We start from the raw sequence: 67,672 nt of genomic DNA, 5'->3' as shown, positions 1-67,672 counted from the left end.
AGAAAACGCAGCAAAGATTCTGGAAAGAAAGAAGAGAGAAGACAGGAGAAATGCAATGGCAGCAACAATGAAACTGAAAGGAAACTGGAAAGGAGAGTGGAGAAAATCAGCCAGGGGAAGCGCAAAAGCCAGGGACAAAATGGTCATTTCAGCTAGAATTTCAAAATAATCATTAAGGGTAATTAATGTCAGGCGCGAGGAACGAGGTGACGAAAGACACCCGAGGCAGAGGAGAAACCTGCACGCGCGAAGAAGGCACGTTCCGGTCATGAGCGACCGATTAAGCGACCACCAACGGGCGAGAAAGCGAAACGTGCCATCAACGGCGCTCACGGCCATAGTTGGCACGTTGGAGGCACTGTTGTGGCCCAGCCCAGCTAGCCCCGCCACCGACCCGAACACCTGCCCCCCCTCACAGCTCATCAGTTTACAGCTGTGCTAGGAAGCTTCGAGGAAGATAGATCCGTCCTTAGGGGGCCCACCTCTGACAAGGTATATAAGGGGAGGGGACCTACCCTTCCCCCAAGGTACGTCACCCATTATTCCACCACTTTTTCACCTGCACACCCCACTGATTTGAGCGTCAGAGTGTCTTTGCAGGTGACACCCCCCACTTTGCGAGGAGCTCGGGAAGTTGGATACAACCAACTATTCAACCGGTCCTCAGAGATTAGAGAGACATTCCCGATCCGTCCAGTATCCGACCTACCGAACAAGTTATATTATTCTTGGTCTATTAAAGAATCCTATAGAACAGGCTTAACATGCTTTATTTCTCTTTTTGAGTTAGCTAAGTATGCTGAGTAATAATTAATCTGATTTTGATATTGGTAGGATGAATTTAAAAATGTTATAAAATAGGTTATGTAAAAAATATCTGAAAAAAGAAGTAATCTACTAAATAAAATGGATGTGTGGTGTGAAATAGTCAGAATTAAAAAAGAAAGTTGGAATAGAATCCATTCCAATTGAAAAAAGGCCTAATTACCGTGGCTCAAGTTTTCAGTCATTTAATTGGTTGCGAAGTCAGAATAAGAAAAAATAATGACGATGACTTGAAAACTTGGTTGGAAAAGACAAAAAAAAAAAATTTAAAAAATCAAATATTTTTTATATAATCAATATTTTAAAATTTTTAAAAATATATATAAATTCCGATTCCTCAACTAGAAGGTGGAGAAACAAAATATAGGAGAGAATGAAGATGGTGAGTTAGTGACCGTACATCTAAAGAATAATTATTTCATTGTTGTTGACTAGTTGTGATATTAGTTAGTTAATAGACCTTAAATAATGTAATTAGTAATTTGAGAGTGTTGTTTACTTATTATTATTGTTGTCTATGATATTGAATTGATGAGTTATTTGGTTATTGGTTAAGTGTGTTATATTATTTGAGATATATTTGTTATGGGTTGGCTTTTATGTGTTAAAGTTTAGGTTTTGTATTGATGGTTTTCAACATTTTATGGTTTAGATGTAAAAATTTAGTAAAAAATTGATAATTAAAAAATTAGGATTAGACATGAAAATTTGATCACTAAAATGTTTGGTTGCTGATTAACGATCGATTTAGCGACTGAAATGTTGGTTGCTAAAATACAAATCCCCACTTAGCGACCAAATTAAAGACTGAAACGTTGATCGCGACTTAGAGACCGAAATACTAGTCGTAAATTAGCGACTAAAAAGGTGGTCGCTATTTAGCGACCGATTTACTCAGTAACCAAAAAGTTAGTCATTATTTAGCGATCAATTATGTTAACAACCGATTTAGCAACCGATACTCTTTAGTGAGGGCTTAGTGGTCTTGTTCAAAAATCATTTGCTAACTTAGCGACCGAAGTTGGTCGCTATTTTCTAATTAGCAACCGATTTTTCTTCTTCTCCTTATTATTATTATATAAAATAGATTTAATTATTCTGTTTGTCTTTATAAACTATAGTTTTATCAAATTTTTAATTAAGTCCATATTTTTTTTCTTTTCAATTAAGTCTCTATACTACTTTTAATTTTGTAATTAGGTTATTTTTATGTAAAAAATGTTAAAATCAACAGAATATTTCTCTTAAAAAATATGTGGTCAAATATCTAATTAAATTTTTAATTATTGATACTTTTAATTTATAGAGAAATATTTAGTAACTAATTTTTTACACTAGAAATAATCTAATTACAAAATTAAAAATAGCGTAAGAACTTAATTGATAGAAAAAAATTATGTAAATTTAATTTACAAATTTGGTGAAACTATAAGAATCAATAGAGTATATATTATTTAAAAGGATGAAATTATCTAAATTCTAAAATGAATTTAAAAGAAAGAAAATTGTATATATTATTTAATATTAAATACTAAGATAAGAGTAGATAAGAAATAACAATCCTAAAGAGAAACACATATTCAAGTGTTGTATTGAATCCTAGGAAGCACCGATACGACACGCGATACGGACACGACACGACACGAATACGCCGACACGTTCTTTTTATAAAAAATTGGATACGACATGTTTAGGATACGTTGTGAATTAAAATTTAAATAATATATTAAATTAATAAAATATCATATTATAAATATAAGAGTAAATATAATTGCATAAAAAAGTCTTAAAATTATGCAATTATTAAAAAAAATGAAAAATTTTAATCTACTCTTGCCATCTTTCTAACAGAAAATGTATCAATTTTTTTTCCTCCAAGTCCATCATGAATCAATTATAAAAAAAAAATTGGTTAATCGGGCTATAAAATCACAAAATCAATTGAAGATTTGCAGTCCAGTAGAAAGATCTGTCTCATGAACATCTGAATCGGGTCGGATTCGTTCGGATTCGTGAACTCTCCACCAAGATTCGGGTCGGACTCGTTCAGATTCGTGACCGCTCCACCAAAATTTTGCATCGCAAGAAGACACGCCGCCGATACGCTCGTTTGAAGTATCCACCGAGTGTCGGTGTCGGATTCGTGTCCGACACGGATACGCCAGCACCATGAGAGAATCCGTGCTTCATAGATTGAATCTAAAATGCTGTAAGAATTTTGAGAGCCGCACGCATGACTTATTTATCAATGAAAAATTGTTGCTTGCTAACTCAAGGAAATTTTATGTCAATATAATTCAATTCACCACCTTTAGATTTTCGTCTCTTTCAATTTTACCACACATATTATTGTCGAGTTTAAGAATAATGTTTAAGTATGCTGTATGCAACTCTTCAATTTTGTAGATTGACAATTTGACTTTTGACATCTCAACTATATTATTGTACAACTCTAGCCCTTTTTTTTTCCTGCAAATTTATATAAGATCGAATTTATATGTTATGTTAGTGTGAAAGAACATCATTAGAAGCATTAAATTAAATTTCTAAGCTAACAAAAATCTATTTTACTTTTATATTTATCATTAGTTTTCCTAATATTAGAAACTGTAGGCACAATTTCAATTACTATTGGTATGTGACTGGATGTTATAAATTGGTTATCACTCTATGTTGTATTCAAATTTTGGATTTATTGAATAATACTCATTCTTCATTTTGTTTTCTTCACGTCTATACATTCAAGTTTTTTTTAACCAAATTAAACAATAATATCTGGGTGAGTGTCTTAGTTAATTATATTAAAAATTACAAATTTAAAATTTTAAAATAACTAAAATATCTTTATAATTAATTTTTTAAAACAACAAAATAATATTTTAAGTTTAATTTAAAAAAAAAAACTAAAATACTATTATAGAATTATTCATTTGATTTACTCATATTAAAAATGAGAAATTCAAATTTGATTTTAATAAGACTAAAATATTTTTTTAGTTTGTTTTAAATGACTAAGATTCTCTTTAAAACTCAAATAAAAACAAATTTTTAGTATTAATTTTTTAAAAAGACTTAAATATCCTTCATATTTAAGTATGTTTAATTATATTAGAAATTAATATTTGAATTTCATTATAACCAGTCTGAAGTTTTCTTGGAATTCATTTGAAAAGACTACAAAATTTTTAACATTGATTTTAAAAAGGCAAAAATACCCTTATATGATTAATTAAGATTGTATGTGTATTAAAAATTTAAAATTTTGCATATAAAAATGACTAAAATATCTTTATACTTAACTTTTAAAAAACTAAAATAAATTTTTACGATTAATCTCAATTTTTGAAAGACTAAAATACCCTTATAATTGATGTTCAAAAAAAACAAAACAACCTTTGAGGGTCAATTTAAAAAAAATAAAAATAAAATACCATCATACTATCATAGAACTAATTCATATTATTTGATTGTGTTAAAAATTAAAAATTTGAGTATAATTAAAAAAAAAAAACTCTTGTAGTTCATCATGTTACAGTACTAAAACACCCTTTTAATCATTAGCATGAAAAAGACTAAATTTTTCGTATAAGATTAATTAAAATTGTTTGATTATATTAAAATAAAAAAAATAATATAATATTAAAAAGATAAAAATACTCTTATACTTAACCTTTAAAATACTAAAATATCTTTTTATAATAATTGATATTTAGTTAGGTTAGAAATTATAATTTTTAAGTTTTAAAATGAGTAAAATACCTATGTAATTACTTTCACTCATATTTTTTTATTGAATTATTGAAAGAACATTAGACCATAATAAAAAATTTTTTAAGAAAGATAAAGATTGTTGAGACTCAATAATTCATACAAGTAAAAGTTATTTGATGATTTTAAACTTTTCCTACATAAAAGTTTGCATGTAAAGTTATAGGTTTGATTTAGTAAATTTTTTTAGGAAGGTGTTTGTATTTTTTAAAAATATAAATATTTTATTTTATGTTTGATAAATATAAAAGATTATATACTTATATTTATAATTTTTACAAGATAAAATATTTAAATAGAAATTATATTTCACTACATAAAAAAAGTGTTATTTAAATTATAAAGTTGTGCATTATTAATAAATACATAAAAATAACTATTTTAATTATAATTTATTTATACAATGTAATTTTAATTTGCAATTGAATATACTAAAAAAGTGGAAAAATGAAAAAATGAAAAAATAAATTAGATATAATAAAAATTTATTATTTGTGCAAAGGATGAAATGATCAATTTGACCGTAAAAAAAAAATCAAATAATGTAATTTGGTAACATGGGCAAATGAACAAAAGAGCTTTTCCTCTGATGCAAAAAATAGTTAACCGAGTATAACAGGGTGGCGCATAGAAACCTTCAATCTGAGTGGTCTTACTGTGGCAATAAGTTTGAGGTGTTTTTCTAAAATAAAAAAAAAATATTATTTCTAAAAATACGTTATTTTTAACTCTTCACACACAGTACAGCTAAGTATGATTTTTTTTAATATTATCGGCATCAATGATAATTATTATTATCATCTTTAGAAATAATAAATTATATTTAATCAGAATTTTTTATTATAAATTAAAAAAAAATTACTATTTTTTAAAAAAATATAATTTATTTTGATAAATTTTGATGTACTCTAAAGATAATGATAATAATTATTATTGTTAATTTTTTTATTTTTATTTTTATTTTTTTCACCCAATCTAATACAATCTAATTTTTATAGATAAAACAAATTCTATACAAATACAGAAGTTCAACGGTCAAGTAAACTCTATTAAAATAATTAAAATTTAAATAACGTGTTTTTAAACATATATTTTTTATTTATTCAAAAAAATTCCATAAATTAAAAAATGTAGTTTCTTTGACTGAACATAAGGAAAGATCAATTAATATCTCTCCTTCGTCATTTCTTTGGTTTTTCGCGCGACTATAACTAATCTTTTTGTATTGTGTTCGGGAAAGCCACCTTCCCAACGTCAACCAAAAACCAAAAAAATAATATCATGCGCAGTTCGGACCTTCATGAGGCGCGAAGACAGCACCGCAGCGGCCAATGACTGGCGGTTAAAAGGGCCTGTAGAAATTTGTATGTTTTTTTTATATAACTACTTATTGATTATGTTCTTTTGGATCTTTAGGAAAGGTTATGCTACCGTTCTATATTTTTAAAAGAGAAGCTAATACAATAAGTGAAGCGTAGAGAACAACACCATAAAAATATAATTAACTAAAAAAAGCAAAACAAAAAAAAGTAATTATAGATTTTTTTTTTGTTATTTCTAATATTATTATCAACAAAAAAAATCTACATTTAATTACAGCTCTATCTTCTTTTTTATTATGGAAACGATACATTCTATCATTCTATGTTTGTTTTTTAGAGGAGTAAAGGAGTCAGTTTCGGTTATATTCTGTACTCTATCAATTAGTTGGACCCTTAAAACGTTAATGTTCACATATCTTGACTTCCAGGCATGTGAATTATACATAGATGGGTATATTATACATACATACGCACCTTCAATTATTTATCCTCCTAATTAGGGCTTCAATAATATTATATATTGACTATGAAAAAATAATAAAATTAGAAAAAATTAAATTATATAAATATATGTGATCATCATTTTAAATTGGATCAATTTGATATTTCTGTTCATCGCTTATTATTATTATTATTATTATTATTATTATTATTATTATTATTATTATTATTATTAGATACACTATCAGTGGTAATTTTTTTATTTTTTAATATTTATATTTTTTAATGTAACGATAATTTAACTTTTTCTGATAAAATTTTAATTGACATTAAAAAATAAAAAATTTAAAATTTAAAATTAAATACCAAAAAAGAATATAAAATAAAAAATAAGAGAGTAATGCTATATGAGAAAAACAATAATAGTATCTGTTAAAGAAAAATCTTACGGGGTGAATTGTGTAAAACATCCACACACACATAGATGTTAGGTGGTGTATCCTATTTTAAAATGTGTAGTGAGCAGCAAATTATGGCGGCCTTTGTTCATAGACTCAAGAGGCTGAAACCATTAATCATCTTGAAAAACTTAATTATACGTGACTAATGAAATGTTCTTTTTAATTTTTTTTTGCTGTTGAGCCTTTACCAAAAATCCTCTCCAAGCATTTTATATTGGGCCATGATGATTTGTAAACCAGTCTTCTATTTAGACATTTTGTCACTATTAACAAAATTTTTTACAAAAAAAAAATTAAAATTTATTTATAAAAGCTATATTTTTTAAAGAAGAGTGTTAGAGACCAACAACTTTTGGTATTTGTAGCCATTAAATAGTCATCAATGATGATTTTAATGGTGTGATATTAGTGTGAGATTTCATCCAATGACTCACTTTTCCTTACTGGTTACATGCTGATCAGAATTTAGAAAAGTTGCTGGCGTCCTAGACTTTTCTTTTTTTAAATTCTCCGTAGGAAAAATTCCTCAGATATCTTAAAAAATTCACTTTTTTACATATGTAATTTTTTATTTTAAATATTTTTATTTTTATTTTTATTTATTATCTTTTTATTTTTGTAACAACAAAAAAAAAACTAAGGAAATTTTACATTGGGCCGGTCCATTAAGTCAAGCCCACTGTGAAGCAACTCTACCTTGTGGAGTTCATCTTCTTCTTCTTCTTCATCATCTTTCAGTAACAGAATCCCTAACTAGTTGAAGTCGAAGGCATCGTTTTTCTTCACGGTAACCGTCTATTCATCTAATTTTCCAAGTTTTTACTCTAATTTTCGTTTCTGAACCATCTGAAAATCAATCAATTCATTGATTAGGTAGGTACTTCCGCAATATTTTCTGTTGTTCTGTTAATTGTGGGCAGCAATAAAAAAGCTCTCGAATTTAATTTGTATAACCATTTGGAAGCTCTGGTTAACTCTAATTTATATTCTAAGTTCGAGTGCTTTTCAGCGTTTTTAATTGACTAATTTTTTTTCTCAAAATTGTTTTGTTCTTTGATTTTTTTTCCTCGAGAGAAGGAACCCATTTTGCAAAATTGAAAATTTGACTATATAAAATTTTTTCATTTAATTATATTTGGATTTCTCTTTGTAGCATGGATCATTGAGCTTATTATTATTATTGTTATTCTTTTCTGTTAAAATGAGTGTTCCATTCAAAAGGGTAAGAAATAAATTCTTATCTGAAACAGAACAAGAAGAGTTTGTTGATCTTTGGCTTCTTAATTACAGTAAAATCAATCATACATAGGATTCTGTTCTCTAAGAATTGCTATTGCAAATTTGCACTTGCACTGTAGAACGATGACTCTTTTGCAGGCAATAGACTAACTTTGAATGAACCGTATTCAAGTTGATTCTATCAAAGAATTTGTTAATATGTCAACCTTCAAGTTTTTGCTAAGACCTGTAGAATGAAGAGTTACATTTATATTGTATTGTTTATTTGCAGAGTCAAGGAGATTTGATGCTTTGGAGTTTTAGTTGATTAGAAGAAGTTTCACTTGCACACTTTTGCAATCATGGTATGGTTTTAGCCTGAAATCTTAACTATCTCATGTTTCCTTGTTATTGAAATTAATTTTGTTTACCTAAAGAGTTTTGTAATGCTGCTCTACATGTTCCATATTGTTCTTTGCTTTTTGATAGGATTATCCTTATCTAAGAAGCATTATGTTCACATGATTTGTATGTCAAAATGGAACTTCTATCAGATGTATATATGTAGATACTAAGAAGAAATTCTTTTAGAATGAAAATTGTATTACAAAGAGGAACAACAGTACCTCCGATTTTAAATGCCATAGGAAAAGAGCACATCATCTCATAAATACACTTTTGGACTAAATTCCTGTTTTGGAGTTCTTAGAGTTTACTTAACTAATACGATAGAAACTAAAATTTTTCAGATAATTTTCTGATTTTTGGTTTTTTAAATGATTGTGTTCTGCACTTATTTTATGTATTGCTGATTGCAGGATCCAAATGGTTGCATTGATGATAAGTGTGAAAGTAGACTCTATATTGGTAACCTTGATCTTAGAATTACAGAGTAAGACTTATAATAACTCCTAGAAAGGCTTAATTGTGTTGTGCTACATTGAATCATGCGTATTCTAATACCATCTTTTTCTCTTTGATATTTACCAGAGCTGCTCTGCTCAGAATGTTTTCTCCCTTTGGAAAGATTGTTTCTGAGGACTTCTTGTGGCACACTCGTGGCCCGAAACGTGGGGAGCCACGGGGTTTTGCCTTTATCCAGTATAGCACAAATGAGGTACGTTGATTGCATACATTAGTTACTTGGCTCTCAAGCAAGTCCCTGATTTCCATTGTTAAAGTGAGTATGCAGGAAGCGAAATTGGCCAAGGAGAAAATGCATGGGAGGTTAGCTTGTGGCCGGCCGTTGGTTGTTCGCCTTGCAGGTGAGAAGTACATGTTGGAAACAGCCGATAACCCTACGAAAGCAACTGGTGAAGGACACAAGTTGCATCTTACCAGAAGCGGCATGGGACAGACAAGTCGTAGTGCAAAAATAGCCGCAATAAAGAACAAATTGAAATCCTTAGAGGAGGGTTCTAGGACCAAGAAGCAAAAGCAAAATGATGATATCTCTTGAACCAACCAAGTATGGACTGTAGAATTTGATGGCATAAAATTGAAGGAGGCGCACGTATTTGTGGCACCCATAAATTAGAATGTCATATATTTGACTTAGCTTTTTTTATTTATTTTTTTAATTTTAAAGACTGAGGTCTGAGGCAATTTGCTTTATCATATGACATTATATTAAGGAGGAACCTTCAAATTTAAAAGATGTACAAATATTAGTTTTACACTGCAATCATTGATTTTTTTTGTATCCACCTATTTGCGTTACAATATAAAAAAATTACATGAAAATGAGTTATAAAGTTGATAGAGTCTTCATAATTTACATGAAAATTAAACCCTACGTGACCTCACCAGGAATGGGAATATAATCTTGTTAATTCTTTTGGTTTCTTTTGAACAAAGTGCAGCAGGGTTTGGGGAAACCTTGAATCTCTGATGTTTATTTGAGTTAGGTTAGTGTGTGTGAGTGAAGGCATAGAAGCTTTGGACATTTTTACAAAGGCATCTGGGTTTAAGGTGAATTTGTCTAAGTTGAAAGCTAAATGTTCTAAAAATATTTCTCACAAAAAGAATGATATTTTATCTAGTGTTTCTAGCATTCATTTCACTCAACATTTCGTAAGATATTTAGGGGTGAATATTGATCATGATAGAGCTGCGCGAAAGATGTTTTAAGAAAATTCGTGCTAAATTGGCTAGTTGGAAAGGACGCATGCTAAACAAGGCTGGGAGATTGTGTTTGGTAAAATAAATTCTATCTTTAATTCCGGTCTATCAAATGAAAACTTCCCTTTCTATGCTCATGACAAGATTGACTCCATGATGCGTCAATTCTTGTGGAAAGGTAATGTGGATGGCAGAGGTCTTCCTTTAGTTAAGTGGAAGAAAGTTGTGGCTCCCAAAAATCTAGGAGGGCTTGCAGTTAGAGACTTGTAGTGTGTTAATGTGGCGCTTATTGGCAAATGTTGAAGGATAACGAGCAGTTGTGATGAAACTTCTTTCTTATAAATATTTGAAGCAAAATAGGGATTGAGAATTGGCTAAACATGGTTCTTTTGTGTCAAAAAGCATCTCTAAACTCTATATGTCCATAAAGAGGGTCTTGGGTGGCATACAGGGAGTTTGCTTCAGTCCTTGTGGTATGATCCTTGGAGTCCTTTAGGTATTCTTGCATATTTTCTTCCGTTTATTCATGTCTCTAATTTATTGCTCAAGTTGGATAATGTTTACTATAATGGGACTTAAAATTTTAAAAACTTGTCCATCCAAATTTTCGAGGATATTAAATCCTTTTTGGGGGGTTATTCCTCTTCTTGGAAGGAATGTGAATAAATCGGGTTGGATTTGGAAGCCAACTGCTTCGAAGGATTATACTACCAAAAACGGGTACAATTGGCTTGCATATATGAAATTTCAATGGAGAGGTGACGGGAATTGGAAGTGGCTATGGGAGATTTTCATTCCGAAAAAGGTCATATTCTTCTTTTGGCTTGCGTTGCATGATGCCATTCCCACTAATGTCTTTTGTCATAAAAGGGACTTAGCAGTGAGTGACCTTTGTAACAAATGTGGTAATGAGCCTGAATCTGTGTTGCATTGCCTTCGGGATTGTTCCACTGTTCGTGATGTATGGAATTCTTTAGATCCTTCTATTGTTGAACATGCTAATATTTCTGACTTCCGATCCTGGATTACTAGTGTTATTAATGGTAAAGAAGAAGTAGTGGCTGCTGGGATTTGGTGGATTTGGCGGAATAGATGTAATGATTTTTTTTAACCCGAATGAACCTTGGCATAGGAAGAAAATCTCTTGCCTTGTGAGAGTCTTGGTGAATGAGTTGAAAAGGGTGAAGAAGGATAGAAACTTCTGGGATTACGTAGTCCAGAATTTTTTGTGGCAGTCATCTCCCAAAATATTCTTAAGGTCAACTATGATGCTGGTATTTTTTCGGACTCTCTTGTAGTGGGATTTGAGTGCGTTATCCGTGATCATTATGGCACCTGGGTGCTAGGTAGCTCGGGGCGTATGTCCTTTGATTTAGTTTTTAGGCAGTCTAAAATGGTCTTATGATTACGTGGGAAGTTGATTGTGACTTCGTGATTTGTGAAATTGATTTTATAGAGATGTATCTTTTGCTGAATAATATTATCAACTATATTGCAAGTGATAATATGGATATTATAGAAAAGATTATGGAGTTGTTAAGTAAAAATTGAAAGGTGTCATTCACTTAGGTTAGAAAAAAAGTTAATATTGCTATAGATTGTTTGGCAAAAGATAGAAGTTAAGAGTGTTTATTCTCAATTGGTATGGATTCAGTCAAATGATGACCTCAAGCAGATTTTGTGGAAAGATTCTGCCGTGTAGTTTTTCGGGATTGTATTCTGCTTGTTTTAGTTTTTGTTAGAGACACAACAAAAAAAATGCCCTTTTTTGTTTTCCCTTGTGAATACAAGAAGTTTTGAGTTATATTAACAAACTTTGATAGATCTTGTGTATTCATCTCGTCCTCTAGACACGGAAACATTATACACACTGTAATCATTTGATATGTATTTTATAAAGTATAAATAGCACATCTAGTTCTGTTAAGTGCTACTCTAAGGAAGAAAAAAGAAAGAAAGAGAGAAACAAGGAAAGGGAATAGTATCTTTGTTATTCTTGGTCGAGTCTCCAATGATATATTTCTTACAATTGGAATGGATGCACAACACATATAGGGAATTGAGTTTCTCAAAGACTCATTAAGAAGTGATCACAGATTCACAGTATTCATCATACATTTTCCTTTTTGGTATACGAAGGTGCTGCACGCATTACACATATGAGGCCAATGCTTCCATTCCATCCCAACTAGTTATGCATCCCCATGCTCCTTGCAAGGAACATTAGTCCCCGAACCTACAATACAGTATAGTTCATACCACTTTCTGGTATGGTATTATATAAAATGGGTATAGGAATCAGGAAAACAGAAATCTTATCCTCTGATATGGCAATTTAAGATATAACTAAGCATAGATAAAACTATGATCAATCTTTATAAAGCAAGCTATGCATATAAGAAAGCTGATCAATAAATCGGCATTTGAAATTCTACAACAAGAAGACTAGAAGATCATCCTAATAAAGGAGAATCATAAATTCAGATGTGCTTTAACATCAGTCTTCTCTATAGTCTAATCTATCATCTCAGAACGACTTTTCCAGCATAACAGGGTTCTACAAGTGTATTTGGCTTCTAAATGAATAGTTTGATGTCTGTACCGTGCAGTCTGGCACATAAGCGATTCTAAGTACTGTGTACGTATCCCTGAAACTGGAATTGAAGTTTAAAATGTGAAGTAGTTAGGCGTAGATGAGGGTTGAAGAGAAGAGAGAGGGTGTCTTTGCCGTTAACCTGGTGGAGAAGAGGAAGAGATGTGCCATCGCAGATCCTCTCCTCCCCCCTCACATCAAACTTCCCACTACTTAAAACATAACTCCAAATAGATTTAATTATTCTATTGTTCTTTATAATTTCACTAAATTTTTAATTAAGTTCTTATACTTTTTTTTTAATTAGATTCTTATACTATTTTTAATTTTATAATTAGATTCTTCTTAACATAACAAATATTAGAGTTACTGAATATTTCTTTGCAAATTAAAAGTATTCATAATTAAAAATCTAACTAGATCTTTGATTCCATATATTTTGAAAAAAAATATTTTATTAATTTTAATATTTTTAATAAAAAAATTTAATTATAAAATTAAAAATAAAATAGGATCTCAATTAAAAAAAATATATAAAAACTTAATTAAAAATTTAATAAAACTATAAAGACAGAATAATTAAATCTTATAAATATCATCGTGGCTCAAACTGAAATAAAATTTATAAGACCAATTCTATGATGTTTTTTATTTAGTGTTTAACTTTTGTCTAAATTATTTTTTATAATAAATTTAAAATATTTAAAATTTTTGAATTTTTGTACTTTTAAATTTAAAATTAATTATTTAATCTATTTTAACAATTCAGACAATATCTTTTTAAGTACCATAACAAACACTAACTTATAAACAGTGTCAAAATATGTCATACCGTACTAGGTTCATGGAAAACCTGATTTTGCCAGGCCCAGGCTAGAGTTCACCGCTTTTCTGGGTCTCTGAACCCCTTTATAACTAAAAAAGAATTATTTTTGTTCTAGAATATATTAATGAGGTTTGGAGTCATGCCCCCAAACTCTTGCCAGAGGATCCTTATGAGAGGGCCCGGGTTCGTTTATGGGCCAACTATAATGATCGAATTAGGGGTGACAACCAGACAGATAGAGACGAATTTTTACCCTATCTAATCTTGTCCCATTTTATAATAATTCACATAAAATCTGTTTTATTTTTATTTGTGGGCAGTAAATTGTTGAATTTTAATCCATTCTGTAAGTACTTATTCTGACTTTATAATTATTAAAATTTAATAAATAAAATTAAATTTTAAAATTTATATAACTATCATTACATATATAACATAAATTAAAATAAAATTTTAAATATGATATAATATTATTAATTATTTTATTAATTATTTTATATATATTACATATATTATAGGAAGATGTTCACATGTACGTTGTACTTGAGTGAAACATGCTATTCTATTATTTTTAGCTATAGAGATATATATTAAAATATGTAGATGGTGGAGATTTTGATAAATTTTATAGTAAACTCCATTTTTCTAAATGCATGGAGGAAAAGAGATGCGTTGATTCCGTATCCCATTTTATAAGAGTGAAAAAGACACTTTTGTGCTACTTACTTGGCTAATGAATAATGATTGATGAGCCATGCGTTACTTTATTAAATAGAAGTCACAACTTAGCTAAAATTTTAATGAGTCCTTGACCCAAAATAAAATAGTAGATAAAATAGATAAATTTATAAAGTGAGTTAGTAATAATAATCACAAAAAGATATAAGTTTTTTTTTTCTCTTTTTGATTGCAAAATAGAACTTGTTAATAACTTTATATGTGTCATGCATTTTTAAAGTATATTTTTTATCCTTAAAGTTTGATAAAAATTTTAAAAATATTCCTAAATTTTATTTTATTTTAATTTTGTCCCAAAAATTTTTTATTTGCATCAATATACTCTTAACGTCTAATTTTTCAAAAAATTTAAGACCAATTCAACAATAATTTTATAAGAATAACCCTCAACACAAGTAAATCAAGCATAATTTTCATGCATTATTGTTAGATTGGTCTTAATTTTTTTTTTAAAATTTAGCCGGTAGGGGTATATTTGATGCAAATCGAAAATTTTTGGGACAAAATTGAAACAAAATAAAACTTAGAGGTATTTTTAAAATTTTTGTCAAACTTCAGGGACAAAAAGTATATTTACCCAAAAAAAATCATTAGATTCTTTTAATTTATTAGGTTGCGGCGAAAAAATTTAACAAACTTAGTTTAGATGTTTTTAACATTTTATAAGAAGTAAAAAATATCTATAACAACTGAATTTATTAATATAGAATTTAGAGCATATGAAATTATATTTTAAAATAAATAATTGTTCATTAATTATATTATAAAATTGAATAAATATGCTATTTGTTTTCAATATTTATATTTATTTTCATATTATTTTAAGAATTTTGTTCAATTTTATTTTTGACTCTTTAAATATATTTTACTTATAATTTCAGAGATTGACAATACTAATGGAGAATTTAATAATGTATCAATACTAATATAATTTATTGTTTGGACAAGCCAAAACTAGAGTTTATATAAAGTTAGCATCTAAAAATATAATTAAAATAATTTTAAAATATTAGAGATAAAATTAACATTAGAGATACTTTTAAAGATAAAAAAAATATATTTATTATTAAGTTTATTTTCATTTTTTATATTATGATTGAATATTCTTAAAAAGCATACCATTTTTGTAAAGACTAATCATTTATTATAGTATGGTTTCCATTGAAAATAAATATGAGAATATGATAAATATGCCTATTTAGAGTTTAGACACCTACAAAATTAGATGGTTTGACAAACTTTGTATTAATACCTTTGCTAATAGGTTTAGCTTAAAATGTGATATAGAATTATAGATAATAAATTTTGGAAGTTCTATAATAAATTTTAAAGGATAAAGTATATTTTTTGTCTCTAAAATTTGATAAAAAATTTTAAAAATATTTTTAAGTTTTATTTTATTTTAATTTTGTCCCAAAAATTTTTGATTTGCATCAAATATACTTTTGACGGCTAAATTTTCAAAAAATTTAAGACCAATCTAACAATAATGTATGAAAATTATGCTTGATTTGCTTGTGTTGAGGGTTACTCTTATGAAATTGTTGTTGAATTGGCCTTAAATTTTTTAAAAAATTAGTCATCAAAGGTATATTTGATACAAATCGAAAACTTTTTGGACAAAATTGAAACAAATAAAACTTAGAAAATTTTTAAAACTTTTGTCAAACTTAAAGGACAAAAAATATACTTTACCCATTTTAAAATAATATTGATTTTATCATTTATTACAAAAATACAAATTTATTTTGCTTGTGGTATTTTCATAATTAAGTTCAATGCTTCATAATATAAAAAAAATTATAATATAATACAAATTTCAAATTTCAAATTTCAGTCGCTCATCATTTTCATATAATCATATTAATAAAAAAAATTATACTATACATAAGAAAACAAATTAAGTTGTGCAAGGTTCAAAATTCATTAATTATATATCAAATTATACCAACAAAAAAAATTAAAAAACAAAACCAATAAAACTGGTGCAATAATCAATTAAACAAAAGCTACAAAAAATTAATATTTAACTGTCGTTTTCTGTCTTTAGTTCTTTACAAAAGGTAGCTCAACATTTCACGGAAGTTTCAACGGAAATTTTACAAAAGTTTCAAAAGAAATTTTTGCATCTTCACTGAACCGTTCGAGCAGGCCCTCGATACTCATAGTGGTAAGGTCCGCCTTATCTCTTATCCGCACGCTCACCTGTCCAGTTTCTGCTTCCTGCTCTCCAACAACCAAGATGTAGTTGTACTGTGCTAGCTGAGCCTCTCGCACCTTCTTTCCAATCTTCCTATCTGTTAAATCAGCATCAACATGAAACCCTTTGCTGTAGATTTCATCTTTCACCTTCTCTGCATAAGCTTGTGATTTCTTCGACACAGGGCAAACAATTGCTTGACAAGGACTTAGCCAGAAGGGCCATTTACCCATGTAGTGCATTAAAAGTATGGCAAACATGCGCTCAACAGATCCTAGAATGGCCCTGTGTATCATGACAACAGGCCTCTCAATCTTGGCTTCATCCTCAGCCAAGTATTCCAACTTAAAAAAATTAGGTAGTTGGAAATCAAGCTGCAAAGTTGCACACTGAAATTTCCTACTCAATGAATCAGATACATTGATATCAATCTTTGGTCCATAGAATGCACCATCCCCTTCATTCAGCTGCCAAGGCTTCCCAAATTCATCCAGAGCTTCCTTAAGGGCACTTTCAGCTTTCTCCCATGTTGCTGTTTCTCCTAAGGAATTCTCTGGCCTCGTTGAAAGCTTGAGATCGTATGTGAAACCAAATATTTCATAGACATAATCGATGAACTTCAAGGCTTCTCTAACTTCATCCTTTATCTGAGACTCCCTGCAAAAAATATGTGCATCATCCTGCCGAAATCTCCTAACACGCGTCAATCCACTCAAAGCACCGCGAGCTCTATGCTTGAAGACCAAGCAGGGCCCTGGGCAATTCATTGGTTTCAGCCCAAATTCCTGCTTTTCAATCTCCAAGATAAACATGTTCTCTTTATAATTTGCAGCATGACCAGATTGCACCCAGAGATCCATGTTAAATACATTTGGAGATATGACCTCTTCATAGCCCCTGACTCTGTATTGACTCCGTATGAAATCCATCAATTTGTTGTATACCCGTGCAACATGTGGAAGGAAAAACCTACTTCCTGGGCTCGATTCATGACGAAAAAAACGCTCCTGTTTCACTCCCAAAATATACTTTGTAGCCTCCTCCAACTTAAGCAAATATTCCTTTAAAATCCTGTGATCATACTTTTTAGCCTCCTCCAACTTAAGCAAATATTCCTTTAAACTCTTCTGATCAGGATAAGATATGCCATAAACTCTTTGTAAAATAGCCCGAGCTTTGTTCCCCCTCCAATATGCTGAAGAAGCCTTCAAACAGGCAATTGCCTTAACAAAGGAAGTATTGGGTATATGTGGTCCACGACACAGATCTACTAGTGGACCACATCTGTATACTGTGATGGTTTTATCCGCAGGCAAATCATTGATAATTTCAACCTTGAACTCATTATCTGAAAACATCTCAAGTGCTTGATCACGTGTTACTTCAATGCGCTCAAAAGGTTGTTTCTCCCCAGCTGCCTTCAACGCCCCAGCCTCAATTTGCTTGCAATGATCATCATTCAATCCCAAGTCACCATAAAACCCATCATAATAAAAACCCTCTCCTCTTGTAGTACAAGGCCCAATGCAAAGCATGCATCCGTACCCCATCTCAAGCGACTGGCCAAGAATGTGAGCACTAGAGTGCCAGAAAGTGTCGCGGCCTTCGTCGTCTTCGAACTTGTAGATCCTGAGTTCGCAATCCTGCTCGAGAGGCCTGGCCATGTCCCATAGCACGCCATTGACCCTCGCGATGAGTGCGTTGTTGGCGAGGTTCTTCGAAATCTCTTTCGCCACATCGAAAGGCGTCGTTTGCCACTTGGCGGCGTCCTTGACCGTGCCGTCGGGAAGTGTGACCTTGATTGGATCCGGCGACAGTGAGAGGCGCTGGGTTTTCTGCTCGGCCTGGATGGACTCGAACATCTTGATACGCTTCGGAATGGCGGCGTTCAGATACTCATCGTCCTTGGGGTGGGGCACCATGGCGGTTACGGTGGAGTAAAAGAAACGGTTACGGCGGAGATTGTGGATAGCGTAGCGGCGGAGCATTTTCAATACCTGCAGTCAGAAACTCAGAACTCTTGTTAGTGAGGTTTAGGGTTTTTATTTTTATTTTTTTTTGGTTGACTAGTTTAGTATCTTGTTTTTAATAGGGCTGTACACGGATCGGATCGGATCGGATATAGCCTAAAATTCTATCCGATCTGTACTGTCCTCTTCGGATCGGATCGGATATGATATTCGCATTTTTTAGGTTGGATCCGATCCGATCTGATCCGTATACTTGCGGATCGGATCGGATATCGAGTATATCCGCATAATAAAAAAAAACAATTTTAAGATTTTGTTTGGCTGTTTTTACAAAAAAAATATCCAGAAAATTCATATTTCACCTGTTTAAACCTATTTACTTCTAAAATATTATCAATATCAAATCCACAATCCGATCCTATCATAGTGCGGATTAGATCTGATCCGATCCGATGACTCTGCGGATCGGATAATATCCGCAAAATTCGGATCGGATGCGGATTATTACCGCGAATATGCGGATATTATCCGATCCATGTGCAGCCCTAGTTTTTAACATGGTATCAGAGCCATGGTATCCTCCTTGAAGAGTATAGGTTGTTTTTCTTGCGGTGAAATCACCGTAGTTTTTGCACTTTTTTTTTAGGAATTTTTTCTTGACCTTTTTGTCACTCCTTTGATACTTTTTCACCTCACCGACTAGCCTATTCTCTCCGTCTTGTGTCTTTTTGAATCGAATGATCAAACACCAATGTCATCCGCTGTTTTCCTATTCTCATGAAGAAATCATATAGTTTTTGCTCTCTTTCGGCAGTTCCATCTGCGTTCTCTCGTGGCAGTTCCGTATGCGTTCTCTCGTGACAGTTCCGTCTGCGTTCTCTCGTGACAGTTCGGTCTGCGTTCTCTCGTGGCAGTTCCATCTGCGTTCTGTTTGTGTTCTCTCGTGGCAGTTTCGTCTGCGTTTTCTCGTGGCAGTGTCGTCTGCGTTTCGTATGTGTTTCCTTGTGGCAGTTCCATCTGCGTTTCTTTTCGGCAGTTCCGTCTGCACTTCCTTCAGACAAGCGGCAATTCCGTCTGCGCTTCCTTCAGACTAGCGGTAGTTCCATCTGCGCTTCCTTCCGGCAATTCCGTCTGCACCCGTTTTTATCAGTTTATGCAGTTTTTTTCTCTTTATTTTATTGTTTTAAATAAGTTTCAAACTCAAGTTTACTTGAGTTTGAGGGGGATGTTAGAATATAATTAAGATCAATTAGGATCAATTAGTATTATTTAGTATATCTGAATATTTATTATAAGATATTATGTCTTTATTATTATGATTCTCTTAGTACCTATAAATACCCTTTTATATTGTATCATTCTAGATAACTTGAATAAGACACATAAAGCCTTTCTCTAGTTTAGTCTCTTGTTTCTAACAATCTTAAACAATTTTTTTATTTTTATTTATTTTTTTTATTTTTAATCAAATTTCTAATAAAATTTAATAAATAATCAAATATTTAGTATTGTATTAATGTTTTTATGCTGTTAAGAGTTTTTGACTAAAAACAATCAAGAGTTAAAAAAGAAAAAAAAAACTCAAAATCAATAAAAGCGTAGCCTAAAAAAGACAAAAATGTGCCCTAAGAAACAGGAATTGAAAAAGTGGGCACCCACGCCCGACGAGAGGTACTCTAACACCCGACGACCTCGAATCACTCCCGGCAGACTCCCCAGCACACCCGTTGGCCTTCATTCCACGCCCGGTAGACCCCTCCAAGTCTTCATACATGCCTGGCGGCCTATATTCCACGCCTGGCGGGCTGCTTCTCTTGGAATATGTTTCGGGGCTTTTTCCGCAATTATTGAGTAAATCCCCATAATAGTCCCTAAGATTCGTTACCCAATATGATCCCTGAGATCCCAATTGCACCATTGTAATCCTTCAGATACGGCTCCGGGCACCATAATAGTTCCTGTACAATTTTTCGGTGATGAGTCATGATCGTCGATCTGATGTGTCACGAAGATGCCACGTTGGAGAGCCAAAACGTTGGCATTTTGGGTTGGCACCCCAATTTGGCAAAAACGTCGTCGTTTGGCCTAAAATAAAAATATGAAACGCTCTTCATCAAAAACACACCATGTCTTCGCTTGTCTTCTCCACTTCCATCCTCTGTCTTCTTCTTTTCTTCTTCTTCTTCATCCTCTCTTCATGAATGCCACTACCAGGGACGGATCCAGAAATAGTATCATGGGGGCCAATAACATATATAATATTAAAAAATTATGCAAAAAATTATATAATGTAAAATACATTACAAAAATATACTGATAGAGAATATATTTTAAAGTACAAAAAATATATATGTACTTTTTATTAACGAAGTGGTCGATTCCTCATTTCATAAAATTCATCGATAATAGAATTTGTATCAAATTTTTCTGCAATTTTCTTTTCAATATAATTAAAAGACAATTAGCAAGAAATTTATCTTTCATTTTGTTTTTGAATTATTCTTCACAATATTCATAGCTGAAAAAGAACTCTCAGTTGTAGTAGTTGAAACAGAGAAAATTAATATCAAATGAATCAAGAAGGACGCTCACAAGAAGAAAAAATATTTTTTTAATATTGTTACTTACTTTAATTAAAAAATATTAGTAATAATATTTTTCATATTTTTTTAATATTGTTACTTACTTTAAATATTAGAAATCATTAATATTTAAGTTAGATTGGATTTTTATTTATATTAGACTAAATACTAAATAAATTAAAAAAAAAATTAAATCGTACTTAATAACTTATTACTATTAATCTTTTTTTTTTTAAAAGTTGGGGGGCCGAGGCCTCCACTCGCCCCCCTCCCCCCGTAAGTCCGTCTCTGGCCACTACCTTATGGTTCCATTGGTGAGGTTGAAATTCTTACACTCAAAAGATATCAAAATCAAGTTTTACTTCATCGTTCGTTTCCTCATACGTCAGAAACAAGAGATTCTACCATTTGTAAAGGTAATTTTTTTTATTCTTTTTTTGCAATGCATGATGATTTTTGTATATGCTTGTGTTGTGAGTGTGGTTGGAATTATGTTTTTTTTTTTTCTGTTACTATGGTTCTAGGGTTTGATTAGGTTGGGGTTTCATGAGATACTCTGTTTGATTATGGTCATGCTCTGTTTGAAAATAATGCTCTGTTACTTCCTTAGGGTTCCATTGGTGAGGTTGAAATTCTTGCACTCAGGGCTTTCTATTTTGAATTTAATACTTTTTGCTAGACAAAGACTACACAAGGAAAAAATAATCCTTTATGTTTTGCTGTAAAGTCCTCCATTTTGAGGCAACTTTGTTTAACATGCTCATGTTAATTGGCTGCCCTTTGTGTTATGTGACTAACTGTGTTAAGTTGAACCATTATCTTAATACAATTATCTTTTAAGTTTGAACCATTATCTTAATTCAGTGCTGGCTGATTTTCAATCACTTATACTGCCTTCTTTAACATATTACTGTTTTAATTAATTGAGTTATCCAAGTTTATATTCCATCAACAAACACCATTTAACAGTTTCTAATACCATAATCATATTATTATTTTTTACATATTGTTCATTCAATGAATACAGGGTACATACCACCAACTCTTTTAACTCAGGCTTTACAATACAGGATAACAATTAACACAATCAATACAGACACAACTAATACCAATAATTGGTTAACCAATTTTTTATTCCGGACATCTTCTTCTAATCTCCCAAGCCTCCAATCAAAGTTCATCTTCACTTCATGATTATCTCCATAAGATTCTGGTTTCTCAACTGGTTCATCCTGCCCAGTATCTGCCCACACAAAAAGCACATGTCATCTCTTTCTACTTGTCTGTAATCAAGCAAACATATAACATGCTCAAACTTCAAGGAAGAAGAATAAGAGAAGAACAATCAGGTAGGTAGGAGCAATCATAATAACACAAGTAATACTGATAACTCACATTATAATTGGGACAACTAAAAAATAGTTTATTTGGGTTTGAATCTATCCCTGACCACCTGAGATCTGGCCGGCAGCCGCAACCGCACCATTCCGGCACCCCGGATCTTCTGCTCCTGTTTTGCGTTCTCGTCCGATGGCCACTGCACGGTGAACTAATAGAGCTTCCAGCTCTAGTGTTTCCACCACCCATCATGGATATTCACTTCCAGCTCCAAGAACAACAGCAACAACTAGAATGGAAAAACAACGATGAAGAAGAAGAAGAAATTAACTTACTGAACATTTGGGAATTTAGGGTTAAATATAGAGAGAGGGACCACATTGGGTATAAATTGAAACTTTGCCAGCTCAACTAGCCGTTGGCATCATCCAGCGTGGCAAAACGAGGCCACATCAGCGTCTTGCTGATGACTCATCACCGAAAAACTGTCCAGGGACTATTATGGTGCCCGGAGCCGTATCTGGAGGATTACAATGGTGCAATTGGGATCTCAGGGACCACATTGAATAACGACCCGAATCTCAAGAACCATTATGGGTATTTACTCCGCAATTATCTCTAATACAATCTTGGATTAAACACAATTACAACATTCAGATACAACAATTAAATCCCAAGCTTAATTATCCATATCATTAAAAGTCTTAATTATTAATTCTTTCTAAAAATATAAGGAATTTAATTCATTTAGAATTTAAATTGAATTGTTATTTTGAATTTCAATTTAAAGTCATCAAGTCCTCGGACTACTTTTTTTTTTTCTTTCACTTTTTTATGGGTGACTAATTCTTTGTTAAATGGTTAGGAGCTTTGTTTATGTTTTTTATGGGTTATTAATCTACGTTTATTTTATTTTAAAATTTTGCATTGATCTATTCATGATTGAGTTATTCATTTTTCATTCGGATTAGTAGTATCAAAATGTATGCTAATCTCTTTTGAATTCTTTTATTATAATTGAAAATTTTGATATTTGAATTAAAGTTTGAAAACTTTCACATTACTCTTTGAATTCGGCTAGAAATAGTGGTTGAATTAGTGTGCGACATATACATGATTTTCAATCACTCTAATTTTGAATAAGTGACATATAATTCGGATTAGAACAACTTCTGAAAATTGTATTTTTTTTTTTAAATTTAACTGGACATAACTAACTTGAATACGTGACATATAATTCGACCTAAAGTACTTTTAAATCTTATTTGAATCTAAAATCAATTTTTATACTTAATCTCTTGATTAATTAATTGACGAATAATTAATGCTTGAGAACTGAGGAGCTAAGGAATCAGTTACTAAAGGTTTTATCGTGAAAGATCTTTGCAAAGTTCAAGATAAGTAACCAAAGTTTGGTTTCTTTAAAAGTATAAACACCTCCGAAACCATTGACTCTCACTATCATTATTTTTTCTCAAATCATTATTCAAGCTCACTGCTCGTGGCGTTCAAGTATTCAAGATTCTCAAAACTCTCAACAAAATACACTCTTGCCTTCCTCATCAATCAAGTTTTGTTAATTTAACTAAACTTTTAATTTGATATTTACTTGTTTAATCCTTTAATTCTCGTGAAAACGATATCCGCTCATCATGGTATTACTTGAACGATTTGGTGCACTTGCTGGAATCTGTGAGCTTCAAATTTCGCTCATCAAAAAATTATGTGAGTTAATTTGAATTGTAAAAGATTTAACATTTTAGTTTAATCTACAGAACAATTTGACTCGCAGTTGTATTTTTCATACACCAAATTGAAGCGTTTAATATTTCATAAGCCAAAGTGATTCATCCGTATAATTGATATTATTTGTCACTTACGGCATAGCTTAAAAACATAAATATAAAAAGTATTGTAAAGAACAATGGTGAAAATTATATATAATCCATCACAAAATTCACCGAGAATCCAGACTCCTATTAACATCATTATTTTCCTGTACAAATTTGTGATATTGATATTACTAACTTTGATTTTACTAGCTTTGTTCAGATAATGCCAGCCAGCTATCGCATCCTCATATCGAAAGGAGAAGAGAAGCAAGCAAGATTTTCTTGACAAATCCAGCTTCTTCAACGGCTCCCACACCTGATTTCTGAGCTTTGGAACTTTAGTAGTTGACTAGTTGGATTGGAAGCACCAGACATGGAAATGAGTAGTCTTCATATGCTACTAAATTAAGTGCAGTTGTTTTAATGTGACATGTTGCCTTATGTAGGGTAAAGGAACAACCTCCTCATCCTGGTTTACAAATAAAAAGTTCTGTTTCTGTTTCAATTCCATATAAATAGTTAAATAGATAATTATAAATAAGGAAATAATATTGTCATTCTTATTTTAATGTCACTTTTTTTTGGTAAATTCTTACAAATATACAATGCAAAAATATTATGTAAGTTGAATTATAAAAAGGAAGAGTGACATTATTTTTTCCTATATACTTACTCGGCTAATTGCTATTCCCAACTCTATCTAATTATCTATCACTATCAAAATAAGACGCTCAACACGGTATCAAACCTTATTCTTAATTTATCTTCTTAAAATGAATTATGAAATAATATATCTTATTATTTATTAAAACAAAAATTCATCTTAAACATTTTATACAATTAATAAAACATTAAAACCACTTAAAAATATTGATTTGTACTTTATTATTAATAAAATATCAATATACTTTTAAAATTTATTTGAAAAAACACTTTATATTATATATATATATATATATATATATATATATATATATATATATATATATATATATATATATATATATATACCATGTTCTGATATTTCACAAAAAAAAAAATTAAAATAGTGTATGTACATGTCCAATATCCATGTCCTTTCTTCATAACTCAACACTATGTATGTTGCTTAGGAATTTATGTACATTCATAACTCAATACACGTATTGAATTACAAATTTATTGTTTTATGTTGATGGCCACATTTTTGAAGTGTAAGAGTAGAGTAATATTTAGAAATCAAGATGAAAATAACATAGAATCTTGAGATAAACAAAACTGTATAGAAATGAATTTGTTAACAACCGTATTGGAATGTGTTCAGCCAAGACAACAAGAACAATGAACACCACAATAACACTAATAAAATTTGTGATTTACTATAATCACTCAAACCTAAGAGTCTTCCAAAAAGATATGATTCCATTCTGTTTTCCAAATTTAACCCTTCAAGGATTGCTTTTCCTTAGCTTTTTGGATCTTCAAGACCTTCTTCACAATCTTTTGCTCTTCAACCAAAAAAGCGCGAATAATCCTACAGAATCATGGAGCACATAAGCAAGAAACACCAAAAAGTATATATTATAGAAGATATATCACTACGTTGAAAACAAACCTTTCCCTAACAGCGCTTCCAGACAAAACCCCTCCATATGCACGGTTCACAGTCCTGCGATTTCTAGGCAACCTTGATCTCTTGTATTCCGCCGGCCTCAAGTGTGGAATCTGCAATTATCAACCATAAATCACATTATAACAAAGTAACCTTAGTTGTAGACACCATTGTACAAACTTAAAAAAACAAAAGTTATATGCCTCAAATGTAAAAATACTCTTGTACAAACAAATCCCTTGCAGTAAAATACACTTGACAAAGCACGGTAAAAACATGTATGATGCATAAACATGTGCATATTCACTATGCTCTGGATAATTAAGCTGAGAGCCTTATCCCAATGATGGGCCAGTTGCATAGATCAAACAATGCCACTGCACCAATATCATGTTTGAACGAAACTCATCTTAAATATCAAGAATGTGAAATTCCACTCAGAGCTTGTTTGGAATGCTAGGAATTAGATTTCACTCAAGAGTTGAATTCTTTTTCTTGCTTTGGAACAACTAAAAATGAATGACTTGAATTCCTTTGAGAATTCCAATTCTCATTTATCCTTCATTTGTAAATCAGACCAAAAGGGGTCTGATTTCCAAATCAACTCTCACACTCTTCAAACTTGAATTCTATTCCATTAATATATTGTAGTCATTCCAAATCATGGAATTGAGTTTCAAATAGAAATGAATTCTTTTCTTAAAGGAAATAGAATTCTTTTCTCATGTTAAATGGTTTCCAAACAAGCTCTCAAGGAAAAGTATCAAAAAGCTAAAGTACTAAACAAGAATCAAACTTTCACAACAAGCTAAACTACTAAACAGGAATCTCATAAAATTAATTTGTACCCGCAACAGGCACAAATCGATTCAGTCTCATATCAGACAAGTACAGCAACACAACGTTAACCTAAAGCTGCAAATGCCGGTTACATTTGTCCATCGACACAATATGATGCAAACCCATGGAGAGTTGCAGACTACCAGTTTTATCCTAAATGCAAAATAGCTCCATTTTAATAACTCTTCTCAGTGATCGAACTACACAGCTACCCGAACCCTAATGTAAACTCCTACAGTTCCCAGATTCTTCTAAAATGCATCAGTGCTCTCCAACCATGCATCTCCCACTACACAAACACTAGCAATTGAAAAATACAATTGAAATGCAAGAAAAAAAAACAAACAATTTCTACAGGGAACAACAAAGCACATCAAATTTATACGAAAAGGAGAAAAAGAAATAAAAATGGAAACAGAAAGAAAGAAAGAGGGACATACACCCTGAATCCTCTTGCCAGTGACGGGGCACTTAGGACCGCTGGCTCTCTTCTTGGTTGTCTGGTAAACGAGCTTGCCACCAGGAGTCTTCACCACTCTGTGTTGATTCGATTTCGTAGCATAGCTGTGGCGCTTCCGATAGGTAAGACGCTGCACCATCTTCTTTGATGTGCTCCCTCTGCTGCGTTAGGGTTTTTAGAAGAGAGGAGAAAAGGCGCCGCAGAGACGGATTATATGGTAGGGTACTTGATGAATGGATGAATTGAAATTGGCAATGACCTAGATCGGACGGTCATCATCTCATTTTGGACATTATACTTGCCTTTTTTTTTTTGTTCATCACATGGGCCATAAACAAGACCCACACCCACAGAAAGAACCGGTTACCACCTAACTCACTACACCACTAATAATACAACCACCCCAGCAAATGTTAATATTAAGAAGAAATATAAGGAGCTAATACCTGTACTGGATAATGTATATAATGGGGTTAATTTAAATTAAAATTAAATTAATATCATATGTTTATTATTTTTGGTATTCAGATGATTATTTTAAATAATATAGATGTATTGTATTTAATAAATTAATAGTATTTTATTATGGATGTTCGAATCTGTATTATAGCGGATGGTTACTTCTTGTATTGGGTCAAAGATTTAGTTCATTGTACACATTGTATACTTACTCCATTAGCTCCCTGGTAGAATTCTAATATTAATAGAAATTCAAGTGCAGTCAACTTCACATTGATAGTTGAAAACCGTTAGATAATTTGACTAAATTTTCATTTAACAGCTTTGGAGCAAGTCTTTGATTTCCATTGTTGAAGTGAGTATGCAGGAAGCAAAATTGGCCAAGGAGAAAATGCATGGGAGGTTAGCTTGTGGCCGACCGTTGCATCTTATCAGAAGCGGCATGGGACAGACAAGTCGTAGCGCAAAAATAGCCGCAATAAAGAACAAATTGAAATCCTTAGAGGAGGGTTCTAGGACCAAGAAGCAGAAGCAAAATGATGATATTTCTTGAACCAACCAAGTATGGACTATAAAATTGAAGGAGGCGCACGTATTGGTGGCACCCATAAACTAGAATGTCATATATTTGACTTAGCTTTTTTTTTTTTTAAGCCCGAAGCAATTTGCTTTATCATGACATTATATTAAGGAGGAATCTTCAAATTTAAAAGATGTACAAATATTAGTTTTGCACTACAATCATTGATTATTATTGTATCCACTTATTTGTATTACAAAGTAAGTTATACCTTGAGATAGGCAACTTTGATGATAAATAAACCAAAAGATTTACACCCAATTGATCCCAAAAGAATTTGAGATCTTCATTACGCAATAACAGCACACTACGCAATAACCACAACAAGCCAAACAGTAACTACCCTGAAACTAATTCCTGAACCTGTGCTTCTGTTTCTTGCATTTCCTATGAGTTTTTTTTTTTTTTTTTTTTTTTTTTAACAAGGTTTGCATACAATGGGGAAATTCTGATGTTTAGTATCCGAATGGATTTTCATGGCCCCTTTGTTCGTAAAGACAGCATTGAGACACCTTAAACACTTGTGCTGATGCACTTATTTGACTTAGCTATTTTTTTCTATTATTTTATTTTATTTTATTTTAAAGCTTGAGGCAATTTACTTTATCACATGACATTATATCAAATTTAAGATAAGTACAAATATTAGTTTATATTTTAGAGATAAGCAACATTAATGATACATAAATCAAAAAATTAAAACAATTTACTTAAATAAAATATTTGAGATTCATATTTATGCAAATACAATAATTCTCGCGGTATATGAGGAGACCGAATTCTAAGTTTGTTTTTAAATTGTCAAAATAAATTTAAACCATATAAATGAGTCTAGATAATGAATAAATAATAAAAAAGTATTTATTGAGGTAAACTAATTTGTGTAGAGAATGTTTATTAAGATCAAGGAAGGGTGTGTAAAAAAATACAGATTTTGGATTTTAAACCAAATTCAAAACAAACTATTAAAACAACAAATTTTAAATAAAAAATTTAAATCAAATCAAATTTATTTTATAATTTAATTTTTAATCCAAATGATTTAATTAATTTTAAATGCGGATCCAAGATTCTGATTAAAATTTAGATCTAAATTTTAAAAAAAAAAACTTTAACTTTGATTCAAGAATCAGTTCATACTTAATCACGCACAAATCCAGTCTTTTTCTCTTTGTCCTCTTCTCCTTCAACCGTTGAACGCCTCATCTCTTCTCCTTTCTCTGCTGGTGCTTCTTTCGTATTTAAATTAATTAATTTAATTTTCAGCTTATTTTAATTTTAATTTTATTCATATTATACACTAAACTCATTATGAGATTTTTAGTGTGGAGAGAGGGTGTGCGGTATACGTAACTGTCATTGTTGCAAATCAAATTAGTTTAATTACAACAATGCTAAGGAACCAAAAGGATATTAGCCAAATATCTCTGGGTGAATCCAAAATCTCTACGACTTAATATATATGGATGTTTTTTCTACTAAGTATCAGAATGTTTCTTTTTCATACTAAATGGATGTTCTTTTATATATTTTTCGAATTTTTTTGTATTGCAAATGTGAATGTCTCTATTTCTTTAAGAATTTCATATTTTTTTTAATTTTATAGATATTTAATTATTTTTACTAAAATATAACTGGATATTTCTTTTGTTAAGTATTAGGATATTTTTTTCCATATTAAATGAATGTTTTTTTTATATTTCTGTAATTGTGTAGTTTACAGTCTCTTTAATCATCAAAATAGCACCTAATATCCCAAAATGCAGAGAGCAACATCGTGATGATTTCATATGAATTTGGAATGATTAGCTTAGCGTATCCAATTTTTAACCAAAAAAATTTAAAAATAAAAAAGATATAGGCATAGGGAGTATGGTGGAACATAGAGCAGCGTAAAGTACCCCCAACGCATCTGCATTCTGCTCCCACAGGCCACAGCCTGACCTCACCGACCTCGAACCCGAACCCTCTCTTCGTCTCACCGCCCCAAACAAGACCCAACCCATTCGATTCATTCTTGCCTATCGCACCCTTCTCTATTCTCTTCTTATTCTGTTATTCATCAAAGCAACACCAACACCACACAAATCTCTCATATTTCTTAGCTATTTTTCACTGCGCAATCATCACAACAACATCAATATGGCTCCGGTAACACATCTGGTTCACGAAAGGGAAGCGGTTCTTGTCGACGGTGGCGAATCCGACGAACCAGATGTCGGTGATAGAAGAGGAGTGGGTCGCGGTGGAGAGGCGGAGAGGGCCCGACGGTGAGAGAGAAAGGTTTGTGTGTGTGATTATTGGAGGTGGGTAGGTTAATGTGAGAGAGAAGAGAAAGGTTTTTATAGGTTTCAATTAGGTTTACTTAATCAATTTTAAATTTTTTAAATTTTGAATTTAAAAATTTAAAATTAATTATTAATATAAATTAATGTAGTTTTGTTTAGCTTTTGGCTGGTAACCTCTTGGTTCCATATACTTTTCCATTTAATTATCAGCTAATTTTAATTATTTTACTTCTATTGTATACATTATACACTAAACTTATTGTCTCCTTATACTTTTTCTTTAAGTTTTTTAATCAATTGATAATTGTTGTTGAAGGTTGTAGAAGGCTTAGAGAAGGGGGGTTAAATCTATGACATTCTTTTACTTTAATGAAATAACATTTTTAAAACAAACTTTCAATTTGAATCTGTTTGAACTCAGCAGCAAAAAATTTATGAGACAATGTCTCATGAATATCAGAAAACAGAAAAGAGAAGCTGACAACATCATGTATCCTAGTTCGGTTGCCTTGTATGTGCAATACAACCTACATCCAGTCGTTGTGGTGAAATTTTCACTATAGTTAAAGTATTACATACACCAATTCCACAGATTGACACAATCCTTTCACACTCAAGTTCTAACCTAACTTGACTTGGTTATGCTAAGACCTAACTCTTCACTCTTAGTGCTAACCCAACTAAAAAAAGGATACCTTATTGGTACAAGATACAAGATACAGAATCAACCTAAAGAAATCTGAAATAACTCTAGGCTTTTCTCTCAAGTGTTTCTCTCTACCTCTTTCCACTCTTAGGCTCTTTCAATGACTCTCTCATTCAGCCTTTTACCTCAAGAAATTACAGAAAGATAAACATTGAAAAGAAAATTAGAATCTATAAAACATGAAGGAGATTAATGTTTCAACAGCCTCTTTGCTGTGTGATAAACCAGATTTGCTTGCCTCTGATTTAGTTCCTCATTCTGGCGGAATGCTCCTTTGACTAGGAAGTACTGTCCAAGTTGATGAACTTTTTCAGAGAACTTTTCTCAGAACGTAAACCTCAAAACACTGGTTATCTCTCCTTAGCTTTAGAATGATGAAAACTCTTCTTTTGTATCTCCTTACATGTTGCTGTGTTGCTTTCTCTTAGGTCAACCCTCGAGCTATGTGCTTTACCAACTCACCATATCACTTTTCCAGTTAATCCTCAAAATAGGAACTTTGATTCTGACCCTTTTTGTTGACCAAAAGCCACAGAAAAGCAAAAACAACTATTTTCAATGGTAAAAACCAGATCTTAGCCATTGAAACACTACTTGGTCCCCAAGTCACAAATTTGACCATAGATTTGCAGCAATATTGATCAGAGGTCATCTTTTCCATCTATCCCAATTTGGAGCGGCAGAGAGTTGAAGATGAAGAGAAGAAAATGAGATGCATGTAGAAGGAAATAAATCACCTTTAGCTTCTAACTTCTCTTGATACAGTTTGATGTGGGTGATTAGACTTCAACCTTTTTTGCTAAACCTTCTCTTTCTTGCTTCTTTGGTGAACAGCTTAGGAGCTAAATTTTCTTTCTCTCTTTGAGTTCTAACCATAAGGAAAAAAGGTGAACGTTACTTTTGGTGAAAGCAAATTGGAGGGATTTGAATGAGAGATGCAATTGGACTTGGATCAGTTATCATTCATGCAACCCGTTTGATTTCTTTAGCCCATCTGATTTCATTTACTTTGATTTCTTTCGGCTTTCTTTGTTTGTACAACCCATCAGTTTTGATTTTCTTATCTATTTTACTGGGCTGCTGCACCAAGGAATTTTGGCCTACAATACTCAACCAAAATAATCAAAACTATTTGGGTGATTAGTCCAATAATCTTATGTTTGTCATTATCAATTATGTTAGTTAATTTTTTAACTCAACAGTTGTTCCTCCTGATTTGAGCGCTACTGAATTTCTTGATTCCGCTGTTCTTTTTCATTCTTCTAACCTGAGCTTTCGTTTTTTTTTTTTATTCTTCTCTTTTATTTTTTTTAATCTTTGTTTGACTGTGTTTTTTATGTTCTGAACTTTTTTAACAAAAGAAAGAGAGTAGAGAGAACTATAATTTTAAACTTTGAACTTGTTTAGGGTTTAGGGTTTTTCCATGAATTCCCTGCTATGTTTAGGACTTAGGAGGAAGGCTTTCTTGCACTAGTATATTTTCTTACTCTGGTCTTGGGATATAAAGGTTAAGTGGTAGTGAGAGCTTGGACACATGTTTTGTAGTAGTGATGCGGCATTTATCTGATTGTTTTATATTTGGAGTTTGTTTAAAATCTGGTTTTTGAGATTAAAAAATCTAATTTCAAAACTAGATTTTCGAAAAAAGAAAACTAAATTTTAAATTTAAATATAAAAATTGGTTTAAAATCGATTTTCATTTTTTAAAACCAATTTAAAACCAATTTATTTTTAATTCTATCCTAATTTAATTTCATGAACCATAAAATTAGTTTTAAAATAATACAATTTGGATGTTTGAAAGGGGTGTCCGCGGTGCAGTTTGGTTCGATTTTTGAGTGAAAAGTCATCCGATCCTATCGTCTAATTAAACTGCGGTTCAGTTTTTTATCGAAGCCATCCGAATCAAACCAAACCCATTAAAATCGGTTTGATTTAGTTCGTTTTGTTCAGTTTTTTTAGTCAATTCAAAAAAAATACTTCCATACTACTTCACAAAGTCATAACATGATATATTTATAATCATTTATTTCTTCGAAGGAAGAAATCACTTTTATACTACTTCACAAAGTCATAACATGATATATTTATAATCATTTATTTCTTCGAAGGAAGAAATCACTTTTAGACGAATTACCAAACATAATCAGTATACATCAAAATCAATTCTACAAAAGTTAAAATGCAAACAAAGCTTACCTCTACAATAGGGCCTATTCTAAAAGTTTCCATGACCTCTTCTTTAGACACGAATGTAAGAAGTGGAATGAGTGTAAAAGGAATTTGAATTGACTAAACCACATTGAGCCATTCATTCATAGTATCAAATGAACTCTCTGATGTATTAAAAACTATAGCAGTTATCATTGTTGGAACAATAGCACAACTTCTAATAATCAATCACCTTAACCATTTCTTTATATTTAGCTTCAAAAATCCTTCAATTATGAATTGTCCTGCATATGTTCCTGTAATTGTAATTGTGCTACTTTGTCCCGTTGCTAACAAAAGTAATAAATTATACTAAATCAGTTCAAAGTAATTTTTTATTTTTATTTTTAAACAAATTTATAGTTTGAAAATTAAATTCAACTGATTTTAAAATTAGATTTTTAGTTACAAAATTTGGTTTGAAAATTAAGTTTTTAAAAATTGGTTTTAAAATTAAATTTTTTGTTAAAAAAAATCTAGTTTGAGATTAAAAAATCTAGTTTCAAAATTAGATTTTCGAAAAAAGAAAACCACATTTTAAATTTAAATATTAAAATTGGTTTAAAATCGATTTTTTTTTAAACCGATTTAAAACTAATTTCTTTTTAATGCTATTCTAGTTTAATTTCATGAACCATAAAATTAGTTCTAAAATAATATAATTTGGATGTTTGAAAGTCCAAACTATACCCACTCCTAAAATCAACCAATAAAAAATATAAGTGAGAACCATTTTACTAAACTATAATTAGTTATTGTAAGGTAAAAATGAAATACTATGAACCATGTTAAAGTGATAGTTCTGGGATTTTTTGAATTTAGGTGAGTGATTATATACTAGTAAATCATGAATATTAGGTTGTATAGGTTCATTTGATTTTCATGATTTCAATTAGGAAATGATCTTCTTGTGAATAAAAAAAAAAAAATATATATATATATATATATATATATATATATATATATATATATATATATAATTGTTCTAGGCTTCTAGCTTCTAGCTGTATTTTATTCGTGGTATTCCATTGTTTCTCATTGTTTGGACGGTTGGACCTTGGATACTTAGGGTTATTTTAAGGAAATTTTTTGATAAAAAATAAAATTGAATGAAAAACAAAAAATTATACTTAATTTTTAAAAAATTTGTGTATTGTATATGATAATTTCTCTTTTTAGGTTTTTTTTTTTTCATTCTAAAAAAAATCATCTTTATCTTTTACCATTTTTTTTTACCGTAACATTATCTTTATATTAAGAAAAAAAATAATTTTCTTCATCAAAATAATTTTTTTCAATTAGTATACATAGGCTTAGGCTGTGTTTGTTTTTGAGAACAGGACAAGACAAAACATTGAGAAGAAGACATAAAGGACAGAGATACAAAATCTTTTGTTCTTGTATTCTGTTTGGTGATAAACTAAAATAAATTATGAAAATCTAATTTATTCTCATTTCCTTTTTATTCAAAAAGTTTGAGACGAAAAATTTAATTATGAAAAATTAATAAAAATAATGAAAGAAAAAATAAAAAATAAGCTGTGTTTTTTGTTAGTGTTTCCGTGTCCTTTCTGTCAGAATTGACGCAAAATACACTAATTCAGTGTCTCTGGACACATTGTCTCTATCCATGTCTCCTCTGTCAAATACGATTTTGTGTTTCAATATCCTTGTCTCAATATCCTGTCTCTGTAAACAAACACAGCCATAGAAATATAGCTTTTCATAAATCGTAGTAGAATTAGGGCCGTTTATGGTTAAATGTGTTTTTTTATAAACCGTAGTAAAAGTTTTACAGTTTATATGTAAATCCGCCTCTTAATAAATTGAACTTTATATTTGTGGGTTTTAGGAGTTTTTTTTTTTTGTTTTAACCCACTAAGAGGTTATAAATACCTCTTTAGTTATTGTAGTCGCAGATTGAGTGATTAGAAGTGCCAAAACACTTTTTTGGTTTCAAGATGAAATCATGGTGTAGACAAGTGAGGTTGAGTGAGTCCCTCTCTTGTTGTACGGTGAATTGGATATAAGATCTTTTCGATTCAATTCCCAAATTTTGACGTGAACGAATTAAGTTGAGGAGTTCTTTTGTTGTTGTATCAAGAAATTGGATAAAAATTAAGTGATTTTCTTTGTATTCAATTTTAATCTATCCCTTTTATTTTCTATTTTAATTTTAATGTATCTTTCTTATTTAATTTCAATTCATGTCATTTTGTTTTTATCCTTTTTTCATATTATTTAGTATCAGAACTCAAGTATTAGATTAATTCTTATTAATCTATGTCTGTTCTTCTTATATCCAAATAAAAAAGAGCCGAATATATTTCACGTCCTTCTTTATGTTCTTATCTTTCTTGTTTGCATTTCACTATTATCTAGTGGTTCTTGTTGATTTTATATTTAAAAAAATAAAAAGTATACAGTGCAAAAAAATAGAAAAAAAGAAAAATACGAAAAAAAAAGAAATTATCTTCTTTATATTTGTCCTTTTTCATATATTATTTTTTCTGCTACAAGATTTGATGATGAATCTTGTTTTGAAGAAGATGAGAAGAATGATACGTGCTTCAAATGCTCGTGACATGAAGAGATCAAATATTATTTAAAAGTTATTAGTTTATTTTGATGTATTTTGATTTTTGTTTATTTAGTTACTAAATTAGACTTTGTGTCTGTGAACTTTAGGATTTTCTTTATTTTAACTTATTAAGAGGTTATAAATTCCTTTATAGCTATTGTAATTGTAGATTGAGTGATTAGAAGTGCCAAAATATTTTTTTGGTTTCGAGATGATACCATTGTGTGAATAAGTGAAGTTGAGTGAGTTCATTTCTTGTTGCACGGGAAATTGGTGGAAGGTTGATGAATCCCTTCGATTCAATTCACAGACTATGGGGTGAACAAATTAAGTTGAGGAGTCACTTTTTTGTTGTATCAAGAAATTAAAAAAACATAAAATAATTCTCTTTGTATCTAATTTCAATCTATTCATTTTATTTTTTATTTCAATTTTAAATGTATGTTTTTTATTAATTTCAATTTATGTCATTTTATTGTATTTAAATAAATATAAGAGGAATGCTGAGAGACCAGCAGATTTTGTGATTTTTAGTCATTAATTAGCTATTAATAGTATTTTTAATAGTATGAAATTAAATTTAATAATATGAGATTACTTAATTTTTTACTGATTAAATACTGGCCAAATTTTAATAAAATTGTTGTGCTAAACTTCCTATAAATGTAAATTCCAAATTGTTTTATTTGAGTGAATTGTCCAAAAAATTTATACCCTCCTTATCCCAAAAGAATTTGAGATCACAATCTAGTCATTAACAATGTTACTATCAAGGTTTCTAAGAGTGAAACATTCACCAAGTCACTCTGCAACGCACGTGTTAAACCATGTCCTTTTGCCAGGTGAAATGCAACCGGATAGATAGATAGATAGATAAGCCATTCTCCAATCTCAGCTCAGCTCAGCCCTTGCCAACATGGCTTCCATCCCGATACGGTGGTCACCGCCGCTCACCGTCTTTTCTCCCCCGTGCCACGTGTCACTCCTTCCTTCTTTCAACCCGTTTGTAGTTCCACTGCGAAGAAGGACCACAACCTCGTTTTTGTCGAAGAAACCTCGTTCACGTCCAAGTGTTTCGGTAGTAGTGAAGTCACAGCTGAGTCAACCCATCATATCCCCTAATGACCACTGGGCAACTTGGTCAACTCTCTTCTCCATTGGTGCCTTTGGTCTCTGGTCAGTATTCATTCATCTCTCTCATCTATCTCACCACTTTATCATTTCCAACTTGGTAACTGTTTTGGATGCCCCTTTTGTTTGGTTCATCTGAAAACCACAGAAAGTTTATAAATTTCACCTTCTTTTTCTTCTTCTTCATGTTTCGGTTGTACTTGTAGTAAAAGCTTTACTTAGTTGTACATATGAACATGTTCCTCGTGAGAATCCTGAGTTCCAAATTTCTTGGAAGCTGGAAACTCAAGTAAGTAATGTAAGATTACATTCAGAATTTCAGATTTTGGGTTATAGGAGATTAGTACTTGAGTTAAGCAAAATGTGACTGTTAAGTATATGGAATTTCCTGTCATATATATTCTGAGTAACATAGACTATTCTATTAAGTATATATCAACATGTTTGTGTGGAATGCAAGGTCAGAGAAAACCAAGATTGGGAGCATGGTAAGTGCTGCTCTGGTGAGCACATTAGTTGGGCTTGCAGCAAGCAATTTAGGAATACTTCCATATGAAGCACCAGCATATTCTCTTGTCTTGGAGTTTCTCCTACCCTTAACCATTCCATTGCTATTGTTTAGAGCAAACTTGCATCAAGTGGTGCGTTCCACGGGGACGCTGCTCTTAGCTTTCTTACTTGGTTCAGGTGATACTGATACCAACTTTAATGCATTCCCTAAACATTTTTTCTTAGTTGATATTTGTAAAGTAATTTGATTTTTAATCATGTGGTGGATGGCAGTGGCTACAATTGTTGGTACTCTAGTGGCGTTTCTAATAGTGCCTATGCGATCCCTCGGCTCTGATAACTGGAAAATAGCTGCTGCTCTCATGGGTAGTTATATTGGTGGATGTAAGTGCTCAAACAATTTGCCTCTGAATTTAAATGCATGGATGTAGATTAAAATTTCAATATGTTGAAGTTTTTGTGATAGGATATCCTTTAAACATTAGCATTCTACTAACCAGCCTTAACTAGTGAACTTATTTTGAATGTGAACATTCATTTTAACAGTTATAAAAGCATGATAACTGAATGAATTTCCTTTGTCCTGTTTTCTTGTTGATTACTGTAGCTGTTAATTATGTTGCCATTTCAGAGGCGCTTGGCATGTCCGCGTCGGTTCTAGCTGCAGGAGTGGCCGCGGATAATGTTATATGCGCTTTATATTTCTTGGTATTGTTTGCATTGGCTTCTAAAATTCCTCCTGAGGCTGCAGCTCCAACAACCACAGGTACAAATCCTAAAACAGTATCCTAACATAAGAGCAAGAATTTGGATATCAAAGTCACATTCTCAAATGAGAACTGTTAGATTGATTTTGGTGAGTAATCTTGGCAGATAATGCAACTGATTTGGAATCGGATTATCAGGGCAACATCCCTGTGTTGCAGAGCTCTACAGCTCTTGCTACATCTTTTGTAATATGTAAAGTTGCTGCATACCTAACAAAATTATCTGGAATTCAAGGAGGAACGCTCCCGGCAGCCACGGCTATCATAGTCATTTTAGCCACTCTTCTCCCTAAGCAGATTGGTTCCCTTGGACCTGCCGGTCACACTCTTGCACTGGTCTTGATGCAGGTAACAAGAACAAAGTCTTAAATTTTGCCAATTTAAGTTAAGACACTAGTAGTTTGCATAAAGTAGGCCACATAATATCAGTTCATAAAAATTTAAGAGAATTGATGTGGAATGGAGATTGGGAAGGATAAGAAAAAAGGGTAAATTACTCTGACCTTCCTTGATGTTTCTGAAATTTGTCAAATTCACATTGATCTTCTCCTCTTTTACAAATTTCAGGAGAGTTAGGTGTAGTGCCACCTAAATTATAAGGGGAGGACAATGTCATATTTTACCAAAAAACCATGTTTTTTTTTTTGGTGACTACCAAAAAACCATGTTACATACATAAAAAAAACAGATACCAAATTAGTCACCTAAATAAAATACATATTAAAATACAACTTTTAGTGTCACAATAATATTCTTCCTTATATATATTGGAATCTACCTACCTCTTGGTATTTTTTCGTCACATCATATCACATATTTTTAACACTTTACAAGTAAAATAATCATATTAGGTATACATTAAAATTAACTACTAAAATTAATTATTAAGATAAAATACATATTAGAAAATAAAATACACATTAAAAATAAATTAATTATATACTAATAACTAATTTTGATGATTGATTTGTGTGTAAATAACATTTTTGCAAGTAAAAATATATAAACACAAAACTACTATTATAACCACTTATTAATCAATTAAAAAAACCTAAACAACATTGTTCCGAAAAACTGAATAACAAGAGTAACTACATCAGAGAAGAGTGGCAATGAAAAATCTAGAGATGTTGATTGGGATAACACCAAACAGGACGACAGAAAAACTTGACATCCCGTAATATTCTTCGGAAACTTCTATCCTTCAAGTCGAAGATGCCAGTGTCACATGTGGAAGCAAAGTCTTGTGATTTCAGATCTATTAAGTTATCCGTGTAGTAAATTTGATTTCCTTTGCCTAGAAAATTGGCAGGTAACATCTGAACACTGGAATTGAATCCGATCAAGACTACGTAATTCCCTAAACTATGTAATCTTGACCATGTTTTGGAACCTTTTCTGAGTTCATAGATGTCAAATTTCTTGGTCTCCAATTCCTTCTCTATGCCCCTCAACCGAGCAAAAAGTCTTACCAACATCAATATGTTTCCATTGGCACATCCAACCAGATACTTCAACACAGAAGTGGATGCGGTAAACCCAATTGGAGGTGGGGCATGGATTCCTCCCACAACAGTCCCAGATTCTGTGTTTGCATCAAATTCGTATATCTGGCCACCATAGTTTACAGCATATATCTTCTCCTTAAAAAATATGACATCTTCGAAATTTGTGTTTCTTGTGAAGCCAGACCATGACCATCTCTTATTGTTAGGTTTGTAAAAGGCTAATCTTCTGCAATGTCCATATATAGCCACCGCCATAAAATCTTTGTTATCATTGTTAGGAGGTGAATTTATGACAACCTTCCAAACTTGGATCTTGTGCATATAATCGCGCTCTAGGTTAGAGATTTTGTCAAAAAAATCCCAAAAAGTATATTCATCATCTCCAGGATTATACTCGATTATATTGGGAAAAGTTGACAGTGGAGGAAGATCGAAATGCATCTTTGTAAATGGATTTAACATTTGCATCATACCTTCGGATATTGTTAGGGTGATCAACCATCCATAACAGGAACCACGAATGAGGATGTCCAGCATCTGCATACCTGGCAGCATGGCATGGTAGACTCCCTTCTCTTCAAGAACCTTAGTCTCAAGTGTATCTTCATCGGCAACAGGTAAATGCATCAGACTGTAGATCTCCTCCTCCTCTTCATCAAAACTAGTCTTGAAAGTTTCTTCAGGTAACAGCAACCACGGAATTTCGTTGCTTCCGAGTTTGAGGTTCCATTCCTTGCAAACCAGTCGAAGTGGGATGTGGTCGTCGTAGGAATGGAGCCGCTTTGTAATTTCCTTCAACGTATCTGGATGGATGTCTAGCCATCGATCAGTCTCACGCATGTTTCAGATTTATGTCAAGGTACAGGTTCGCTATTTAATCTCAAATCTCAGAAGCGACGAACAAAAAGCCTGTGCAATGCGCGCATGCAGAATCCACAAATTCAGGGAACAACCAACAGTGTAGAAAACAATTTAAATCATCAACTTTTTGAATCGAAAAGAACAAAATTTTCTTCTTAAAAAAAGCTATACAATCTATAATAACAGTAACATCCAATCTATAATTGCATCCAATTCAGCATTATTAAACACAAATCAAATGAAAAAAAAAAAAAAAACCCAATTATTTCTTCCCTCCATTATAGGGTTTGAAAAAAAAGAAACAGATACATATTCAAACGCGCTAAAAACAGGGACAGGGGACTCACGGTGGGAGGGTGGCGCCGCAGCGGCGGGTAGCGCGGCAAGGAGGAAGGTCGGCGATGACGGTGGGCACGGACGTCGCTCAGAACGCGCGTGGAGGCCCCGGCAAAGACGACGCCTGGAATTGGGTGGAGGCGGCGGGTTGGTCAACTCGGCGGCAGCGACGTTGAACGGAGCTCGCGAATGGCAGCGGAAGACTCGGCACTGGTGGCCGTTCCACGTTGGCGGTGACTTCACCGGCGGATGACGGCGGCGCAGCAGGGATGGCGAGTGAGGGAAGAAGAGGAAGGATTGTGCAGTGAATTTTTGAATTTTTACCGAGTGTGAAAAGGTAACTAGTGGGTGAGTTTTTGGGGTGTTTTTTAAATTGTTTGGGCTTTTTGTTACGGAGCCCATCTGAATTTTTGAATGTTTGGGCTTTTTTGGGCTTTTACGTATTAGTACGATTTACCGAAAAAAAAAATATATTAGTACGAATATCTTGTAGATTCTAGATAGAACTGGATTATGGGCATCATTGGTGCACTTAAAAAAAAATCTTTTTAATTTTTTTAAAAAGTAAGAAAAATTTAATAATAGAAATTTCAACTGAAAATATTTTTAAATATCAATTAAATACAATAATATGTTATTTATTTATTATGTTAAAATATTTTTTTCAATGTCTATAAAAAAATGAGAATTATAATTTTTTTAAAAAAAAATTGCAAAAATACTAAAATTAGAAAACAAATATTTTTTACTGAAAAAAAGTTTGTAATATGTAAAGTTGCTGCATACGTAATAAAATTATCTGGTCTTGAAGCAGGTAACAAGAACAAAGTCTTAAATTTTGCCAATTTAAGTTAAGACACTAGTAGTTGCCTAAAGTAGGCCACATAATTATCAGTTCATAAAAATTTAAGAGAATTGATGTGGAATGGAGATTCAGAAAAAGGGTAAATTACTCTGATCTTTCTTGAGATTAAATGATATTACATAAGATGTTTCTGAATTTGTCATATTGACATTGATCTTCTCCTTTAGTCCTCTTTTACAAATTTTAAGGGAGTAAGCTGTAGTGTCACCAGAATTATAAGCGAGGACAATGTCATATTTTACAAAACAACTATATTACGTGCATTAAAAAAAAAACAGACACCAAATCAGCCATTTGTATAAAATACATGTTAAAATACAAATTTTAGTGTCACATTTTACAATTTGGAAAATGTGACATGAGGTGTGATTTGCCAGGTATTTTTCGCGGTGGTGGGAGCGAGTGGAAGTATATGGAATGTGATAAAGACTGCTCCAAGCATCTTCTTGTTTGCATTAGTTCAAGTTAGTATCCATCTTCTTGTGGTTCTAGGATTGGGGAAACTGTTTAAGTTGGATCTGAAACTGTTGTTGTTAGCATCAAATGCCAACATTGGAGGACCTACAACAGCCTGTGGCATGGCCAAGGCAAAACGCTGGGAATCTTTGGTGGTTCCTGGAATTCTTGCAGGCATTTTTGGAGTCGCAATCGCAACATTCCTTGGTATTGCTTTTGGTGTCATGGTTCTCAAACACTTGTAGAGATTACCAATTTCTAAGATTCAAATATCATCATCAAATTTCAAGTTAGGATGCTTAAACCAGTTTCAAAGTTCCACTTGACATAGTGTTATGCTTCATCTACTATTAGATTACACTTTTATAGTGTCATTGAAGTTTGCAAATTATAGCTTAAATTAAGCCAAGTGAGAAGAATAGTTAGTTAAATTTTATAAATATGAATTGGTCAAGGCTGAAACATAAAATTTTATGGCTATTTTAGGTTATCATGTGATTGTTAATTAATATACTTAATTTTGACTATTCATTTGTATCTAAGTTAATTACTAAGATTTGCTCCTCTCCCACATGCATGTTACATCAATTTTTTTTCTTTTTCCTTTTTTTTTTTACTTGACCTACCCAAAGGTTTAAGATACAAGATATGCTGAAACACAAACTTACTAAATATGTTTATGAATATATTTTAATATGAAACACCATAAATTAAACCAACGATCAAACTACAAAAGGTTAAAACATGCTATAAACTTTGATTCCATTTTTTTTTTGGGAAAAAAATGTATTTGCCCCATGATGTGAACGAAGACTTTGTTTTCCTAAGAGACAACTTTGTAAATGTTTGAAAATGCTTCCACTATAATAGATCATAATAAACAACATTCGGATTCAGACTTTGAAAGAAGAATATTAAAAATTCAAGTAAATATCTCTTAAGTATTTAATTATCATAAGTGATTCAATATACATATGTCTAGCTTCTAGAATGTAGGTGATGATATATTTTTTTATAAATAATAAATGTAATTAAACATAGTTTTTTTTTTTTTGGTTTCTTACGGTAACTTTAGGTTAAGAATTAATCTGTTACTAATCAGAGTTCCATTTAAAAATTTGTAACATGCACAAAATGGCAATCAAACACCTGACATTTGTTTAAAATTTGGTTATGTAACTAACCATAGTTTAATATCATAAAATCCTCTCAAATCCTATGTATTAGGTTATCATTTTCTTTTTTCAAAATAAAGTAAAGACATATGCGCGTCTGAATGAGTTCAAGTATTGGAAACTTTATGTTGATTAAAGAAGTTGAAAGGTGAATTGAATGAGATGAGAGTTTATGTTTCTCAAAAGGTTTGACTTTAGTTCATTACTAATTCAAGCACCCTTTCCCGTGACAAATGTAGAATTCTTATCCACCTTTTGGGTGACATGTTGGTGATTATCATTTCATTTCATTTCATCAAATCCAACATTCTCTATTCACCATTGGTGCTCCTCTTTTTCTTTTCTTTTCTTTTCTTTTCTTCTTAGCTTCTCCTATTATGTATCCCTACCTTTAGTAGTTAGGACTATATCCTCATTTCAATTAATTTGAGATTACCTTAATCAAATTACATCTTACTCAACAATCACCATCTTAATGATCCTTTTTTATGTACTAAAACATATAAATTTCCTTTTTTTTCCCTCCATATTATATTGTTATGAAATCATTTATTTTAAAAATTTAAACTAATGAAACTATATATATTTAAATTTTGTTAGTAATGTCATAATGTAACTCAGGGCTGTAGCCACTAGCCACTCCTTTGCCTTTCTTTCTTACATGATATTTGTTTACCTTTCTAATTATAGGTTATTCACCTTCAGTTGTTTTATTTATTTATTTATTTATTTATTTATTTATTTATTTATTTATTTATTTATTATTATTATTATTATTAATAATTTAATTTTGATACACTGTCAGTATAAAATAATTTTACACGTGCATCTAATTACATAACGCCACATTAGTAAAAATAATAACATTTCACATCGACCAAAATGTTAATCTAAAAGAACGGATGTGATTACACGAAGGTGTAACACTATGCATCAAAAGTAAATTCTATTATTATTGTTGTTATTTTATACATAATAATATTCTTCCTTATATATATTGGAATCTACCTCTTGGTATTTTTGCCTACATCTATTTTTAAGAAATTGTCTATATATAGTTTTTGCATTGTTGTAAAAACTGAGCTTTCAAACACTTTATTATTACAACTATGATAATCTCAATAATTGTCTAATTAAGATTTATTAATTATGTTAAGTTCTTAACATTATTGTACTAATTTGCTAGCTCCTGTTCCACTAACTTAACCATTATTAGCCTGTCTTCTTAGTTTCACAAATGACATATTTCCAATTTTTTGGATATTTTGGATGTTAGTATATTGCTATATTAATTATAATACCGTTCCACTGATTAGTATACTAATTAACTCAATAGCCCATGGAAGAAGAAAGATGATATTCCTGGGTTTTCTTTTTCTTTAATTTTTTTTCCTTTTTTAATGAATTGATGATATTCCTGTATCAAACAATGTATGATGGTTCTTTTAAATAAAAAGGTTGGGCCCATATGAAGTAGAAATATGTTTTAAAATTGTAATAAAGTTTATACTACAGAATTCAGACCCACATTAAATAATTTAATATTGAAAATGCTTTATAAAGATGCATCCAATCAGAAAAAATTGAGAACCCATGCGTTTTTTTTTTTTTTTAGTTTCAGTGAAAGGCTTTTAAATTTATTTTAAGATATAAGTTTTCCACTTGGGTGTGTCATCTTTATCTTTATACAGTAATCATTACATAATAGGTAGAATCTTTCACCAAAAAGGAAAAAAAAAATCTCTATATAAAATTTTACTTGTATCAAATAAATAATCTGTAGAAAAATTATAGATAAACAATAAATTGTAGCAAATGCAGTGCAAAGATAAAAACGTCAAATAATTGTTTCTCACTGCATGATGAGCTTTTATGATGCAAACTCATCTTAGCATAAGATAAATTAAAATGGACTCCAAATTTTATATAATAAAAAAATAAAACAACTAGTATTATTATTATATATAGTAACATGTTGTGATTAATTAAAAATGGTGTAGGTTGTTATTTTCTATGTGCCCATCGTTCATATTATTTTTTGGTACATCCATAATAAAAGGGGGGACCATCGTCCTTTTCAAGGATTAAAAAAATTAAAAAAAAAAAAAAAACGTTACATGATGTTGTGGTTTATTTCTCTTAGAAGGGTGCCAAAAAGTCATTTATTAGCAAATTTAAAAGAAATAAATCGGGCATTAATCATGCATTGAAAATTTGTAATAAGAAACCATAGCATTGGAAACTCTCTTATGATTGCTAATAATCCAAGTTTAAAGCAACAAATTTTAGCGTTGCAATAATAAATGGTATATCAAGTTATCAACTAACATAACATGTGCTCGTGGCACTCTCTATCTATTACAGCGTATTAAGTTCCTTTCTTATCTTTCTTTCTTTCTTGCGGTTCCTTTGTTCTTTGGCTTTCATTTTTTTTTATACACATTTCCCTATTCAATAACCAATTATATTTATACGATTCTCGCATTATTTAACATAATTGTCCATTATTCGTATAGTAATTTTGTGAATGTTAGGTGATGAGAGGAAAAAATTTAGCACAATCTAAATTCAGAGGCTAATTCTTTTTAATATGGGGTTGACATCTGAGTTATGCTGAGTTATGGAGTATTGGGGAGATATACACAGTTGTGGCAGCGTTCAATATTTTTGTTTTAGTGGGAAGAAATCGTACCGTACGATTTCATTGCAGAGAGAAAGGGGCACAAATTGGACCCAAGATTTTTGAAATCGGACCCAGAATTTTCATTGCAGAATTTCATTGATACTGAAATTGGACCCAAGATTTTCTGCCAATACACAAATCAGACCCAGGGTTTTCAGTACCTCCAATAGGACGGTCTGATTTCTCTTGAACAGCCATTATACGCCAATGAATCACCATACACCCCCATAGTCCATATATACACCATTCCTTTCATCATATTAAAAATAAAAATAAAAAATTCAAATTCAGAGAGATTATTTATATACAAATAGTTACTATAAGAAACTAACAAGTCTTACGCTATTCATAAAAATATATTTTATCTATACAATTTTTTTTCCTCACAGAATTTTATAACTCTACTCAAATATTAATTCGTCATAGATTAAAATTTTATTTAAGAGCTTACTATTTAACAATTCAAACCATGAGCACTAGTTTTATATATAATAATGCAGGAATAAAACCTAAGATAGGATGGCCTTTTTTCATTCCAATCCCATTACATTATTAACAGTATTTCTGTCAATTTCTGCCAACTCTTATTTATAATTATGTTTAATGGAATTGTCTTTGTAGATATGTCTAATAAAAATATTTTCTTATGGTTGTGTTTAATAGAAGTATCTTTATAAATATATTTTCTGAATGTATCTCTTTATATACGTGTTTAAAATATAATAATTAATTATTGTTGACAATAAATTGACAGATAATATGTTGGTACCATATATTTTTTCTTTTCATTATTTTGTTTCTTTTTCTTTTTCATGTGAATAATTAAGAGCGTTTCTTGTACTAGCCAAAAGGGGAACAATTGGTCAAATGGTTTCGGTACAATTAACCAATGAACAAAATTCACAGGCTAAAGCTGACTTGTAAATTGTAATCTATCTTTTTTTTTTTTATTAATCATTCTTGGTTTTTCGTAACAAGCATATACATAGAGCCATAGAAACATTGGTACAACGTTGAAACACAGGCTTTAATATTTGGTACAATGAGTTCTCTTATGGGGAATTCAATTTCCCCCATAATATTTCCTTTCTAGGAGAAATATTAGTTTCTCTTATGGAAACGAGAAAGTGCATAAAAAGAGCAATATGGCCACTGAAAATAACTCACAAACTATACAAAAAGATTACGTGCAGATATCAATCAATGTCATTATTTCTACAACACAACACAAGAAAACAAATTCCGAATTAGAAATCAAACACAAACAGCCCTCAAAACGCATCGTTTTAGGTTGTGGAGCCCTCATAACGCATCCAAGTAAGTCAGCTACCAAACAGCAACCAACTCCTCTTTCACACACCCAAGTGATGATATAATAAAATAAAATAAAAATAATAAAAAGAAAACTATCAACTGGAATACATTAACGAATCATAAATGCAACTTCGCAACATAAATTTTCTCGGAATCCAAACACTACTTTATTTGTTTCTTATGTCTGGTGGGTACCAAAGTTAAAGGATTGAGCCAACCATTTTCAATTTTTTTTTTATGTCTTCATAACAATAATAATACAAAATAACTAACATATATTTATAATTTTCCAAATCTATTCTATTTGCCTTTCCATTATCTCTAGATAACGTTAAGATATATAGTAACAATGTGAGAGAGAGAGATATATATATTTATAATATTCAGAAGAAAATAAAGAGAAAAAAATATAATAATAAGAGAGAGAAGGAAGTTAGAGCCAAGCAGAAGCGACGGTGAGAGTTTTCCCCATCCATCCAAAGCAAATCCCACCGTTCTCTTCTTTAACGGTGAGTCCCGAGTTGACTCGGGTGTTACAATTGTTGCTCTGGGCGAGTCGTGACTTGATCGACTCGGCCACGTTCTGACTCAGTGGCTTGGACTTGAACCCCGCCATTCCCATGCGTGCCCGCCATTTTCCGAAAACTTCGTAACGCTCCACGCGGTCTCTGCCTTCACACGCCAACGAGTTGCAAACCCTTCGACTCAGTCCTTCCTCCACCTTGACTCGCTCGGAGTTACCATTGTTGTCCTTGCCGAGTGAGGACTCAACTGAGTCGAAGAGCGCGCCGTAATACGAACACGAATCGGCCACGCGCGCCAGAAACGGCGCCGTGTTCGCGTTTATTTCCTGTTCGATGATTGTAACCACGCGCGGCGAGAGTGACTTCACGCGCCTCAAGAGCTCGTCGCGTGGATTCTCCGTGGACACGCTCTCGTCCGGGATTCGGTTCAATTTGAAAGCGAAGTTCACAGCTAGAAACTCATCCGCGTCGCATCCAAGCGACTCGCGGGTCAACTCGGAGAATCGCTGAGTGACCTGAACGATTTTGAACTCGAATCCGATCCTAAACCTCTCTGCCTGTCTTGCTAGCATTTCGCCCACAGATTTTAATCTCTCTTCTTGGCCGCCGGTGTCCGCCACCGCCACGATCCTTACCATGGCCGGCGGGGTTCTTCCACGCGCGGAGAGCGCGAGTAGAAGGCTCACGTACTGTTTCCCGTGGCCTATATCGAAATCAACCACGCAGAACCTCTTCAGCTCCGTTTTGTTCTCAAATGCAGCTTCGAGGATTGCGAAGTTGGCTGCCATGAACCCTACCATGAAACAGAGCGAGTTTTCAAACATCAACTGAGTCGACTCGGCGTGTTCGTTGCTGAACAACTCGGCCACGGGAGGAGGATTCTCCAGCGGGTTTACCCTCGATTTGAGCGCCGAAACCATGCAATCCATCAACCTTTGATCCGAATTTCCATTCGGGTTGGAAACTTGACTCAACCTGGCCAGGATCTCAGTGGCAGAATCTTGTTTACCTTCGGCTATGGCAGATGCGGCCTCCATTAGCGTCTGCTTCCAGCACCCTATGGCAGGGGAAGCCACGGAGGAAGAAGACGAAGTTGAAGACGTTGTTGAGGATGTAGGGGACGAAGAAGCTGGTTTGGGTGTGGACCCGTTTCCCATGAGATTCTGAATGGTCTCTGACCACGCGCTAGTTGTGATCACAGAAGCCGCATCGGCTTCAGCTTCTTCTTCTTCGTCTTCTAGAAGCTGCTTCTCCAATTCCAGAAGCCTGTGGTCCATCGTATTAATCTTGTTGTCCGGTTCGGCCGGGAGCGGGAGCTGGACCCGGTTGGAAACGGAACCACTCAAATTGGAGCATCGGTAGGGGAAATGATTATTGGAGTTGGGAGGAGGCAAGGGGAGGCTGTTGGAGTGAATGGGGTTAGGGCGAAGCTGGTTGAAGAGAGGCATGCCAAAACGCTGCGTTTGGAAGGCATGATGAGTTGAGGAAGGGATTTGCAATTCAGGGATTGAGAAGTCTATGGGCGATAAAGGGGACAAAGGGGAACCTGTGTGAAACGACGCCGTCCTTGGCTTAACGGAGCGGAGTAGGAGGTTAGAGAGGACATGGTTGTTATTGCTGTTGTGGTTGTGGTTGTTAAGGAGGTGGTTATGTTGTTGTTGGGTTTGAAATTCGGCGAGGGTGCGTTTACCGATGAGGGTTGTTGGTGGTGGTTGTGTTGTTGGTGTTTGGTGGCGAGGCGTGATCTGTGAGGAAGGATCTAGAAACAGTGCGGGCAGCTGCTGTTGGGTTCGGTACAGGGGGTGGGAAGGGTGGAGGTGCCGGTGGTTGTTGGCTGCCACGGCGGAGGCGCTGGGGTTCGTGTTCATGGTGCTGGATCGGACTGCTCCGGTGAAGAAATCTGATGCCCCACCGCCGGTGAAGCCCGGCGATGACATTGTTTTGTGTGTATTTGCTGCGAAGAAAATAAGGAAAAAACAAGACAGTTAGGAAAAGGTGGTGGTGTTTTTGGAGAAGAGCATGAGACACAACGAGAGAGAAAGAGAGAGATTGAAGCAAAGTGAAGAGAGAGAAAGAGAATAAAAGTGAGAGAGAGGATGCTGTGTTGTATTGTGGAGTTTCTTATGAGGTTGAAATGATTCTAGTGGATATAACGGAGAAGTGAAGGGTTTTATTTTAAACTTTTCTTTTTCTTCCCTCTCCTAACTTGTTATTTTTTTTTTATTTCTTCAATAATATATACTAGACAACGAATTAATTACTAATTTTAGTTATTTTATTAGAATCATATTATGGTCTCAAAACAATAGAATTTTTTTTTTTTAAATCACGCTATTATTCTAATTTGTTGGTATCGATCTTATGTAAATTTAAATTATTTGAAGGCCAAATATAGTTTTTAACTAATGAGTATGTTTCGATGATAAATTTGATATCAAATATTTAAGTTCAATCTTGAATGTGTCAATACCAAATTTATTATTCTCATAAATATATTATGGCAAATCAAATTCTTATTTTTGGAAAATGATGTAGTCAAATTTATTAAAAATGTTATTTACATATTAAAATCAGTTATTATATATTTATATATAAATATAATTTATAAATAAATATATATAATTTAATTTATTTATAATATAAATTTTATATTTTTACAAAAATACATATATCAATAAATATGATATTTATTTTTTATTTAAAAAATCCAAACAAAATTATTAATATTATCTCATTTTCATAAATAAATAAGTATTGACATGGAAAAGAATATTATAATTTTGATCATACGATATTAAAATTTATAGTATTTATCTATTTTTATCTCTAAAAATTTCAGACCAAATATTTTAGTTCTCAATTAAAATTAAGAGTAAATTATGTTTTTAATAGAATGCAGAAACAGAAAGCAGAAGCAATGAAACAACAATTAAAAGAAAAACACCAACAACAACAATAGATAATGAAATTAGAACAACAATAAAAGCAAAACCAAAAATAGAAGTAGAAGCAAAAACAGAAATGGTGAGGAGCATCAACAACCAAGCGAGAAGGAGGAGCAGAAACGGCGAGCAGCGCGCGAGTGACAGCGGCGCTGAACGCGGTCTCCCTCTCTCTCTTCTCCCTTTCTCCTCTCTTGCTCTTTGTTTCCCCTTCCTATCTCTTTCTTCTCCCTTGTCTTCTGTCTCCCCCTCTTCATCCGTGTGTGTGTGGCGGTTTCTCCTTCCGTTCTCTCCATCACAGGCGGTGGCGCGGCGGCGCTACCTTTCTTTTCCCCTTCTTTCCTCTCCCCCCCCCAAATTCTTTTTTTCTCCCTCGTCGCTCCCTTTTCTTTTTTTTTAAGTTAGGGTTAATTTGTTAAAAATGACGATTTTAAAATAAACTGAAACTTTTTAAACTATTTTGTAGCAAAAAAAAAAAAACTAGAGACGAAAGAAATTTTCGATCTCTACGTTAAAGACCAAAATCGTACTTAACTTTTTTGAAAACTACTTTATGTGATAATAAATATTTTGAAAAACCAAATTAACTATAATTTATTCAAAATTAATTTGTATTTTTTATACGTGTGACACTTAACATAATAACATCTCACGTGATAACTTAACGTGACACATAAAATAATCTCGTTAAGAGTTAATGAAATAAAATAGATAAAAATTAATATAATTTACAGAATTAAATATTAAAAACTAACGAGCTAATTTATTTTAATTAAAAACTAAAATATTTGGTCTAAAATTTATTCGAAACTAAAATAGATAAATGCTCTAAAACTTAAAAATTGAAAACAAACGATTAAATTGTGGTGATTGAAAGGAGGAAAATATCTAAAAGAAATAGGAGGGGTTAGGGAGGAATAAAATAAAAGTGCGGAATGTTTTGGCATCAGAGTTTGTAAGCATTGAGATCAGGGCCGTTGGTAGGAATAAGATTCGAGATATGAAGGGGAGATTCAGGGAGAATGGACGGTGATTAGAGGATGACAGCCGAAAACGCACTCGTCCTTTTTGTGTTGGTGTTATTGGTTATTTAATAACGAACCTGAATTGTTGGCAATCCAAGGACTCTGGTGAGGTAAGGCATGCGCTCACGCTCCCTCCACACGCGCCTTGAGCGTGCGCATTGCATTTGCCTTTTCAAATTACATTTTTTTTTAGAAAAAGTCTAGAGTCAGTAATTTTGTTAAAGTCTGCCAAGCATATAACCAGTAAAAAAAAGTGAATCATTGGATGAAATTTCACACCAAGTTCACACCATTAAAACCATCATTGATGGCTATTTGATAACTACAAATCACAAAAATTGTTGGCCCCGTAATATTCCTTTTTTTTTATTGTTAGCATTGATCTAATTAATTATTTATTGTCAAAATATTAAAAATAATTACTTTTTAATTAATTTTATAAAATAAAATTTTATATTATATATATATATATATATTATTATCTCATTTAATTAAGAGAATCTATTCTCTTTGTCTTTTTTCTTGTAAAACTTACCAATATTAATATGTGACTTGGATTGAAATTAGCTATAGAGTGTTGATTAAGACAAATATTGCCTTAATCTCTGTTTTCATTCTATTTTAAGTTGGTAATGCAAAATTTCCTTTTTAATATAAACTTTAAGAAATTTATGTCATTTATTGTTATTAGAAATTTTAGAAAAAACTTATTTTACTATGAAATTATTATTTTACATTATATTTGAATTAATATCAATTAATTCTCTATTTTTCTAAATTGAAAGTATTAACTCCTTCACATTTTCATTTTATAATAGTAAGTAACTAAGTGAAGTATCTTATTATTGTGACAATAGTCACAATACAAGCTTGATTGAGCTTTTTTGGGTCAAACAAACTTTAATCAAAGTTCGAAAAAAAGAAGTTCAAATTAAATCCTTTTGTACACTCTTGACGTAAGACATTAATTATTCTTTTCAGTTCTCCTATCAAGAAGAGAGGGAATTTCATATTTTATTAAGGTAGTACCAATTAGTTTCTTAAAATTATTATTCAAGAAAACAAAAAATAATTATTTTAAATTTTATGTTATTAAAATTTTTAAATAATGATAAATTTTTAACTAATATTTTTAGGATATTTATATCAATTTTAAATAATATTTGTAAAACTGGTATGTCAACAAATATTTATAAAATTTAACAAATAAAAATATTTTTATCCAAAATATGTGATAGGCATCTAATTAAGGGTAGAAAAGACTAGGCAGCTTGCTTGAAATCTTCGAATTAGTTTCATACTTTCATATGAAAGAAAAGGAAAAATATAAGTATCAATGAAAATAGAGGAATGTTAGAGAATCAGTCATTTTTGTGATTTATAACCATTAAATAGTTATTAATGATGATTTTAATGGTGTGAGATTTCATCCAATGGTGTGGGATTACTCACTTTTCTTTTGTTGGTTACATGCTGGCCAAAATTTAATAAAGTTGTTGGTTCCTAGACTTTTCATGAAGATATTAAACAATGTGAACAATGAATGTATTGAATGTTTATTTCACTAAATGTATGGATGGTTATTCTAATATTGAGATTTAGGTGGATAATTTAAAGGTGTAATATATTTTTATTTGATTGGTAGTTATTCAAATTGTTCAAAAAAAATCATTGATTACCTAGTATAACTCGAAAAAAAAATCCGGCCCCAAGTTATTTTAAAAGTCTAATAAGCCAAATACATGCTTATAAAATAGTCTATTAAGATATATAAATACATAACTTTATTATATTAAAATATATAATAGTAAGAGTTTAAAATGTCTAATATAAACATAATTTTATTACTTAAGAGGTGTTTTGAAATGTCTATATAATCATTTTTAAAATGATTGATTATGTTATGATAATTAGTTTATGTTTGAAATATTTGATATAGAATATTTTTTATTTAATGTTTGATAATTGAGATTAAATTAGTAAAATAATTATATTTAAAGAAAATTTTTATATAATCATAAGCTTTAAAATATCACTTTATTAGCTCATAAATTATTTTTTAACTTAAAATTTTAGTTTCAATTATAATAAAAAAAAATTTATCAACACATAACTATTATTTTGAAAAGAAAAACACTTTTTTTTTCCCAATGATTCCTAAACATGCTTTGATAGTTTGTTAAAGTGTGATGTGTGTAATGTTGTTTTGGTAAATATATGGTGGAGAGCATATGGTAACATTTAAGAGAATTGTCCTTTTGGACCCACGTCAGTAGAAATGGTCTGACTTGGGAATAACACAATTTGTCGGAACAATATTATTACATGTAGTAATTGATCGATTCAATTTTTCTATGTGTAAAGTGTAATCAAACCAGAGAAGTCATAACTTTACCAAGGAGTGACAGGAACTTTTTCTTTTTAATATTGTATCACTAGAGGTGAAATCCTTCGTCATGAACCAAATTGTGTGTTAAACACAACTATGGCCATTTACAAAACGTTAATGACGTTTTGTGTTTCTTCAATTAAAATAATATTTTTCTAACAAAACGTCAGTGACGTTTTCTGTTTTAATAATTAAAATAATATTTTTTATTACAAAACGTCAGTGAAGTTTTGTTCTTTGATGATTAAAAAAAAAATTTATTGCAAAACGTCAGTGACGTTTTGTGCTACTACCACAACCCTGTAGAACACCAAAATCATCAAATATTTTTGTATTTCACATTAAAATTATTCATATATAAAAATTTTAGCCGGAGTGACAGAAGTAAATTTAGATACGGAGTTCATTCGTTAAAGATCACAGATTTTGTTTTTGATATTGGAGTAGTAAGATATTTTTTCTTTTTAATATTGGAGTAGTAAGATATTTTTTCAAAATGTAGATTGATGGGATATTATTCTCAAATGTGAAATCGTTTAATTAGATAAATAAAAATTGGACTGTTTGATTTGTAAAAGTACAAAAATCAAATCATTCGATTTGTAAGGATACAGAAATTGGATTGAGAAATTTGTGAAATCGTGAGAGAAAAGAAATCAGATCGAGAGATTTCTGTTAAAAAAATTAAAAAATTTGAAGTATAGAAGTCGAACCCTCCGACTTGTGTATTTTCTACACTTTTAAAAAACGCCAAAAATTATAATGTTAAGATATATCACCACTTTTACTTCCATATACAAAAAAAAATCTTAAAGATCGATGTTTTTTATATTATATTAATTTTTAAAAGAATTTTTTAATTAAATTTAGTCTTTAAGAATTTTAAATTAATTATATTAATTTTTTTGTCACTTTCATTATTTATTATATCAAAATTTTTACGTTAAGTAACACTACATTACATACTTGATAATTCTAATTAGTCGCTAATATAATAAGTTTTTGAAATTAGATCAAATTAATTTTAAATTAAAAAATTTTAATGCCTCAATATTTTCTTTAATGTAAGATTAATTTAATCTAATTACATAAATTTATCGTGTTAGCAACCAATTAGGACGGTCAAGTGTGTACTGTGGTTAGTATGGTGCTATTTAATGTACCACATCAATAAATTTTGATATTAATAATAAAAGTGTCGAAAGAATTAATATGACTTAGGACCGTTTCAAAAATTTCAAAAGTAATTTTTTTGAGCTTTTGAAAAGTAGTAATATTAATGTCTCATACAATTTTTAAAATTAAAATACATCTTTTTAAAAAGCTATTTAGGAGTTTATATAGAAGTTAAAAAAATAACTTCTCTCATAAAACTACTAATTTTTATCAAATTTATTTTAAAATAAATACTTTTAGAACTAAAAACTCAAATATAAAATAATTTATTTATAAACTACTTTTAATATAGCTATTTATTATTTAAACTATTTTTTTAAATAAACTTCATTAAGCTGTTTATCTAACTGAACCTTAATACATAGCTTATTATTCCAATTCCTCTATAAAATATTTTATTCTCTAGATTGATTTAAAAAATAATAATAGCCGTATCAATTCTCAAAAAATATAATTGTAAGCTAAATTAGTTTTTTTTTTATATAAATTAACTAATGATAGCCATAGGAATATATCTTTATATATAGAAAGATAGGATGAACGGTTGAATGGATGCGAGAACTATAACCGTTGTTAAATTGCATCAAATATATGATATATTACTTGCATCAAGTGTTCATGAAGTTTAATTTTGGCCACTGAAAAATAATAAGTGGTAAATTTTGGTTTGAGTTTGTCCAACTATATAGTAGTGATTTAGTGATAACTCCATAATGTGATATGTCTCCAATAAGTAGCGGAAATTTAGGTGAAGGGATCATCATATCTATTTTCCAAAAATATAAATATAAACAAACAAAAAAGGAAGAAGAAAGCTTCTATTAATCTTGCCATTAGTCTAAAGCTTAAAGAAATTTTTTTTTTTTAAATAAAAAAAGCTCAATACAATAGAGTGGAGTATAAACAATCAGAAAATAAAAGATATCTGCTTATAAAAATTATCAATTTTCTTAATACAATAGAGTGGAGTATAAACAATCAGAAAATAAAAGATATCTACTTATAAAAATTATCAATTTCCTTAGCATCTTCGATATTACTATCAACACCTAAAAGGATTACTGTAAGTCTATTCTTGGTATTCTTTGTATGATCTCAACACTTGCTTCTTTATTTTTGAAAATTCTGTCCTTCTGTTCCAACCAGATATTTCAAATTACTGCAAAGAATTCAGTCAGCCACGTCCTCTGCTCTTGTTTTTTATTGTGCATGCTAGTCCAACTTTCAAACAGCCCTTTCATAGTTCCAGGAACAGCCCAAGCTGTACCAAAAGACCTCAACTAAGTGCACCACACTTGCCATGTAAGCTCACATAGAAGAAATAAATGCTGAACAGATTCTATCTCTTTTTTACACAGAACACAAAAATTATTACTATGAGGAATAACACCCAATCTACTAAACCGCTCTTTGGTATTAACTCTACCAACTAGCATAAACCATCCAAAAAGCTCAACTTTCGGAGGTACCACGCCTCTCCAAATTGAACTTGTGAAGCTATAGCTCGTGATCTCGTTCGACAGAGTTTTCAATTGTATGACATGCATAAAAGAGTTAGTAGAAAATACACTTTTTTTTTTTATCAAACTTCCAAACAACATTATCCTCTCTACCAGTTGATAGCTTCACTGGCCTTAACCTATCATGAAGTTGATGGACAAGTTCCAACTCCCATTAGAACAACTCCCTCCTCCAATGAAAATTCCAAATCCACTCTAACCCATCCCAAAACCCATAATCCCGTATCACATATCCATGTTGGTTTGAAATAGAGAAGAGTCTTGTAAAACTCGCTTTCAGATGACCACCTTAAACCTAGTTATCTTCCTAAAACAGGGTTTTGCTTCCATTCCCTACCTCCATTACCAGGCCACTAACTATTTTTTCTCTTACCCGATGTTCTTTTATATTCAATTGGCATGTGTCTTTCCAGGGCCCTCCATTTACCGGTAAGGTCTTATATGCTAGCATTACATTCGGGTTCAAATTATTACACGAACAAACAATCTTTTTTCACAACGGGCAATCCTCCTTTGAAAACTGCCACCACCACTTAAACAAGAGCGTTGTGTTCCTAAGCACTGCATCTCCAACCCCGAAGCTCCCAGCCTTTTTCGGTGCCTGAAACAGCTCCCACTTAACTAGAGGTAGACCATAGTTTCCGTCCTCCTTACACCACAAAAAGCGCCTCTGTAATGCGATCAGCTTCTCTGCAACCGTCTTCGACATCTTATCCAGACTTAGGTAGTAAATTGGTAGGCTATTCAGCACCGATTTAATGAGGACAAGCTTACCTACTTTGTTTAGAACCTTCGCTTTCCATAAACTAAGCTTCTCTTCCACCTTATCTATGATCGGTTTTCAAGTCTTTACCAGGCACGGATTTGCTCTTAAAGAAATCCCAAGGTATCTAAAAGGTAAGACAGCTTGCTTGCAGTTCACCGAGATCAGATTCGACTTATCAAAATTGATGCTCAATCCAGATATCAGCTCAAAACACCGCAACAGCCTCTTGTAATTCACAATCGTCTCTGTCTCCGGAGGACAAAACAATTCGATATGATCTCCCCCGACCAGTAGCGGAGCAATGCATCCGCTCCTGATAGCTTCCCCTAACATCCTATGTAAAACATCGACCACAAGTACAAAAAGAAGTGGTGAAAGAGGATCTCCTTGTCCCATGCCCCTCTCCATGTTGAACGGCTTGGATGGTGATCCGTTAACCAGGACGAACATAGTGGCTGTGCTGACACACTCACTTACCCAATTTCTCCATCTTTGGCCAAAATCCATCTTCTGTATCACAATATCGACAAAGATCCATCTGGCTTTATCATAAGCTTTTCAAAAATCTAGCTTGATTATAGCCACTTTCTTTCTCTGCGTCTTAAGCCAATGGACCGTCTCACAGGCTATGAGCGCGCAGTCATGAATTTTTCTGCCCTTGACGAATGCAGTCTGAGACTCTCCTACCAAGTCCGGCATAACTGAACTCATCCTTCTTACCAAAACCTTCAAAATCACCTTATACACACACCCCACCATACTAATCGGCCGAAAGTCCCGATCTCCTTAGCACCCAGAAATTTAGGGGGCTAGCGTCACCCACGTGATATTCACATCCATTGATAGCTTAGCACTTTGGAAGAACCTCATCACTGCTGCAATGAACTCCTGACCAATGTCTTCCCAGCATTTCTTGATGAATTTCAAATTGTACCCATCACTACCGGTGCCTTAAAAGAGTCACAATCCCACACTGCCTCCCTGATTTCCTTCACAGACGGCAAAACCTCCAAAGCCTCAGCCTCCGCTCTATCAATCTACTTCACCAATCCTCGAAGCATATTCCTGCCTATACAGATCCTTATAGAACCCCCTAATTGCAACCTTTATTCTTGCCTGATTCCGCACAAGCCGTCCATGAATCATCAGCGCATCAAATTCTTTTACTCCATCTTCTAGCCGAGGCAATGTTATGAAAGTATCTGATATTCTTATCCATGTTTCTAGCATGTTTGGACCGAGACATCTGCTTCCAGTGGATTTTCTTCCTAATGTACCACTTTTCACAAAAGCTCACCAACGCCTTCCTTATAGCATATGTCGTACCATCATAGATCCCATCACTAATCAGATTGTCAATCTTCTTGCTCTCATCCTCAAACCTCATCAGTCTCTTATTCATGTCACTAAAGTTATCCTTGTGCTATTTCCTCAAAGGTGTAGTCAACGCCTTCAGTTTACAGGTGAACGGGACATCGCCCAAGCTTATCCATTCAGTTTTTACCATCCTCAGAAGATCCTTGTGCATAAACCAGGAATCCAGACTTCTGAAAGGACGAGGGCCCCCTCTTACCCTTGCATCTTCCACAATCAATAGGCAGTAATCTGATAATCCTCTCGGACCACCCTTAAGTAGAATATCAGGAAACTCCTCAGCCCATTCAATGTTGACCAGAACTCTATCAATCCGACTGCATGATCGACCCCTGAACCATGTGAATTTTCTATTAGAAAGTGGTAAATAATTCATCAACTGCATGTCATGTACCCAATCCTTAAACTCTTCCGCTGATGCCGGCAAACTAGTCACCCCTTTGCGATCCTCGACTTGCAAAATCTCATTAAAGTCCCCCATCAAGTAGAAAGAAACCTAACACAGACCCACAGTATAGCTCAACTCTTCCCACACCACCCGCTTCTTCTCCCTCCCATGCGCCCCATATACCATGCAAAAAACACAATTAAAGTTGGTCTTTGTTAACACTCCTTCAATACATAACCATGTCTCTCCTTTATAAAAATGATGTTTTTGAAAAAACATGTCATCCCAAATTAGCAATAAACCCCCAACCGTCCCTACAGACTCCATAAACTCTTAACCAACAGTATTATTTTTTCAAATTCTTGCAACATCATATTTAAAAAAATTATAAAATGTAAATCATAAAATTAAAAAGACCCATGGGCCATAGAGGACTTACAAATGTTTATAAAGTGTAATCTAATTCTATATTATTAGAGTTTTCTACAAACTCATCAATGAGTTTTAGAACATTATTGTACATATAAAAACGATAAAGATATAAAAAAAATGTTTGAATTAAGAATGAAATGAATAAATATAGAGAATTATTTAATTATTTTTAATATTAGTTAATTTTAAATTCTTATTTTTTTTGAGAATTTAAGGTATAGGATTAAAATTTAGGATGTTTAAAATTTAGAATAAAAATAATTTTTAAAAATTAACTAATATTAACTAAAAATTTGAATTATTAAAAAAGTACATTGATTTTGATAAGCAAAATAGCAAATTGAATTACGATTAATTTTATATTTAGTATTTATTGAGTGAAGTCTAAGTTTCACATTCCTTAAACAAAACTCTTCGTGTGCCTTGTAATAATAAGGTTATAAAATACTCGTTTTGATATATAGTTAGCAAGTAATAAGCATATATCTTATCTGATCTCTCGATTAAATTATATTTGGTATTTGGTGTATTTATTTCTTTTTTTCTTATTTATTTATTATTGTTTTCGTTGTAAAAATCTATGGCATCTTATTCTCTATGACTTGTGTACACACCTTAGAGTTTAGAGTGTGGATGCATGAACTACAACACAAAATCAATCTATCACGATTTGTTTTCTCAATATTGTTCTATAAAGTTTTTTTTTTTCTTTTTTTTCTTTTTGCATTGAACTAACACCCCATCAAAGGAAAACCTAAAAATTAAATATGTAAAAAAAATTATACGATCAAATTAATTAGTATATATGTATTAACATAGTTGTCGTGATAAATAGCATTTTAATTTTTTTTCTTAGTTATTGTTCAGTTAGAATATACTTAATTAAAATGTTATAAATTAATTAGTATAATATCTAACCGCATTCCATCTATATCACTAATGTGTTTTTGCTGTCATGAAGCAACAGAAACAATCACTCATTGTTTAATCGATTGCTCTAGAATTAAAGATATATGGTCTCAGAGTTATCTTCGTGACTGTCTTCCCTCTCAGAGTCCTAACGACTTTTGGACATGGTGGATTGCATCAACAGAGATGCTTAACCCGTTGAAAAATGCTGACCGTAATCCTCAATTGCTTGCCATCATTTGCTGGAACTGCTGGAAAGCTCGCAACCAGTTGATTTTTGAAGGTTCTACTTCAATGCCCTCTGCCATTCTAGCAAGCTCTGTCAAGTTACTCCGTCAAATCCAAAGAACTCCCAGTTTAGGTCGTCACCTCCATGAGGCAAACTCTTAGTTGCATTCAATTTGATTTATCATTCTTTCTTTTTTAAGATTTTTCTTCGTTTTTCGACTACGCACTGTTGGATGAATGCCTTCAGTGTAGTGTTATTGAAAAATTCCCACCTTTTATTATGCTATCCTGCTTTTGGACATCTTTGTATTTTTTTTTCAATAATTAATGAAATATAACTTATTATCTTAAAAAAAATATCTAAATATATATCTCATTAATTTTATATTAATTTAGTTTAATATTACATTAATTTTGTCATATATATAACTAAATTGTATTATTGATTTATAAATAAACATGTTTCTTTATACAACAAACTGAATTTATTTCTTGCTTTAAATCCCTTCTATCCTATATTGGAGTTGGCCCCACTTGAAGTCGTCCTTATTCAGAATATACTAATTAATTAATTCTTGCATATTTTTTTGTTTCCATATTTGTTGGTTATAATAATGTACCATATGAGAACATTGCTTTTAGGTTAGAGTATAATTCGGCATCGTCCTTCAACCAATTTTAATTAGGGGTGTACGCGGATTGGATATGGTCAAAATTTCGATTCAATCCGCACTAAAATTATCGGATCGGATCGGATCTAATATCTACATTTTTTAAGGTCGGATCCGATCTGCACATTTGCGAATCGGGTCGGATCGGATCGAATATCGAATATATTCGCAAAACACAAAAAATATTTTTAAAAGCTTATTTTTATTAAAAAGAATATCAATAAAATTTATTTTTCTATTCTTTTAAATATGTTTACTCTTAAAATAATATTAAATATATTTTTTTAAATAATAAATTAAAATAATACAACATATATGATAATTATTAGTTGAAATAAAACATAAAAAGAATATTAACTTTTTTTTTTTTTTTGCGGATATGCGAATATACGGATACCAACATAAAATCCGCAATCCGATTTAATTAGTGTGCGGATCCGATCCGAAAGCCTTGCGAATTGGATTCGGATAAATATCACGAATATGCGGATCGGATTCGATTCATGAGCACCCTTAATTTTAATGACTTAATGAGATGGGAGGGATATATATATATATATATATATATATATATATATATAAATTTTTTTTTCATTTTATGTGGTTAGAACGGGTTGATTGAGGTTAGAAAAAAATATTTTTAAATATTATATTTGAAAATATTATGTCTTGTAGGTAATTATTGTTAAAAGGTTTAATTTGTTTAATTAAAAGTTAAAATTTATCGGAATTGATTATAATATTCTCAAAAAGAAAATAAAAATGTATCGGATATTTTTTTTTATAAATAACCAAACAGAAATGTTCAAGAGAAAAAATAAATTACACAATTACTACTTAGTAAATATAAATTAATAAAAATTAAAATTCTCCTATATATTAGTGTGTATTTTTAGATAATTGAAATATAAATTAATAAAAATTCTCATCCTCCTATATATGACATGTGTGCCCAACATTTGGAAAATATCTGTAAAGGTTTTGCATATATGGTGCAACTCTGTTGGTGAATTCATGTGCTCACACACACAATCAAATTATTCCTGTATTTTGGGTTTCATTTAAGAATATTCTCATTTTATATATAACTTGAACTTCTAATTAATTATATATATCACTGTATTCTTTTAGTTATTCCCTCAAATACTAACTTGACATTGAAGTGTCAGTTATTCCCTTAAATACTGATTACCAAATTAAGATCTACCAACCCAATAATACTAATATAACTATATAAGAATAATCTATCATCTACTTAGCTTGTTGAATTGAGCAATTTTAATTCAGGTGATTGATAAATGAAAAAAATTCTAATTATTATTGAATTTATAATTTTTATTAGAAATAATTATCATTATTTTAATTTAATGATGATTATTTAGAGTAATATTATTTTTTTTAATTTTATCAACTTATTTATTTTAAAGTATATTTTAGTTAAATTTTATATTTAAATATCCAATCTTAAATGTAAAAAGTGCATTAGAATTAGAATTCTCATACCGCTTAATATATTATAGAATTTTAGTTCAGATTTCTTAAACTAACTTTTATAAAACATGTTTTAATTCGAAGAAAATTGAAACCCACCATCAAAGAAAACATACACTACAATAGTCTGAAATAAAAAATTGTTTAATTTTAATATCCAATAATGCCAAATTCTTTTCACTTGTATATGTATGTGGACCGTTCCTTTTTTTTTTTTTTTTCTGAGAGGATTGGTGGTTTGTTTATTGAGAATGACTTCTCCATTTATTGTATGGTCATTTTGAGAAAAGAATGAGATCTTTTCCAATCTCCTTTAAGGCTTTAACACATTTACACTTTCAAATTTATAATCTAAGCAATATATTTGTGACATGGGAGAATCCGCAGGTTTTGTCAGTACTACATACACCACGCATTATTTGGCTTTAAGACTAAGTCATTCCCTTAAGTTTAATTTTATGTATTTAATTTTTATGTATTATCAATATAAAGTAATTTTATATGTGTATTTAATCATATAATATTATATTAGTAAAAATAATTATTTTTTATATTGACGGTATGAATAATTATTTAAAAAAAATAGATGTGATTGTATGATTATGTAAAACGTTTTATACTGTCAATATATTAAAATTAAACTCAAATTCTATTATTATTATTATTTAGAATAAATAATACCCATAAAAGATGAAAATGCTGACATATGTATCCACACTAGATCGAAACTAAACTTGTACCCATACAAGATGCCCTCCGTGTGACAAAAGTACCCTGTCTTTGGAGGGTTAGAGTGCCACATAGGGTATTTTTGTCACACAGAAAACATCTTGTATGGGTACAAATTTAATTTCGATTTAGTGTGGATACATATGTCAATATTTTCATTTTTTATGGGTACAAATGATCATTTATTTTATTATTTATGCATAGCATATTCAAATAAAAAAAATTTTGAACAGTTTTATTGTTTAATTTAATAACCTATTTTTTTTTTCTTATGCGGTTCAATTTAAATTTAATTTCTTCCTTTCATAGAACGTCTCTCCAGTCTAAGTATTTGACCATGTATACAAACGTCAAATACCATTTCAAACACCTTACCTTCTAGATACATATAACTGAAAATTCTAATTGCTTTTTCTTTTTTGAGGAAAAAATTGTGTGGAGAAAAAGAAATAAAAGAATGGTACCAAGCTATTTGGAAGAATTGGATTGGGTCAATGACTGCCCTCAACAAATTATTACCTACAAATTCAATTGGTCACACAGATTCACAAAACTAAAAAATAACAAGGGTGATCATGTAAAAAAAAAAAAAACCTTTTTTCAAATATTAGGTTGGGGATGAATAAATTAAATGAAATAATTATCTTATGAATATTTAAATTAATATTCATGGTTCGTTCTTCTTAAACCTAAGGTATAAAGAAACCAAATATAATTAAGGACAAAATAAATAAATAAAAACTACAGGTGTTTAATACCATAAAAAAAAAATGAAAATGTGAAGCATTATAGTATCTTACTGCTTTTATATAATGGCTGTGCAATGAATCTGAAAACAAAAAAAAAAAAAAACACGGGCAGAGATTGCGTGTGGGCAAATATTTATTAAGGAACTGGTTTGGTTGCCAACTTAACCATCCAAACTATTTTTTTCAATATACTCAAATCAGTTTTTAATATAGAATACACATTAAAATATAAAATATATATTAAAAATAAATTAAATTATATATACATCTAAATAAAAATATATAATAATTAATTTTAATAATTAATTTTAGTGTATAAATAATATTTTTATTTTATTATTATTTAATTAACAGATGTCTTTAACTCTTTTTATACTTTTCTACTATTATACCCGTTTAATATTGCATATATGATGTAGGAAAAATTTTAAGTGTATCAAAAACATCGATATTTCAGTTGTTTTAACTGTTGATTTTAATTAATATATATTATATATTTTTTATAATTTAGGTCAACGGGTAAAACAATAAATTTTAAATGTGTGCTATTTTTTTTTTTACGAAAGATAGCTAGGAGATTCGAACCCGCAATTGGCTACTTTTTTTTCTTATTGAAGCTATTGGTAAAAATTTAGAAAGATAAGAGACTCAAACTCACAATCTCTTAATTAAGTATAGGGAATCTATGCCATTTGAATTATTACTCATTGACACATTTTATATAAGTTATTACTTTTTAACATTAAAGAAAAGAATGCACCTTCATCAAATAGAAGATAAGAAGAAATTTCTTGTACCAAAAAGAAAGAGATTGCTTCTTTTATAAACTCTTTTTTTTTTTACAAGTATATAAATCTCAGCCATTGAAATTGCGACGTGGCAGACGAAGAAGAGATTCGCCTCTTGAATATTTGCCTAACCAACTCAACCACCTCCATTCATTATTATCATTCCAATTATTAACTGTTATATATTTTATTCCCAAAATGGACAATTCAAGTTCCAAATTTACCTAACCCCTTCTGCATGCTATTGAGCTATGTATAAATTGAAAATTCCCCTTATAAGAGTTATTAAGATCCACCATTAAACTTAATTACTTATTGAGTAGCCATGTAATTTATTTTATGGTAAAATACTGCTGTAATTTATATAATTGATATGAACAATTTTCAATGCAGTTTGGATAATAACTTAATTATTAAATTCTTAAAAAAAATAAAAAATAAAGATATATATTAAAAATAATTTATAAATAAATTATTTGTTATTTAATTTATTAGTCACAAAAATATTCATTTTAAAAAGAAAATGAAATAAAAAAGTCTTTTATTTATTTTTCTATAAGTACTTTAAATAATTTTTAAAAAATTACAAATTAATTTTAAAAATTATACCAAATATTAATACTATAATTTTTTATAAGTTAAAAAAATAAAAAGACATTTATAAACTTATTCAAATTGATCCTTAATATCAATGAACATTGAACAATTTACTGATATGAAAGTTTGGAAAAGTGAAATCACAGACAAAAAATAATCATATTAAATATATATATAAAAAATTACTAAATTAATTATTAATATAAAATATATATTGAATTTTAAAATATATACTGAAAATAAATTTAATAATATATATATTTATATATAAATATGATGATAAATTTAGTAGTTTTTTTTGGTATAGGTAATATTTAAAAAAAATTAATGTGCAAATAATCTAATCGATAATAATAAAAGCTCATTTATAAATAATCAAGATATAAAAACATTAAAATAAAATGCTGCATAGTATAATGGTATCTAAAATCTTCCAATGAGATTTGACGAGATTTAGCAAGATGGGGCCTAACGAAAGATTCTATAAATACTTATGTGGAGAGAGGGCAAAAGAGTCATTACACAGTGTTCTAGTTATTCACCACTTTATCTAGAAACTAGAAAAGCCGTCAGTTTGGCTCAGAGTTCGTGTGTCCTTCTGCCTAACAGAAAGCAGCTTACTTAGTTTGAAGGTTAAAATGGTCATTTGAGCTCGTGGGACCCATGTTTGGTGGCAACCGGCTTTAGCGGTTTCCCATTGCGGATCACACTAGACGCCGACACGAAGAATTCAACGCGCTTCCCGGGGCGAAGGTCTTGCACGCGCTATACAATCTGCATACGGAAACCATCGCACTCTTCCGTTTATCAAAAAAAGTCAGCACAATCAACGGCTCGTATTCAACGATCATCTCCATTATCAAAAAATCCATTTATAATTTTATAGATATAGGAACATTTGGCTAACACGTGTTTTTTTTATTTTTAATTCACAATATTTATGCTAATAAGTAAGTGTCTTTAATCTATTTTATTACTTATATCCTTATTTACCAGCTGAAAATTAAATAACAACTAAACGTTAATGAATATGAATTTATTATATACACTTTGTTTGTAGGAGACTCGAACTTGCAACCTCTTAATTGAGTATGGAGAGACTATGCCATTTGAACTATTACTCATTGGCTATATATTTATTTACTAGAGTATATACAGATCAACGTATGTATATATACTAGGTATAGTACATAATATAAAGTGCCAAAATAGATTTAATTTATTCTAGTTACTTTAAATATATATTTTTTTAAATTAATGAGTTTTTATCACACACATATATTTTAAAAATTAAAAATGTAAAGCTGATATTGAGCCTTATTAATATTTGGTGGGAATAGTTTGTTGGAAGCTAGTTAGTGAGAACCAAGAGGAGACATTGACCTAAAAGAAGGTTCACCATTCACATACATACAAA

At 31.2% G+C, this 67,672-nt stretch overlaps 5 protein-coding genes and 1 long non-coding RNA gene across 7 annotated transcripts; 2 read left to right on the top strand and 4 right to left on the bottom strand.

The window, feature by feature from the left end:
• The first annotated feature begins 7,500 nt into the window (after positions 1-7,500).
• LOC112751840 (uncharacterized) lies at positions 7,501-9,741 on the top strand. The gene is made up of 5 exons (XM_025801125.3): positions 7,501-7,604; positions 8,328-8,400; positions 8,854-8,927; positions 9,026-9,152; positions 9,228-9,741. The coding sequence occupies exons 2-5, from the start codon at positions 8,398-8,400 to the stop codon at positions 9,492-9,494; spliced, it is 471 nt and encodes a 156-aa protein (XP_025656910.1). The 5' UTR covers positions 7,501-7,604; positions 8,328-8,397; the 3' UTR covers positions 9,495-9,741.
• A 2,385-nt stretch (positions 9,742-12,126) lies between these two features.
• LOC140179569 (uncharacterized) lies at positions 12,127-12,977 on the bottom strand. Its single transcript, XR_011873090.1, has 2 exons — positions 12,759-12,977; positions 12,127-12,421 (listed from the first exon to the last, which is right to left on the bottom strand). It is a non-coding gene; the product is annotated as an uncharacterized lncRNA (long non-coding RNA).
• Positions 12,978-16,195: 3,218 nt separating this feature from the next.
• On the bottom strand, positions 16,196-19,793 carry LOC112751839 (threonine--tRNA ligase, mitochondrial 1-like). The gene has a single exon (XM_025801122.2). The coding sequence runs from the start codon at positions 18,499-18,501 to the stop codon at positions 16,390-16,392; it is 2,112 nt and encodes a 703-aa protein (XP_025656907.1). The 5' UTR covers positions 18,502-19,793; the 3' UTR covers positions 16,196-16,389.
• A 5,683-nt stretch (positions 19,794-25,476) lies between these two features.
• Positions 25,477-27,536, bottom strand: LOC112751841 (large ribosomal subunit protein eL34). Its single transcript, XM_025801126.3, has 3 exons — positions 27,107-27,536; positions 25,830-25,939; positions 25,477-25,748 (listed from the first exon to the last, which is right to left on the bottom strand). Exons 1-3 carry the CDS (start codon positions 27,263-27,265, stop codon positions 25,655-25,657), a joined length of 363 nt encoding a protein of 120 aa, XP_025656911.1. The 5' UTR covers positions 27,266-27,536; the 3' UTR covers positions 25,477-25,654.
• Positions 27,537-36,747: 9,211 nt separating this feature from the next.
• On the top strand, positions 36,748-42,958 carry LOC112751838 (uncharacterized). Of its 2 annotated transcripts, none has more exons than XM_025801120.3 (6): positions 36,748-37,127; positions 37,543-37,769; positions 37,866-37,976; positions 38,200-38,358; positions 38,466-38,707; positions 42,307-42,958. In XM_025801120.3, the coding sequence occupies exons 1-6, from the start codon at positions 36,868-36,870 to the stop codon at positions 42,628-42,630; spliced, it is 1,323 nt and encodes a 440-aa protein (XP_025656905.1). In that variant the 5' UTR covers positions 36,748-36,867; the 3' UTR covers positions 42,631-42,958. The 2 variants fall into 2 exon arrangements, with proteins under 2 accessions (XP_025656905.1, XP_025656906.1); XM_025801121.3 differs by having other exon boundaries at positions 36,913-37,127; positions 37,548-37,769.
• A 4,817-nt stretch (positions 42,959-47,775) lies between these two features.
• On the bottom strand, positions 47,776-50,435 carry LOC112751836 (scarecrow-like protein 8). Its single transcript, XM_025801119.3, has one exon. It carries the CDS (start codon positions 50,016-50,018, stop codon positions 47,991-47,993), a length of 2,028 nt encoding a protein of 675 aa, XP_025656904.1. The 5' UTR covers positions 50,019-50,435; the 3' UTR covers positions 47,776-47,990.
• Between the last annotated feature and the right edge of the window lie 17,237 nt (positions 50,436-67,672).

Source organism: Arachis hypogaea, chromosome 15, assembly GCF_003086295.3.
Source record: "Arachis hypogaea cultivar Tifrunner chromosome 15, arahy.Tifrunner.gnm2.J5K5, whole genome shotgun sequence".
In the NCBI taxonomy this organism is placed as follows: domain Eukaryota; kingdom Viridiplantae; phylum Streptophyta; class Magnoliopsida; order Fabales; family Fabaceae; genus Arachis; species Arachis hypogaea.
The sequence above is the reverse complement of the archived record's forward strand: the minus strand, read 5'-3'. Positions and strand labels throughout refer to the sequence as shown.

Coding starts and splice junctions, on each gene's coding strand:
- LOC112751841 (XM_025801126.3), bottom strand. CDS start 27,265: ATGGTGCAGCGTCTTACCTATCGGAAGCGCCACAGCTATGCTACGAAA. Junction 25,940..27,106: donor CTGGCAAGAGGATTCAGGGT/GTATGTCCCTCT, acceptor TGATAATTGCAG/ATTCCACACTTGAGGCCGGC. Junction 25,749..25,829: donor GGAAGCGCTGTTAGGGAAAG/GTTTGTTTTCAA, acceptor ATGATTCTGTAG/GATTATTCGCGCTTTTTTGG.
- LOC112751838 (XM_025801120.3), top strand. CDS start 36,868: ATGGCTTCCATCCCGATACGGTGGTCACCGCCGCTCACCGTCTTTTCT. Junction 37,977..38,199: donor GGGTAGTTATATTGGTGGAT/GTAAGTGCTCAA, acceptor TGATTACTGTAG/CTGTTAATTATGTTGCCATT. Junction 38,708..42,306: donor TTGCACTGGTCTTGATGCAG/GTAACAAGAACA, acceptor GTGATTTGCCAG/GTATTTTTCGCGGTGGTGGG.
- LOC112751836 (XM_025801119.3), bottom strand. CDS start 50,018: ATGTCATCGCCGGGCTTCACCGGCGGTGGGGCATCAGATTTCTTCACC.
- LOC112751839 (XM_025801122.2), bottom strand. CDS start 18,501: ATGCTCCGCCGCTACGCTATCCACAATCTCCGCCGTAACCGTTTCTTT.
- LOC112751840 (XM_025801125.3), top strand. Junction 8,928..9,025: donor CTTGATCTTAGAATTACAGA/GTAAGACTTATA, acceptor GATATTTACCAG/AGCTGCTCTGCTCAGAATGT. Junction 9,153..9,227: donor TCCAGTATAGCACAAATGAG/GTACGTTGATTG, acceptor GTGAGTATGCAG/GAAGCGAAATTGGCCAAGGA.